The 72,089-nt window shown below is 33.1% G+C and overlaps 4 protein-coding genes and 1 long non-coding RNA gene across 6 annotated transcripts; 2 read left to right on the forward strand and 3 right to left on the reverse strand.

The window, feature by feature from the left end:
- Positions 1–6,509: 6,509 nt before the first annotated feature.
- LOC131647053 (uncharacterized) lies at positions 6,510–8,527 on the reverse strand. The gene is made up of 3 exons (XR_009297717.1): positions 8,058–8,527; positions 7,676–7,952; positions 6,510–7,228 (listed from the first exon to the last, which is right to left on the reverse strand). It is a non-coding gene; the product is annotated as an uncharacterized LOC131647053 (long non-coding RNA).
- Positions 8,528–21,014: 12,487 nt separating this feature from the next.
- Positions 21,015–22,652, forward strand: LOC131652463 (actin-depolymerizing factor 7-like). 2 transcript variants are annotated; one of them, XM_058922318.1, is made up of 3 exons: positions 21,015–21,171; positions 21,956–22,215; positions 22,308–22,652. In XM_058922318.1, the coding sequence occupies exons 1-3, from the start codon at positions 21,169–21,171 to the stop codon at positions 22,456–22,458; spliced, it is 414 nt and encodes a 137-aa protein (XP_058778301.1). In that variant the 5' UTR covers positions 21,015–21,168; the 3' UTR covers positions 22,459–22,652. The 2 variants fall into 2 exon arrangements, with proteins under 2 accessions (XP_058778301.1, XP_058778300.1); XM_058922317.1 differs by lacking the exon at positions 21,015–21,171 and having other exon boundaries at positions 21,947–22,215.
- Positions 22,653–22,725: 73 nt separating this feature from the next.
- Positions 22,726–26,620, reverse strand: LOC131652462 (probable LRR receptor-like serine/threonine-protein kinase At1g63430). Its single transcript, XM_058922316.1, has 12 exons — positions 26,267–26,620; positions 25,937–26,075; positions 25,712–25,783; positions 25,486–25,629; positions 25,259–25,408; positions 24,883–24,999; positions 24,475–24,794; positions 24,191–24,396; positions 23,948–24,083; positions 23,709–23,866; positions 23,298–23,513; positions 22,726–23,190 (listed from the first exon to the last, which is right to left on the reverse strand). Exons 1-12 carry the CDS (start codon positions 26,349–26,351, stop codon positions 22,942–22,944), a joined length of 1,992 nt encoding a protein of 663 aa, XP_058778299.1. The 5' UTR covers positions 26,352–26,620; the 3' UTR covers positions 22,726–22,941.
- A 17,312-nt stretch (positions 26,621–43,932) lies between these two features.
- Positions 43,933–49,544, reverse strand: LOC131652464 (uncharacterized). Its single transcript, XM_058922319.1, has 5 exons — positions 49,345–49,544; positions 48,676–49,253; positions 45,182–45,374; positions 44,813–45,088; positions 43,933–44,736 (listed from the first exon to the last, which is right to left on the reverse strand). The coding sequence occupies exons 1-5, from the start codon at positions 49,459–49,461 to the stop codon at positions 44,386–44,388; spliced, it is 1,515 nt and encodes a 504-aa protein (XP_058778302.1). The 5' UTR covers positions 49,462–49,544; the 3' UTR covers positions 43,933–44,385.
- An 8,565-nt stretch (positions 49,545–58,109) lies between these two features.
- On the forward strand, positions 58,110–59,456 carry LOC131647054 (vestitone reductase-like). The gene is made up of 3 exons (XM_058916971.1): positions 58,110–58,260; positions 58,346–59,069; positions 59,170–59,456. The coding sequence occupies exons 1-3, from the start codon at positions 58,140–58,142 to the stop codon at positions 59,309–59,311; spliced, it is 987 nt and encodes a 328-aa protein (XP_058772954.1). The 5' UTR covers positions 58,110–58,139; the 3' UTR covers positions 59,312–59,456.
- The last annotated feature ends 12,633 nt before the right edge of the window (positions 59,457–72,089 follow it).

Here is a 72,089-nt window from a genome sequence, read left to right on the forward strand (position 1 = left end):
CATTTAAATTAAAAATAAAGATTTGAATTTGAATTTAAAACATAAAAGTAATAACCTATAATTTTAAACGTTTTAGTAAAAAGTTACTGGAAAAATTATATATTTTTAAGATAACTTCCTATCAAAAAAATTATTAATTGAATATTATATTATATAATGTTGAATATTATTTTATGTTAAGATAATTAAGACTAACATTCTTTTAAAAAATATAGTTTATATGAATAGTGAGACTTATAATAGTCTTTAATAATATATTTTAAAATGATATCTAGATAGATGCACCAGTTTAAAAGAAAATTAATAGACTGGCATTATTATTTGAAAAAGATTGTTTATTGTTTATTGTTGAAAATTATTATATTTAATAAAAAATCAAATAAATATAAAATCTAGGGCTTGAAATCTAATTATTATTTTTTATATATTTAGTAAAGTTAAAATGGTGTGTGAATCTAGCTTCTAAAATATTGGATTAAAATTTAAAATTACATTATATTTATCATGATGAATTGAACAAAGGTATATAGAACAAAAAAATTATATTTTTGTTAATCGGAACATTATCTCCAGATTTATTTTTATTTTTGGGTCAATGTCTCATTATTATTGTTTATATTGGGCCGTGTTAGACGTCATGGGTTATGTTCAATGATTGATTTACAAAGTTGACTTTTAGGCTTCAGCAAAGCCCATACGTTTGTCTGTTAAGGCCCACAGTCAGAACTATATTATTTAGGTCCTAATCATCTTAGCTGAGCCTAATCAATGACCTAGAAGACTAAAACAATAAGAACAAGCCAAAATCCTTAACTAAGTGTTTCACTTGGACACTTGATTTCATATATGAGAACCTGACTCTATTATTCGACCATATACATCTATCTTCAATCAATCTTTTTTCTTAAGAGATCAATCAATCTTTAAAATAAGTAATATATAGTTTGATTTACGACATTAGTTTTTCATCGTGCTTAACATAACATATACTACAAGAGCTAGTTCACGATGCAATTTGGGTAGTTTTAACGCAAAAAGTCATCTGAATTGAAAAAATATGATTTTGTTGATTTTTAAAAATAAATTCGAACCAAATAAATCAAATAAATGCGGTTTGAGTTGATTCAATTTAAAAAAAAAAAAAACATAGAGTCATACATACATATATAGATGACAACATAACTTTGTATTTAGTCATTTATAAGTTATCAAATAACAATAAAATTTATGATATTTAGAAGACAATTTTCTGTTAAATATACAAAAATTAGATTAGAAAAAAGTTGAATAAAAAATAATATAGTAGCATAAAACAATATCAAAAACATTATAATGAAATAGATAAATAATGGCAATGAAGATTAGAGAAGATGAAAAATAAAGAGCAAAAGAGATGAGAGATCAAAGAAAAAGATGTGCATTAAAAATGTAATTGGAAAAGAAAACAGTAGAATAAAAATAAGAAGATGAAAAAGAAAGAACATAAGAGATGAGAGACTAGAGAAGAAAAGGCGAGATGTACATGGAAAAAAAGATTAGAAGAAGACGTGATACTATTAGAAGAGATTTGAGAAGACATGAACTGAAACCTTAAGTACAAGAAAGAGAAAATCATTCGTAATAGTAAGGCTAAGGCATAATAGGTTTGAGTTTTGTTAATTTGTAATTTCTTGTGTCGAAGCTGTTACTCGAACACAAGGTGTGTCGAAGTGTGTAACAGTTTGTTACACATAAGTTTGTTTTTAAATCTAGATAGATTTGATTTAGATTTAAAATAGATTAGATTTGATTTAGCTCCAAAATAAGTATTTTGGGCTTTTATAGTTTTGGGCTTTGGCTTAGGGAGAAAGCTAACCTAAATCTATAAATAGGGAGTAACCCTCATTAGTTTGTAATCAAGTCATTATCTTGTATTCACAGAAGTTGCAGTTGCAAGTGAATAACAGAATTTCCACAGTTTGTGGGCAGAGAGAAACTCTGCAGAAAATACTTTCTCCTTCTCTTTTAATATTTCCGCAAACCCTAATCCTATTTTTCTTCATTGTCATCTTTAACGATAAGGAATTACTCAACGGTTTGAGAGTCTAATTCCAACATCTGGTATCAGAGCTCCGGTTAATCGATTCAAGGCAAGAAGAATGGCGATGGCAATGAATCATCCGAATGAGCATTTTCCAGCAACACTACCAATTTTGAAAGGAGATAACTATGAGAATTGGTGCAAGCAGATGAAGATTGTATTCTGTTGTCAAGATCTTTGGGATCTTGTAAAAGAAGGGATAAAACCGCTTGCAGAAGGTGCGAAGGAGGAAGAAAAGGCTGCTTATAAAGAATTGAAGAAGAAAGATTATAAAGCTCTCTTTATAATCCATCAATGTCTGAGTCCAGATAATTTTGAAAAGGTTGGTGATATAGAATCTTCAAAAGAAGCTTGGGAGATTCTTGAAAAGTCTTTTGGAGGTGCAGAAAAGGTGAAAGAGGTGAGGTTACAAACTCACAAGAGAACGTATGAACTGCTTCAGATGGAAGATAGTGAAAGCATAACTGATTTCTTCACTAGAGTTACGAAACTAGTGAATCAAATCAAGATATGTGGAGAAGTGTTAACAACAAAAGCTGTTGTTTCGAAGATATTGAGGTCTTTGGCTCCTAAGTTCGATCACATCGTGGTAGCCATAGAAGAGTCGAAGGACTTGTCGAAGTTGACAAAAGAAGAGCTTCAAGGGACGCTTGAATCTCATGAACAAAGAATGGCTGAAAGAGCTGCAGGCAAGTCGAAGAACGATGTGGCTCTGCAGGCTCAGTCAGCAAACGAAAAGAAAGGCAAAGGAAGCTGGACTGGAAATAAAGGTAGAGGTGGCTACAACAATTCGACCGGTCGAAATCAGCAAGAAGGAAATTGGTCGAATTAGAGAAAACCCTCATATCAAGGCAACCAAAGAGGTGGTGCTGCAGGTAGAGGAAGAGGTGGTGGTCGAAAGCCTGACAAGAGTCACATTCAATGTTTCAACTGTCAGAAGTATGGTCACTATTCGACAGCTTGTCCAGAAAAGAATAAAAGTCAAGAAAGTGATGCAAAGCTTGCAAAACAAGAAGAAGAAGAGATGTTGCTGATGGTCACAACAAAAGATGAAGATAAATTCAAGGACCAGTGGTACTTGGATTCAGGATGCTCATCACATATGTCTGGAAGAAAAGATTGGTTTGTCAACATAAAACCCTCAATGAAGAACATGGTGAAATTTGCAAATGACAATACTTTAGCAGCTGAAGGTATTGGTGATGTAATGATTACGAGGAAAGATGGAAAGAGGTCAGTAATTTCCAATGTGTTGTACATACCAGGCATGAAGAGCAACTTACTCAGCATTGGGCAGTTGGTCGAAAAAAATTACAAAGTTTCGATCGAAGACAAGATGATGAGATTTGTCGATGCAAGTGGGAGGTTAATCTTAAAGGCTCCTATGTCACAGAATAGAACCTTCAAGATCGAACTCAATGTGATGGAGCAAGAGTGCCTTGCAACTGTAGCTAGCAGAGATGAATGGATATGGCACTATCGACTAGGCCATCTCAACTTCAATGACATCAGAGACTTGAAAAGAAAGAATATGGTTTCAGGACTGCCAGAAATCGACATTCCAAACGAGGTATGTGAGGAATGTGTGCAGGCGAAGCAGCACAAGAATAGCTTCAGCAAGGATGCAGGAAGCAAGTCGAAGGCAATCCTTGATGTCATATACTCTGATGTATGTGGACCAATCTAGGTGGATTTGAATGGAGGTAACAAATACTTTGTTACATTCATAGATGATTTCAGTCGAAAACTATGGACTTACCTGATCAATAAGAAAAGTGAAGTGATCAAGGTATTTGTCAAGTTCAAATCTATGGTCGAAAGACAAAGTAGTCGAAAGCTCAAGGTTTTGAGAACTGATGGCGGTGGAGAATATGTGTCAAAAGACTTCGACATGTTATGTGAGAAAGAAGGGATTGTGCATGAGGTGGTGCCACCCTACACTCCACAGCAAAATGGAACTGCAGAAAGGAAGAATAGAACCATAATGAATATGGTGAGAAGTATGTTGAAAGGAAAGCATTTACCTAAGGAATTTTGGGGAGAAGCAGTGTCGACTGCAACATACATTCTAAACAGATGTCCGACGAAGAAGCTAGAAGGAATTACTCCAGAAGAATGTTGGTCTGGTGTGAAGCCTAGCTTGAGTCATCTGAAGGTATTTGGATCTATAGCACATAGACATGTGCCAGATCAGTTAAGAAGAAAACTTGATGACAAGTCGAGTCAAATGATTCTTATAGGATATCATTCGACTGGAGGATACAAGTTGTTCGACCCAGTGAACAAGCAAGTAGTGATCAGCAGAGACGTGATCATAGATGAGCTTAAAGAATGGGATTGGACTGAAAATGTCAAGAAGGATTCAGTGAGAATTCTTTATGACGAACTAGCTACTGAAGTCGAAAGAGAAGAAGTTCGACAAGAAGAAGTCAGAGGTGATGCAGGCCCAGGCAGACCTCAGAGAACAAGACACATGCCTGCAAGGTTGCAAGAATGTGTGATTACATCAGATGATGTAGTCAATGATGAAGGTGAGCTGGTACATTATGCTTTCTATGCAGATGTCGAACCTGTTAATGCAACTGAGGCATTGAAGGATTCGAAGTGGGTGAAAGCTATGAATGAAGAATTGAAGTCCATCGAAGACAACAATACTTGGTCACTTGTCGAATTGCCTCATGGCAAGAAAGCAATTGATGTGAAGTGGGTATACAAGGTGAAGTGTAATCCCAAAGGTGAAGTGACTCGACACAAGGCAAGGCTTGTGGCGAAAGGATTTCTTCAGAAGGAAGGAATTGACTTCGATGAGGTCTTTGCACCTGTTGCCAGGATCGAAACGATCAGGTTGGTTGTTGGTCTGGCAAACATGAACAATTGGCACATGTGTCAGATGGACGTTAAATGTGCATTCCTGAATGGACCCTTGGACGAAGAAGTCTATGTTACACAACCAGTTGGGTTTGTGAAACACGACGAAGAGAGAAAAGTGTACAGACTGCATAAAGCCCTGTATGGACTGAAGCAAGCTCCAAGAGCTTGGAATAAGAAGATCGACAGTTTCCTAAGGGAGAAATCCTTTGTGAAGTGCACAACTGAACATGGGGTATATGTAAGAAGAAGCAAGAGTGAATTGCTTATACTATGTCTCTATGTCGATGACTTGTTAATAACAGGTAACTGCAAGAAAGAGATCGAAGGCTTCAAAGGTGATCTTAGCAAGGAATTTGAAATGTCAGATTTGGGCGAAATTTCATACTTCCTTGGTATCGAATTCTACAAAGATAGTAGAGGCTTGATGATGCATCAAAGAAGATATGCAAGTGAAATTCTCAAGAGATTTGAGATGGAAGAATGCAATTCGACTTCGACACCTGCTGAAACAAGATTGCAACTGTCGAAGAACCCAGATGAAGAGGATGTCGACCCAACCCAATACAGAAGACTTATTGGGTCATTGAGATACCTTTGTCACACAAGGCCTGACTTAGCATACAGTGTAGGTATGATAAGTAGATTCATGCAGAAGCCAAAGGTATCACACCTAGCAGCGGCGAAGAGGATACTGAGGTATCTGAAAGGAACTCTCGACTATGGCATTCTATTTCCTGCAGCTGATGAGGGAAAAGAATGCAAATTAGTGGGTTACACCGACTCGAGTTGGTGTAGTGATGCTGAGGATCGAAAATCCACAGCTGGTTATGTGTTTATGCTAGGTGGTGCACCAGTGACTTGGAGTTCGAGAAAGGAACTAGTAGTGGCACTATCATCATGCGAAGCAGAGTACGTAGCTGCTTCTCTTTGTGCATGTCAAGCAACGTGGATGGTGAACTTGGTCGAAGAAATAACAGGTAAAGATCATGGAGCAATTACCATGAAGATCGACAGCATGTCAGCTATCAATCTGGCGAAGAACCCGATAGCACATGGTCGAAGCAAGCACATTGAAATGAGGTTCCACTATCTTCGAGAGCAGGTAGCTAAAGGGAAGATGAATTTGGAACACTGCAGAACTGAGAATCAGATTGCAGATATCATGACAAAGGGAGTGCTGGTTGAAATATTCAGAAGACTAAGAGCTATGATGAATGTAGATAGCTTAGACACAATGAATTAGGTGGTGTGTTAATTTGTAATTCCTTGTGTCGAAGCTGTTACTCGAACACAAGGTGTGTCGAAGTGTGTAACAGTTTGTTACACATAAGTTTGTTTTTAAATCTAGATAGATTTGATTTAGATTTAAAATAGATTAGATTTGATTTAGCTCCAAAATAGGTATTTTGGACTTTTATAGTTTTGGGCTTTGGCTTAGGGAGAAAACTAACCTAAATCTATAAATAGGGAGTAACCCTCATTAGTTTGTAATCAAGTCATTATCTTGTATTCACAGAAGTTGCAGTTACAAGTGAATAACAGAATTTCCACAGTTTGTGGGTGTTGCACCCCAAAATTTGCCCATATAATTTTATTTTATTTCTAACTGGCTATTGCTTTAAAATCATTTGCATATTAGGCCATCAATAAAAAAAAATCATACATTCATCAATAATTTAAAAATGAGATTAAGGATATTGGATGTAAAGGATTTTATTTAGAGACTAAGGGTTTAAGCTCACAAAAGAGTAAATTGATTGGTTGGATTTCTTCGCATACAAGAGATCGTGGTTTAGGCATTATTCAAGGTTATCATTATTCAAGGATTCAAAGTATGTTTTTATTCAAAGATGTCAAGTAGTTCTTATATCTCTAGCCCGTATGGTGGTTATCTCAAGTTCAAGGGTGAAGCTTAAAGCCCATTTATCCAAGATTTATTCATGTTACAAGAAGGGAAACCAAAGAGAAAATAATTACACAAAAAGCCCAAGTTCATTTCAAAGAGTCCAATATCCATTACAAAGAATCAAACTACAAAAAAGGATCTCATAAAAACACCCCCAATCCTACTCTATTGTTTCTACAATTTCGAAGAGAAAAAAGAAATGATACATCACATTCATTACTATTATGCCAAACCATGCTTTGCCAACAAAAATGTTTCAATGCCTCCAATACATCAATACCAAGAGCCATTCCATGGTCTTCTAAACTTTAAAGCTCCATGAGTTATATTTGAACCTCGTCACGCAACGTGCAGCCCGCCAAATCCAGAACCTACAAAAACATAAAAGCTCCAGTCATAATTCTATCTACAGCCACACATACACCAAATACCCTTCATAAACTTAACCATCTCAGAATCATTACACAAACATACATTAGTTTGATACAAAAAAGAAAACAGTCTCGACACTTACATAATTCAAACCAACATTCCTATAATCACATACAGCAGCCCCAGCATTACATTATTCTAGACAGCCCCAGCATTACATTATTCTAAACAGCCCCAATCCAATACTTGCAGCCATCCATAACCACAAAACAGAATCAGTTACTAACTGTCAGAATAACCAATTTCTAACAACCTAGTATATTCATAACTTCCCTAACCAATTTTTGTGACTAACCTGCAACAGAAAACTAGTTCCCTAACTAACTTCAAAAGTCAGTTACATATCCCTAACCAAAACTTAACTGAAATCAGGGAAAAAGACTAACCTTTCATTAGTATAAAATCTCAGAACTCCATCACTCTTGGCTCCTTCGACCATTCCTCGATCATCTTGACCTCTCCATGCCATTTCAGTTCATACTTCAACTCTCTGCAACATCACCAATCTTCACTCTCAGTTCTTCACTCTCATCACCAATCTTCATTCTCATCACCTATATAGCAGATTCACCTTCATCATTCTTCTCCCTTGATTCTACTAGATTCCCTCTTCATCTTCAATCAACCTTCAGAACAACAATCATCATCAAGCTCACAGCATATCTGAATTCTCGTCAACAAAGCAATAACAACAATAAAGCACAGAATTTCAGAAAGAAAGAGAAGAAGTGTCGAATACAGAAATTGACAGAAAGATCCAAGACTCACCTGAAGAATTTCATTGCTCCTCTACATTCATTTCGCATATCTCGTCAATCTCGGAAGATTATCGCCTCGGCCCCGGATTTCTTCGACTATCAGCCTTGTGCACCGCTCCAGGGTTCTCCTTTTAGTCTGAGTATGAGAGATTGGGTGGAGATACGAGGCATTAGATGAAGATTTGTAGGGAGGAGGTTGATGAGGCTTGGTTCATGACGGTGGCCACTCGGAGAAGTTGAATTCTCCGGCGCCGCGATGAGGTAGAAGGTCATGAATCATAGGAGAGGACTGAGAGGGAAATTGGAACACAAACTCGGAAGAAGGAGACGAGGGCATGTTGTTTGCGGTGGCCGGAGGATTCGGTTTTGGCCGGAGAAGAGAGAGTCTCCGCCACCGCCGCTTCTTTCGTTTTTGAGTGAAGAGGGAGTCTGAGAATTGGGAACGACGCACCTCAATAACCCTAAATTCCCTTCTCTCAATTTTTTCTTTCTTTTTATTATTATTTTTTTAATTATTATCATCTGAATAATAATAGAAGCATGGATCTCTTGCAAAAAAAATCTGTAAACAAAAAATGGGCCCTGCGCCCACTGCTCTTCACAATCTATGTTTCATTTTGCACCCCGTGGTTCTATCATTTTGTTATTTAGATTAATTAGTTTCTTACCATTTCCTTGAGTAATTAATTTGCTAATTTTTCTTAATAATTCTTAGACTTTGACATAGAGAATGATCACAAAATATTAGTTTAGGCTAATTATTTTATTTCTCTTTTGCTTGGTTTTGAATTCTTTTTCATATAAAAATCATAAAAATAAATAGTATCCTTTAATTCAGTTTTGCACTATATTTTGAATCATTTGTTTTCATGTTTGGTGCTATATTTTCAAGTCATGCTTGTACTAATTTTGTACCATTGTTTACTTGTGATTTTTACTTGTAATTTCACTTGTATGTTCCCATAGATTTAGGACCTATAATCCATAACTTTTAGGTTAGTATTCCCTTTGAAAACCTATAATTTTAGGTAGATTTTAATTAGACAATTTAGGACTTAGAATCATCTTTTAGATTAAGTTCTTTTCCTTTTTCTTTTCAACTTTAAAACATTAATAAAGGACGACGCGAATCATGCTAATACCTTTTTTTAGTGTGAAAGAAATGATTGGGGCGTAGGCCCCGATGGATGTTCTTTCCCACTTAGCGGAAGAGAAATGATTGAGGCGTAGGCCTCGGTGTATTTCTTAACCATTATTTAGAGAAACGATTGTGGCGTAGGCCTCGATGTGCATTCTCTAAATATTCAAAAATTGTATTTCATTTAGAGAAACGATTGTGGCGTAGGCCTCGATGTGCATTCTCTAAATATTCAAAAACTGTATTTCATTTAGAGAAACGATTGTGGCGTAGGCCTCGATGTGCATTCTCTAGATATTCAAAAAAACTCCTTTTTTTATGGCATGATTCAAGTCACAAATTAATCTCCCTTAAAAGACACCCAACCAAAAACATTTCAAAATATCTAATAAAGGCCCAGACCTAAACAAAGTAAGGAAATGATGCGAAGCCTTGTAGTGGGTTTTCGTCCATCATGGAATTACACCTAAAAGACACAAACCAATTTTCTCTCTTCTCTCTCTTGCCTCCGAGGCATTCTTTCTCTTGCCTTCAGGGCATTCTTTCTCCTAATCGGACACGTTATTTCCGCTCCATTCCCAGCTTAAGACTCCAGAGGTCGAGCAGCGGAGTGTGAATGTAACTGTTCAACTAAAAAAACACAAAAACAAACAAAAACTAAAGAGCTGAACTACGGCGCTCTGATTCCTGAAAAGGATACGTAGGCATTGGGTCGCGGGGCCTAAGCGAGCACAATTATTTATAAACCTTATTTTCCCCGTGTTTCTTTTCTTTCATTTGCATGCATTCCCTTAGTAATTAAGCTTTATATTTATACACCCTTAGAATAGAACAAACATAAGTGGATCCTGTGGAGTACCACAGACGTGAGGGGTGCTAGTACCTTCCCCTTGCGTAACCGACTCCCGTACCTTGATTCTCTGGTCGCAAGACCCTGTTCCTTCACCTTAGGTTTCCTGATATTCCTTTCCCTCTTTGGGATAAATATATTGGTGGCGACTCTGTTCATTTTCGCGAGCGTGCGACAGTGGGCAGAGAGAAACTCTGCAGAAAATACTTTCTCCTTCTCTTTTAATATTTCCGCAAACCCTAATCCTATTTTTCTTCATTGTCATCTTTAACGATAAGGAATTACTCAGAGGTTTGAGAGTCTAATTCCAACAAGTTTGAGTTTAATGTGGGTTAAGTGAAGTTTGGGTTGTAATATAATGTGGTTTGATTCGGTTTGTAAAAATGTCATATGAGAATGACATTTTTATATAAGCACATGAGAATGAATCTTAACCATTAGATTTTAAAATAAAGGGTGGAGATTATATGTCAATCTTTTTTTCTCTCCCCTCCATAATTAAAATAAATGATGGAGGAGAGAAAAAAAATTGACATATAATAATGGTTAAGATTCATTCTGATCTTCTTATATAAAAATGTCATTCTCATATGATACGTCATATATATATATATATATATATATATATATATATATATATATATATATATATATATATATATATATATATATATATATATATATATATATATATATATATATATATGGCATATCATATGAGAATGCCTACTTTTTTTCAATCGAATTTAAATGGAATAATTTGTATAATGTAGGGACAATACCCTTAGTATTGAATTTGAAATCTTTTCGTTAACAAAAAGACACTCTCAAGTCAATTTAGGGTTTTAAGCTTTTTTGTAAAGTTTCTTAAAGAAGAAGAAACTTGAAATTTGGAGAGTAATTTTTGCAAGGCTTTGGCTCTATTTTGTGTGTGTTTGTTGATCTCATTTATAAATAAAATGATGTTGATTTATAGACTCTAAAATTAGGATAAATGATCGTTTAGGAATAATGAAAAAATGCAACAACAAAAAAGTATGAGTAAATCTGGATGAATTTAAATGCATTTGAATTTAGCATGAAAGTATCTCAATTCTAATTTCAAATTTAGCATGAAAGCATGAAAGTGTTAGAAATATCAGAAAGATCGAATGGATCCAGGCTGAATCGCGAACGGAATCACTTTCCTTAAAAGTATTTCAAGCACACTCTCGATTGTCTTAGAGTTGGAACGGCCTGAATACCCAGGATAATTCAGCCTTACTCGAGTCTGCACAAGACCAGTGATGAAACTCGAATGCAAGGAAGCTGTCTAGAAAATATATTAGAGGATAATAATTTTGTGTGTTGATTCCGAAATAAGAAGCATGTATTTATAGGCCATGCAAGTGTTTGTTTCATAAGTTGCAACTCTTCATGAAACAACACCATTTAAATGTAAATTTGCAATGGTTTATAAAATACAATGCACCACTTCATGAAGTGTTATGTATTTCGAATTCAAATTCAAAATTCAAACTTTAGGCAATAATCAAAATCTGGAGCAATAATAAAAACAAATTCGCAATATTCCGGCCGAAGGCCGGGCCGCCCGCCAGAGGCGGCCGGAGCGCCACCAGCGCCGCCTCATTAACTCCGCGAATAGCTCGATCGCTCCGATGCCACGTGCCTAAGTGCTCAAGTGTCGTCTACAAGCCGCCACTAGCGCCTCTACGCCCACGCCCTCAGACCCGGTCCCGGAGCCGGTGGCGACACCGGTGAGGGTGTTTTTGGTAGAGACAAGTGGCATAAGGCTTGGGACCACCACATATGTCTATGTGGCACTTATCCTCTTTGGCTCCTTTGGAAAGTACATTGATCCAAGGACTTTATAAATGCTTTTAAAGTTTAGTCCACTTTCTATGTGGGACTATTTATGAAGCATTTATTGCCAATTAACTCTATTCCACATTTGTCATTTTGGAACACAACTATATGAAATTAAACTCATAATTTCCAACAATCCCCCACTTGTTCTAATAATGACAAAGTTAATAATTCTAGAAATTAGATATAAAGAGTGTTAATACAGTTAGATATCTTTCGATTTAAAACTTAACCTTAGTGAGGACAACACAAAGTTTAATCAGAATATTAGGTAGCAAAGCTTTTAAACCATGAATCCATATGATTAGACCGGTGTTGCCTTACACACACTCTTTAAAGGTTCTTCCTCAGCATAACTCGCTTAACACTTATTTATGGCCATGTGCTATCCTATTTCATGAATTTTTCATGAGAGAAACTCCAACTCTCACTTTGAGACGACACCATCTCAAAATTCACATAGGTGAAGTTCATATTGTGTCCTTTTCCACAAGACACGTACCCTTGGTATTGAACTTCATTAAGAGTTTTTAGAGTAAAACTAAACCCTCGTTTTAAGGTCAACATTATCACGAAATGTTCGACAATTATCCAAATCAACGACTTGTTGTTACCCATTGAAAATCTTGAAGTCAATGTTCTGTTAACGTAAGATTGGGTTGCCTCTGCTGTCGGAACTTTTACTCAAGGAGTTTCAACCCCATGCCTCTCGAGGTTGTTCTTACTAAGTCTCTAGCCAGTGGCTTAGTAAACGGATCAGCCAAATTATAGCTTGTTCGTATATACGTGAGTGAAATGATTCCATCCTTAATCAATTTTCTCACAAACGAATGTCTAAGTCCTATATGCCTAGACTTTCCATTATACACTTTGCTGAATGCTCTTGCTAGAGTGGCCTGGCTATCGCAGTGTATCATAACCTTTGAAACATTATCCTTAGCCAGTGGAACTTCCAAAAGGAGATCCCTCAACCATTCTGCTTCTTGACTGTAGCAACCTGCCCTAAAAATTAAGCTTTTAGAGTCGCCACCTATTCTGAAGGGCGAATAGGAAACCCTACGCAGTATAGAGATCAGGGTAAGATACTATATTCAGGTCGAGGGAAGGTGTTAGGCACCCTCAACCCTTTCCTATTGGCTTTGAATCTAAGGGTCAAGTTTTATGGCTAAAAGTTAAGGTTTTATAACTAAAGAATTGAATAAGGGGAAAATTGAGATTTTAGGGAAGGGGACTCGCCTCGTTGCCAAGTGCCTACGTATCTCCTTATGGAGAATCAGGGTCAACGTAGTTCGGGGAAGGTTGTACGCCTTAGAATTGATTATAGAGATTGTGTGAAGTTGTTTTGAAATTGTTTTGAGGCTCTTCGAATTGCCTATCGCAGTTTGAATTTGATTTAAAAGGGCATTTTGAGTTGCCCAGGATAAAAATCCTGTAGTATCGTGGTTTAGTGTATTTTAGATGTTTCGGGCGTACAACCCTGATTTGGCACAATTAACCGCAATGATCAATAGGTTTGATCACCATAGTTAAAAGATTGGGGTTTTGCACCATTACCAATTCAAATCGATTGATTCGATTATCACTAATAATGAATTAACGTATTTTATTATTTTATGAATTTGTATTTTTATACTGTTACCTCTCATAACCGATTAATACGATTACAAATAATAACAAATTGATAAGGTATGCTAATCATCATAACCAATAAGATGATTAAAACCATTTAGCAAAATAATGTTTATTTTAATTTATAGGATTTGATTAATTAAATTAATCGATTATTAACCATCGCGACCAATAAATTTAGTCGAAACGAATAATAAATTGAATCCTAATATTTTGATACTTTGGGCAAATGGGATGGAGCAAACCCTAATATCTTAATGTATTTATAAGGGTTTTTTATTATAATTAAAATTAATTAAATCAACTAAGTCGAATAATCAACATAATCGGGGATAATCCTAAATAATTATAAACCCTAATCCTAAGTTAATTATATTAATCCTAATTAGAATAAATTAATTACACTAGACAGAAAAAAATTAATACATATTTAATCTAAATAGATACAAAAATATATACATAAAACCTGGCTGTGATTGCATGGGGCATGTCCTTGGAGGGTTTATGATGGACTTGCAATTCTAGGCGTTGGATCTGAGCAGCTTGCAATCCAACGGCTGTTGAGGGGAGTGCATCGTGATAAGGCGCGAGTGAGAAGCATGGGATCCGGAAGCATTGCCATTCAAATGGATTAATAAAAATAAGAGCGACCCTAGGGATCGAACCTGCATCCCCCTTGTCGCCAGACCCTTCCTTTAACCAAATGCGCTGGAAACGTTTGCTGATATGGAAGCCAACTCCCATTATAATATTTATAACTCAAATGGATGAATTTAAAAAAACCTGCGCGCTACTATTCACTACCCTCTCCGTTTCAGCTATCGTTTACGAAGCTGCCATGGCCATCACCTGCGAATTTCAAAACCCAACCAATACGACAATAAAATCAAATTTAAAGGCGTGGTTCAACTGCAAATCATCCCCGAATTCAATAGAACTGTTAATTTTGGCTAATTTCTTCTGAACCTCAGCGCCCCCAATTCAAAGCTTGTATAACCTAGCAATGGTGATTCTTAATAACAGCGGTTAAACAACGATTGAATTGCCCAGAACATTTCCATTCATCATTGTGAACACAGACATATAACCAAAATCAATTTATAGTGCACGAATTGTCGCAATCGAAACTGAATGAAATTTAAGCAAACCGTGACGTTTTAGGCATTGATTCCAGTCGTGGTGAGCTTCGATTTTGATTGGGGAACGACCACCAAACCTCCAGGAACACGCTTGAATATTCAGATGCCTTTGAATCTCCTCCAAATCCTCAAAACCGAATTTCCTATTCCCCTTGAATTTTTGAGTTTTATATCACGGTTCTTGGGCTGCAAACTTTGTCCAAAATCCCCCTGTATTTCTGAGTTAATATAAGATGTTAATCATAAAAAAACAAAATATGGTTAGAATAAGAGGTTATGTTCATGGGAAAATTCACGTGAAACAAACTTGGTGAATCGATGTTAAATTTTTTCTCTTGCTCTCAATGAGTCAATTTCCATACAAATTATGTACGGCAGTTGATCTGAAACTTTTGTCTGTGCGTGTTCTTAGGATCAGAAAGAATGCCTCCCCTCCGTTTCCAAAACTTTTTTTTTCATTTATATCAGTCAATTTAGGTTTTTTCTCCTACACCTAATGGGCCTATCATTTGATTTATTATTTTAACCCAAACAAATTACTAATCCATTGATTAATTGTATATTATAATTATAATAACAATAATAGTTGAAAATAATTATAATAATCTTAATAATAATATTATTACAACTACTACTAAATAATAATAGTTAGTTATAATAACAAAATGATTAAGCCAATTATTAATAAATAATAAAACATGTGAATAATTTGTGAGAATGGACTGAAAAAACCTCAAATTTGGGCCGAACTACCTTCTAGCCTTAACCACATTTTAACTCAGGATATCTTTATAAGAGGGCAGGTTTGACAATAGGAATGTCAAACCCCATGGCTCTTAATTTTGACCCTTGATGACTTAACAGACGTAGATTTGATCGGGCAAATTTCGGGGTATGACATTGACCAGCAGAAGCGAGAGCCACAAACTCTGATTCCATGGTCGAAAGAGTAATGCATGTTTGTTTCTCGCTCCTCCAAGAAATTGCTCCTCCAGCTAGTGTAAATATCCAACCAGTTGTAGATTTATGATCTCCAACATTTGATATCCAACTCGCATCGGTATATCCTTCTAATATGGCAGGAAACCTACCATAATTAGGGGTGGAAATAGGCTAGGCTAGGCTAGGCTTTAGAAGGCCTGAGCCTGGCCTACGATAAACTTAAAAGGCCTAAGCCTGGCCTACGGCCTATCATAGGCTCAATTTTTTGGCCTGGCCTGGCCTTTTTAAAAGCCTGGCCTGGCCTGAAAGCCTATTTAAAAAGCCTGTATCTCATTAAAGTTTTCAATTAATCTATATAACTTAAGAAATCTTGTAGGTCATATATAAGTAAACCTATTTAACATTTGTTATATATATATATATATATATATATATATATATATATATATATATATATATATATATATATAAAAGAACCATTTTATTTAACATATTTCTAATATATATAAAAATATAGGCCGGCCTATAAGGCTTCATAGGCTTTTTTAATAGCCTAAGCCTGGCCTATTTAATAAAATAGGCTTTTAAAAAAGCCTAAGCCTGGTCTCTTTATTAAATAGACCTAGCCTGGCCTAGGCCTATGTAGGCTAGGCCGTAGGCCCCTGTAGGCCGGCCTGGCCTATTCCCACCCCTAACCATAATGAAGGCCAAGATCTTTGGTTTTCAGAAAATAGCCAAAAATCCTCGTGATTGCCTTCCAATGTTCATTACTCGGGTTGCTAGTAAATCTACTCATTTTACTGACTGCAAATGATATGTTAGGTCTGTTACATTGCATTAAGTACATAAGACATCCGATTGCACTTGCATATTCTAGTTGAGCCACTGCTCTTCCATCATTCTTTTCAAGTTTGACTACATGATCAAATGGAGTAGTCACTTCCTTGAATTTCAGGTGTTCAAACTTATCAACCATTTTCTCAATATAATGTGTTTGATTAAGTTCATAACCCCCACTATTTCGCTTGACTTTTATTCCTAAAATTGTGTCAACAAGTCCAAGATCTTTCATCTTGAAAGTGGAAGTTAGAAATTTCTTTGTTTCTAAAATTCCATTCATTTTGTTGCTAATTATTAGCATGTCATCAACATAGAGACACAAGAATATTATAGTGCTGTTATGCACTTTTGTATATAAGCACTTGTCACAAGAATTAGGAATAAATCCATTTGACAATATTGTAGAATCAAATTTTTGATGTCATTGTTTTGGTGCTTGTTTTAAGCCATATAAATATTTGACAAGTTTGCACACTTTTAGTTTATTTCCAGGAAGCACGTAGCCTTCTGGTTGTTCCATATAGATTTCCTCATCAAGATCTCCGTTTAGGATCGCTGTTTTAACATCCATTTTATGAACTATAAGATCATTTAAAGAGGCTAAAGCAAACAACAACCGAATTGTGGTTGTCCTTGCTACTGGTGCATAAGTGTCAAAATAAACTATACCTTCCTTTTGTCTGAATCCCTTTGCCACTAATCTTGCTTTATAAGTGTTTAAGGTACCATCACTATGATATTTCCTTTTAAACACCCACTTGCATCTAATGGGCCTTGATCCCTCTGGTAAGTCAACAAGTTCCCAAGTGTGGTTGGACATAATTGAATCCATTTCATCTTTGATAGCGTCCTTCCAAAAAGAGGAGTCCCTGGAAGTTATTGCTTCCTTATAAGTTTTAGGATCATCCCCTACTTGAAGAATGATCGGAATACTTTGAACGAATTTCGTACTATTTCCTTCGACCAGATAAAACAAAATGGATTGAGAATCAATTTCGTCTGGTCCTAGATTCTTTTTTTTCCGAACTCTTTTTCTCATCCTAGGTTCGGATTGTGATTCAATGATTCGAGAAGTGCCTTCAGGTTGTATTTCTACAATCCGAGAAGAATCTTCTTCACAAGATTCTTTATTTGTGGCCGACTCTGATTCTTTATCCTTAGTGATAAGATTTTCAAAGAATTCTACATCCCGGGATTCAACAATGACATTAGACTCTAAATTTAAGAGTCTATATGCTTTACTATTTTGTGCATATCCAACAAAAGCACATCTTATCCCTCGAGGACCCAACTTGGTTCTCTTAGGATCCATATTTTTGTAGTAAGCCACACACCCCCACACTTTGAAATAACCGATATTTGGTGCCATGCTTTTCCATACCTCATATGGAGAAATACCAGTTTTCTTTAAAGGAATTCTATTAATTATGTGACAAGCGGATAGTAAAGCTTCGCCCCACAAATTGAAAGGTAATTCTGAGTGCATTAACATGGCATTCATCATCTCTTGATATGTTCAATTCTTTCTTTCGGCTATGCCATTTTGTTGCGGTGTTCTAGGCGCCAAAAATTCATGTATTATGCCATGTTCTTCACAAAATGCATCAAATTCAGTATAAAAGTATTCACCGCCCCTGTCACTCCTAAGGACTTTTATATTTTTACTTAATTGATTTTCTACTTCTGCTTTATAAATCTTAAAGGCATTAAAAGCTTCATCTTTATGCTTTAAGAGGTATACATATGTGTATCTAGAAGCATCATCAATGAATGTGATGAAATATCTATTTCCCCCACAGGTCAACATGCCATCAAATTTGCACAAATTTGAATGTATAAGATCAAGTAGATTTGTCTTTCTTTCAACACTTTTGAAAGGTTTTTTAATCATCTTTGATTTAACGCATAATTTACATTTGTTGAAATCATTAATGTTACATGATATCATTCCTGATTTAATTAGTCTCTTCATTGAACTAATACTAGTATGTGCTAATCTATTATGCCATAAAGACACGGAATCAAGCATGTAAGCAGAATTAGAAATTTCATTAATCATATTGTCAGTAATACATAGTTTGATCATTCCCTCAGTGGAATAACAAATACACCATTACGGGTCAATATAAGTTTGCCCGATTCATAAACAGATTTAATATCAGGTTTTCCCAATAAATCCCCACTAACAAGATTCCTATTCATGTCGGGGACATAAAGCACATTGACAAGAGTAATTTTCTTTCCGGAAGTAAAGTTGAGTTCGACCGATCCAGTTCCAACGACTTTAGATCGTACTTCATTTCCCATTTGTACTTCTTGTCCATCATTTGTCTCAGAATAGGTTTTGAATGCAGCCCTGTCATAGGAGGCATGCACTGTAGCACATGTATCATACCACCAACCTTGTACCTTGCCCTTGATTGCCATAATTTCGCTCACAGTAGCAATTATGTTATCATTTACATGAACAACATTGATCTCATTTTTTGATTTGTTGTGCTTGCAATCTCGAGCATAGTGTCCAGGTTTTCCATAAACAAAGCATCCGTTCTTTGGACCCTTTTGACCCCCAGGATTCTTGAACTTGTTGTGTTCCTTTTTTGGTCCTAGATGACGTTTGTTGCCATCATGCTTCTTTCTTTCCTTGTTGGTCACAACATTGGCTTTGGAAAGACCCGCAGATTCTGATTTTACCCTTGCCTTCGATTCCTCCTCGATTTGAAGATGTTTCTGTATTTTCTCCAAGGAAAAGTCCTCAGAACTGTGCAACAATTTCTTTCTATAGCCTTTCCACGAAAGTGGCAACTTTGCAATGATTGCACCAACTTGAAAAGTCTCAGGGATGTCTATTTTCAACGCTTTGATTTTGTTCACCAGGACTTGCAATTGGTGCACTTGGGGAAGAATGGGTTTGGCGTCTATAAATTTAAAATCAAAGTATTTAGAAATTAAAAACTTTTTTCGTACCTTCTTCTTCGGCCTTGAACTTAAACTCGAGGGCTTTCCATATCTCAACTGCGGAGGGATTATCCATATAGAGGTCGTAGAGACGATCAAATAATGTATTTAGGATATGTCCACGACACAACAATTCATCCTTCTTACGTTTCTTGCGTTCCTTCTTGACTTCGTCAGAATCATCATCTGTTGGTTCTGGAATTGACGTTAAGTCAGGATCTAAGACATAGTGAACCTTCAGGGCAGTTAGAAGGAATGTCATCTTGCCTTGCCATCTGGTGTAGTTAGTTCCATCAAAACGATCCAATTTGACAAGATCCTTGTTCATAACTTTGACGCTTGAAATTGCAGCGTCGGAAGCCATTGAAGAACAAATACTTTTAAGATTGTTAGAAATATCGAAAAGATCGAATGGATCCAGGCTGAATCGTGAACGGAATCACTTTCCTTAAAAGTATTTCAAGCACACTCTCGATTGTCTTAGAGTTGGAACGACCTGAATACCCAGGATAATTCAGCCTGTTTGGAAAATATATTAGAGGATAATAGTTTTGTGTGTTGATTCTGAAATAAGAAGCATGTATTTATAGGCCATGCAAGTGTTTGTTTCATAAGTTGCAACTCTTCATGAAACAACACCATTTAAATGTAAATTTGCAATGGTTTATAAAATACAATGCACCACTTCATGAAGTGTTATGTATTTCGAATTCAAATTCAAAATTCAAACTTTAGGCAATAGCCCAATCGCCGCCGGCGCCGCCTCATTAACGCCGCGAATAGCCCGATCGCTCCGATGCGACGTGCCGTCTACAAGCCGCCACTAGCGCCTCTATGCCCACGCCCTCGGACCCGGTCCCGGAGCCGGTGGCGACACCGGCGAGGGTGTTTTTGGTAGAGACAAGTGGCATAAGGCTTGGAACCACCACATATGTCTATGTGGCACTTATCCTCTTTGACTCCTTTGGAAAGTACATTGATCCAAGGACTTTATAAATGCTTTTAAAATTTACTCCACTTTCTATGTGGGACTATTTATAAAGCATTTATTGTCAATTAACTCTATTCCACATTTGTCATTTTGGAACACAATTATATGAAATTAAACTCATAATTTCCAACAGAAAGTATGTGTAATTAAATGAAGTGTGACTGAGAAATATGATGAGGCAAAACAAATGTGATCATTTTTTGTCTTTCATGCTCAAAATCTTGATCTTTTATTGACTTTTTGAAATGAATGGTGTATAATTAAATAAAAAATGGAATGAATCAAAATGAATGATGAAATGAGAATTTGGCTTGGATTTTTATTCCCATTGAATTTATTTTTGGTTTTTTATGCATAAGATGCAAAAATAAAAAAGATGCAAACTAACTTGAATATTTTAGTCATATTTGATAAACTATATATATGACTATAGTATATATAATATAACTCCTCCTTACATCATATTTGATGCCTCTTTTCATAGACAACTCATTTTTCTCTCTCTTTCTAAATAGGAATAGTGACATGATAATTAAGGGTTATGCTAATTTGGAACATGTCAATCTTAACAAACTCACCCGTTAGTTTCTGACCGAGTCTCCTTAAAGTTTCACCTCTCGTGGCTCCAAAAAACAAGGATCTTTATTTGTTATTTCTCTCCATCATTTTCATTGCATCTGTTAGCTCCCATTTTTCCATTCTCTATTACTCTCCTCCCCTTTCTTTCATTCACATTTCGTAGGGAGCTTCTTCCTCATTGCTGGCAAAATGGTACTTTTTCTAATCCCATTCTTTTTCTTTTCACATTAATTACAAGTTATTACTTATTGTGAATTCTATTCATGACAATGTTATTCTTACGTACCCTATTGAACAATCTAACTTTGCATGCTATTATTATTATCATCACCAATTCTTAATATATATATATACAACTTTGGATAATCACATTTCATGAATTAGGTACATAATAAAGATGAAACTTGAGATTTTTATCAAATTAGGAGCTGATATAAGCTTTGAAAACCAACAAGTAACAACCATGACAATACATGTCTCCCCTATAATGAATTTATGATTACCAAAACATCATCCCATTTGATTTTTTCATCTCTCTAATTGTGAATTTATTTATATAGCTTTGGGGCCATACGCATCTACTATGATTTATTTTTAGCTAATCATATTATTGGTACGATGTATCCATTTTTATCTTATAACATCGACATTTTTTAACAAAGACATGTCTGATGTTCGACATATGTCAGTATCCGACATCAATACATATTTTACATTTAATTTATTCATTATTTTAAATTGGTGTTGATATGTCAGTGACGATTTCATGTATGGTGTCCATGTTTCATTTGAATTGGGCCCTTCTACTTAACCAACATTTTTTCACGTGCTCTTCTGTGATTTGGATAAAGTCTTCTGTTATATGTATGCTTTTGAATCTGCCACTACATCTATGAATATTCTTTCTAAAGGCTGGGAATGTGAGTTAGTTATTATGAAAAGGAGGTTCATGACATGAGGAAAAACTATGGTGCAGGCAAACGCAGCGTCCGGAATGGCAGTGCACGATGATTGCAAACTGAAGTTCCAAGAGCTTAAAGCGAAGAGGAGTTACCGATTCATTGTGTTCAAAATTGAGCAACAACAAGTCGTGATAGACAAAATAGGGGAACCGACGGAAACCTATGACGATTTTCAGGCCAGTTTGCCAGCTGATGAGTGTCGTTATGCCGTCTATGATTTTGATTTCACAACTGCAGAGAATTGCCAGAAAAGCAAGATCTACTTCATAGCATGGTATTACTATGCTAAAATAGTGTTTTCTCATTCATCAGAATTCGAATTTTGGTCCTTTAACACATATGAACAAGCTGTTTAATGATATGCAGGTCACCAGAAATTTCAAGGGTGAGGATGAAGATGGTGTATGCAAGTTCCAAGGATAGATTCAAGAGAGAGTTGGATGGCATTCAAGTTGAACTGCAAGCAACTGATCCAAGTGAGATGAGCTTGGACATTGTGAAAGGGCGAGCCCTCTGAGTGCTCCCTTTTCAACTTAATCTCACCTCTCTCCTTCACTGTTTGTTTCAAGGTTTAGGGGGCCATCCTGTTATTGTTTTTTTAGCTTGGATTCAACAAACAACTAATCCAAAAATCTCATGTATTATTACTATAATGCATAATTATTCCTTAAACTCTGCCAAGTTGCTAATGAAACCACTTGGATTTTTTTTCTTTTTTTTAGTTTCATTTGGAAGAGGACTTCATGTCTCTTCTTTAAAAGTATATATATCATACTGCTCAATCTAGTGCATAAAAGGAAAAAACTTCTTCTATTTAACAATTTCTGCAAGTTCTACAAAATAGGCTACTGCTATACAATGAGACCTTGCTGTACTTAAGCCTAACACATACTCTTTTTGAGCAATCATTTACAATAGAAATAAAATTGAAGAGGAAAATTATTACTTGTGTGTATCTATGCTTTAACTGTTAGTGTTGAGTGCGGCTATATTATTGTTATTATGATAAAAGTGCAAGTTCAGCCCAAGCCAAAGATGATGACGACTTGAGATCTATGTTAACTGATGTGTCGATTCTGCTCTCCAGCATGCTATATAATTCTCGCATAGATGGACGGGCAGCTGTATTAGGATTGATACATAGAGTTATCACCTCGCATATCACTTTGAGGTCATCGTGTCTAAAATTTTTCAATTCTGGATTCACCAATTGTGACATTACTTCGGGCTTTTCAAGATAGTCTTTCGCCTGCAGCACATGTATAAATTTAACAAATATGGTGACATAATAAAAAGTATTAAAACCATTAAAATATAGTTTTAATTTTAAAATATAACCTTGAGGAAGTTTCTTACCCAATCCACCAAGTAACCTTTCTCCTTACAGTGTGGAAGCCGGCCACTGATTATCTCTAGTAGAAGTACTCCAAAAGCGTGTACATTTCCTTTGGTATCAAGATGGCGTGCCTCAAGAGAGTTTGGAAGAACACAAACAGCACCTTGGCTGCTAATAGTACCGGAATTCTTTTCTGATCTTTCAAGAATTGTCTTCCAACTTTCAAAATCAACCAACTGCAATTTAGGTTCATGAGAATGAGAATCTTAAGCAAACTTTTCAGTTTCCAACAGAACAATCGCATGGTATATATTATAAACGTAGGTGTTTGTTTCTATATTTCCGCTCACTCTTGACTGACATAAGAAATCAAGCAAAAAATCGCACTTGCCGAGTTTTATGATTTGAAGTGAACTAACTAGCAGGCGTACCTTTGGGGAAAATTCTTCTGTAAGGTATACAGCACTAGAATTCAGCTCTGAGATAGTAAACGGAGGTTCAACTTCTGTGTGCAAATACTTGAGCCCACGTGCAATGCCTATGACAATTTTCATACGCCGTGTCCAGGAGAACTGGCACCCTTCTTCATCTACACGGTCAAAATTGCATGTTGAAGGAATTGAAAGGTTTGATTAAACATATACACATACACACTAAGAAAGTTGCTTACAACAATGTAAATGCTCGTGAAGTGTCCCATTTGAAGCATAATCAAAAACCAACATCCTTGAAAATGGATTGCTCTCTCTACAATATCCCAGTAGTTTTCCAGTATTCTCATGGTCTAACTTTGCCAATTCCGCCACCTGAATGGCAATGATAACAACATAAATAAATATATAGTAAAAGAATACGACAGCTATTTTTTCTGCAAATTCTTAAGTGCTGTAAGCATTGAAATATTCCCATTTACCTCTCTCTGGAAGTAGAGTTCCAGATACCCTGTCCAACTCTCCTCCTTGATGCAGAGGGAAATTACAGCAATCTCAGGTCCACCTTTCATGGTTCCCTTGTAGACCACACTGTCTGGTGAGGACCCAATTATGTTACTGAAGTCTTCACACGCCTCTTCAAGCTCTTGTCTGCTATACCTTCTCACGTCCTTTAACATATCCGGGTCTGCAATCCAATTATTAAGTTCAATACAGATCTCGAACTGTTCACATAAATAGAGAGTAGAAAACAAAGAAACTGAACCTATATATACTGCATTGTGATCTTTCAGGCTGCCTGATTTTTTCCAAGGAATAATGATAGAAGATTTGTTGTTGCATCTTTGAACAGTAGCGAGAGCCGCAACCAGAAAGAGAGAACCGACCATAGTTCCTGCTACTATTTCTAAAGCCAAAAGCCAAGTAGGTTCCGAAGCTCCGTGATGCTTGCGTGCATGATCAGCTATTGGGTGGTATTGGTTGCCCGCTACTGGCTGACTCTTGGCAGGTGAAGCACCACCACATTGTGTGGAAGGCCGCTGCTTTGGATCATTGCTCTGGAGGCAGTTCCCTTGAAAGCTTATCCTATATTGACAAAGTATGTAAATATGTTTTCTAAGTAAGGTTGAGGAGAAAAATGCTAACATCTCATCATGGGAATCAGAAATAGCACCTTGGAAGATACTCCAGGCATTTTGGTATGCTACCGACTAAAAAGTTATACGAAAAGTCTGCTAATTTTAACTGAGGTGAACGGCACAAGCCAGTTGCATTATCTTTTGAAACATACCTGTAGAAATTATAAAAACTATGAGAGATAGATTAACAGAATCCAAACTTTGATTGGTGTAATAACTTGACATTGTATACTCAATACTGAACTTGACTATATGATTTTTAGACACATCAGTTTTAAGACACCTTAATCAAATCCTATTGTACATTGAAAAGCTACAAAATACACCGAAAACATGACATTCAAGGAAACAGTAACAAACTTCCTCTAAATTATCACTATAACATAATTCAATTACAAAATATACACTCACATTCCGTGCATAGTTGAAGCAAAACTATAAGTTCCACTAGCAGGAATAGGTCCTTGAAGCCTGTTCCTATCAAGCCAAAGTTCTTGAAGGTATCTCAAATTTCCAAGCTCAGGAGGTAATCTACCAGTCAACCCGTTGGACTGTAGGTTTCTATAAGAATACATAAATTGAGTAAGTAGGAAAGTAAATAATTTCCAATAAGAACTAGCATATTGAATTTCTTTTACATGTTCACAAGTAGAGTTAAATTTCCAATCTCTGTAGGAATTGGTCCAGACAAGTGATTCATTCCCAAATCCAACACCTGGAGAGATTTCAACATGCACAATTCTTTCGGTATAGTTCCAATCAGACTGTTCCCGTGCAAAACTCTACAAACACAAGAGCCACAAATCAATCTCAACCATAATATCTCCGAATTAACAAACATAGTAAACACAAAAATGAACATACAGTTCTTGCAAATAGGTAATTTGCCCCAACTCCCTCGCAAGAAAACCCTTCAACGATGAACCCGATATATTTCTGCAAAAAAAAAAAAAACAAATTGTAGTATCAGAACTACACTAGTTTTAAAATACATATCATCAATTTTTCTACCAGACATTTCATCAAACAGTATAACAGCATTACACTTAACACAAAAAAAGCACCATAAAGAAGAATCAATTATCTTACAACTTGGTGACATGATCTCCAGAAACAGTGCAAGTGACACCAAACCAGTTACAAAGATCTGACTCTAGCATATTCCAGTTTGATAAAGCTAGATTTGGGTCTTCATAGATAGCTTCTTTAAAGCTTGTAAGTGCCCAAACTAACAACAACAACAACAACAACAACAAAATCCATTAAATGCTTCAATTTTAATCAATGAATACCATAACTTAATTTGGTAGAAACACAAAAAGAATTACAAAATTAAAAATGTCCATAAATAGCAAAAATCAAATTATAATACACCAATGAAGAAATAAAGTGAATTATTGAGATCTGAATAAGAAATACCTTCATTATCAGGTAGAGTTTCAGAATTCACAAGAGAGAGAGTTGAAATCAAAGAGAGAAACAAAAATGAAATGAAAAAATTCATCTTTTTGAATTCCCAGTGATGATTTCACTTCAATTCTAGTTCTATGTAACTAACTAACTAAAGAAAAATCCAAAATTGAAACAACAGTTTCCAAGAAATTCATAAAAGGTAGAATTAATTCAAATCAAAGATTCTAAAATTTTCATAGAAAGTGAGAAAGAAGAGTTAAAATGCAAGATTTGGAAGTGGAAAGAACCAAACAAGTTGTGAAGAAAAAAAGACAAATTTTTGGAATTTTGAAAACTTGGATTCAAAGAGAGTTCAGTTTTGCCAACAAATAAATGTCAAGAATTGATTTTGATTAAGCCATTAGCACATAGATTATATTGTAAATATTTTTATTAAAAAAAAAGCTTTTTATTTAAATTTTAATTGAAAAAGAGCTTTTTTTTTTTTCTTTCTTATAGTTATTTCTTAATTTTATAGGTATTATTAAATTAATTAGAGGGATTAGAGAATGAATTTGGTGAAACAGGAATAGACACCCAACGTTTTTTTTTACAGAAAAATGAGTCAACAAATAATCTATGGTTCAAGCTCCAATGGATTACTATAATTAATACATAGTACAAAATTGTGTGAGCAAGTTTTAATTACTTCCTTAGTTTCATGCTAGTAATATTTATTGTATTTAATAATTTCAGATATTTTTTAGTTGTATAATTTAGTTATATAATTTAATTTAGTTGTATAATTTAGTTATATAATTTAATTTAATTTGAATACATTGCAAAGTATTTTTACACTGAACGCGCATAACAATTAATTCATAATTTAACATATATTTTAAAAAATGAAATAAATATAATAAAATAATTAGAATTTTAATTCAATTATTTATGTTTAGTATTTATTTATGTTTAGTATTTATATATTTTTTTGAATTTAATTGAAATACACTAACGGTGTAAAAATATTTAATTTAGAAGGCTTTTTAAGCTATCCATATTTATTTCATATCCAAAAATAATATTTTAATATTTTATATATTTTTCTATTTTATTTTTTGTTCTAGATTAAAAGTTCATTGGCGTTTTTTTTTATATTTTATTTATGTTTTAGATTAAACTCCATTATGATTTTTTTTTATGTATTTAAAGATATTTGGCGTGATCATCAAAATTATCTTTTATTATAATAAAATTTAACATTTTCTTCTTTATGGTGAATTCCAGTTTTATTTGACAAGTTTATCGTTTGCAAACTTGTATTTTGTTCTAGGTTAAGCGTTTGCTAATCTCTAGGTTTTTCAACTACGCCAATTGGCATCAAAGTAGGTTTTTCCCCGTTCTTTTCTTAGCTTGACAAACAAGGCGGTTCAATCGGTGACCAGAGCATATCTTGAGAGAATTACTCCGGCTTTTACCGCGACTATAATTGTTTTGACTGAACAAATGACGAATTTAACAAATCAGGTGAACAACGCCAATAACAACGAAAAATTAGCAAAGAGACAAGAGAGAATAAATGATTAGGGCTCCACAAGGTGGAAACAACCATGTTGAAGATTTGAGTTATGAAGAAAAAGAACTCTACGAGGAAGAGGTTGATCGTGGAAATTGACTGAACTACCATGACTATCGAGTGAAGGTTGATATTCCATTGTTCTATGGAATGGTGGGAGTAGGGGAGTTTCAGAATTGGCGGGTCGACATCGATAGGTTATTCGACATTATGGGCGTCCTTGGGAACAAGCAAGTTAAGATTGTGACAATCAAGCGGAAGAGTGGTGCTATTGTTTGGAGACAAAATTCTCTTGAAATTTCTCTCCCTCTAGTTATTCGCCCCAGAATAACTTTGAATCAGTAGGCGACAAGGAAAAGAGTGCAGCAATCAGTGATTCCAACCTTGAGAATAATGGGACTAGCAGCTCTAGAGGTGTCCAACAGGATAAAGCACCAATCTAGAGGAAGAATAACCCATATGCTAAACCCATTGAAGACATGAGTTATCGTTGTAACGAAAGAGGTCAGAGATCAAATGTTTGTTCAACAAGGAGAGTGTTATTGTTGTGGAAGAAATGGAAGAGGAAGAGGAAAAAGTAGGACATGTAGTTGAGAACGATGAATATGCAGGAGTTGAGTTTGCAGAGAAAGAATATGATGAGAGGGTAAATTTTGTGTTGCATAAAATTTGACTAGCAATTAAAGATGAAAGGCAACGTAAAAATATGTTTAAAACACATTGTTTTATCAAGAACAAGGTGTGTAATCTGATTGTGGATAATGGAATCATGGAGAATTTAGTGTCACGGAAATTGGTAGATTATTTGAAGTTTTCCATAAAACCCCATGAGAAGCAATACACCCTCTGATAGATATACAATGGGCTCTCAAGTTCCTATCTCCATTGAAAAGAAATACATAGAGGAGGTTGTGATGTTCTTGATAAAGATGTTGTCATATTTTACTTGGTAGGCCTTGGCAGTTTGATAATGATATCACTTATCGAGGACGAGATAATGTGATGATGTTTACATGGAGCACACATAAAATTGCTATGGTTCCTGTTTTGCACTTTAATAAGAATCCAGAAGAAAAGAAGTCTAGTTTCTTGGTGATGACACTGAGTGAAAAGGAGCTTGATGAGGCTTCTAAAGAAACTGATTTTTATCAAGTGGTGAGTAAAGGGTCGATGAGTGATGTAAAATAGGAAACAACAATTTCATAAGAAGTGCTTGGGATCCTAGAGGGTTTTAAGGAATTGAACGCATATGAGCTATTAAACGATTTGCCTCCTATGTGAGATAAATGCTAGAAAGTTAAAGCTTTCAATATGGGAGACATATGATGGTGTTTCTGAGTAAGGAAAGGTTTCCAGTTGGTACTTATAACAAGCTGCAGCCACGTAAGTATGACCCATTTAATGTGACATGGAAGATAAATAATGATGCTTATGTGGTAAATTTTCTGAATTTCATGAATATATCTAATACTTTCAATGTTGCTGACATTCATGAATATCAAGCAGATGAGGCTCTAATCAATAAGAGAACTCGGGACCGAGTTCTTCAGAGGTGGAGGAGACTGGTGTATATAAAGGTTTTTTAAGCCATCCGAATTCATTTCAGACCCAAAAACAATATTTTCCGTAATTTTCTATTTTATTTTTTGTTTTGGATTAAGAGTCCATCTTTTTTTTTTCTATTTTATTTATGTGTTGGATTAAAACTCATTAGAATTTTTTGTTTTATGTATTTAAATACCTTTAGCGTGACCATCAGAATTATCTTTCATTATAATAAAATTCAAAATTTTCTCCTTTATGAGGAATTCTAGTTTTACGTGACAAATTTGTTGTTTGCAAACATGTGTTTGTTTTAGATTTAACGCTTGTTAATCTCTAGAATTTTTGACTGTGTTAATTTTTATACTATCAGTTAATCACAATTGTTGATTAGTTTGAAATGTTTGACTTTTATTTTAACTTCTTTTAAAATAATACAATTGAATAGTTATGATCAATGTAAATATTTTTACACTGACTCGTAATTAAACAATATTGTAAATATAATAAATATTAATAATTTGAAAAGATATTTATAATATTAAATAAATAGTTAAATCTATATAAAAAATTAAAAGCGGTAGTTATTTTAATTTTTTAAGTAACTATATAAAAAATATTGTAAAATAGAGGGAATAGTTTTTTCTATATAGGAAAGACCACGCTTAAATATGTTTTTGATTCCTATAAAATACCAAAATTTGTTTTTGGCCCCTATAAAAATAAATGATATGTTTTAGTCCTTATAAAATTATTATGCACGTAGTTTTAGTCTTTACTATTAAATCAATGTGTATTTTTGAATAATTATTTTGCAGTCATGTTAATAAGGTTTTAAAAAGTTTCTTGAAAAAAAGAACTCAAAAAATTTGATTTATAAGTCGAAAGTTTCATTACTTTTATTATTATTATCTTTTGAAATTTAAAAAATTTATATTTAATTCTTGTCATTTTAGAAAATTTTAAAGTTTTGTAAATAAATATTTTACAATATTCTAAATATCTATGAAAAAATTAGTCAAAAATTTAAAAATTAAAGGATAATTAAAAAAAATTAAATTTAAAAATAAAATTTGAGATATTTATAAGGATAAAAAACATATTTAACCCTTTCAAATATTAGTGTATTCATAAATAGTAAGAAGAAAATATTGATATAGAAAAACATTCTAAACATAAATTTGTTAAAATATATGTTGTTTTTATAAATTTATCTCTATAATTATTAATATCATAAAAACATATTTTTTTAAGTATTAATTTTTAAAATAAATCTCCATAAAATAAATTTTTAAATTATATCATTTTCTTAATGGTCTGTTTTCTTTTGTTGGTGGCTTTGGGTTGAGATTAGTCTCTTTTTTTTTTTCTTTTTTTCATATTACTCTTTTATGGCTTTTGTTTGTCTTCCTTTTATTCTTAATTTTTGTTGTTTAGTAGTAGTATTTTGGGAGTGCTACTTCTTCTACCTGGATTTAATCTTTAATCCGTATACTATTTTAAGGTTTTTAGCTGTCTATATTACATATTAGTAAAGCAAAGCATATTTGTGGTTTAAAAAAACTGTGTTAAAATTGAAATAATATTTATAAAAAAAATAAAAATATAAATGAAAATTGATTAAATGACATAACTACTAAGTTACACTAAAATTACTATTTATATTTTCATTATAATTGTTAAAGTTTTTTTTACAGCTTCATTTATATTGGATTAAAATCCCCCTTATCCAATTTGATTATTAGAGATTTTATCTTCAGATTATGATATTTCAAAATTGACAATTTAACAAACTTTTCCATAGAAGAATTTACGCCTTTTCATTATTAACTGAAATATCATTGTCAAGATATAACAAAAAAATAAATTCCATATTCATGTTGTTTTTTAATGCTTTGCTTTCTTTTGTTTGTCTCGTCTTTTTCCTTCTCTGCTTTTCATGTCACTGGGTTGTTAATATCATCATTTCAAAATAGAATATAGTGCCATTTGGTTAAGCTTTTGGGCGTGGCTAAATTAATTAATATAAATAAATAAATATTTTTAATTTATGACTTTTAATGTATTCGAGTATTTTATTTCATTTCTTTTTGTTCCGTGATTACTGGTTGATTTGATGTTTATTTTTAATTATTATTATTATTATAAACAAAATAAATAAAATGAAAACTCTTTTGAAAAGAAGAAAAGGCTATTGCACATTTTACAGTTGTTTTCCATCAACACCAAAAACAAACCCTACTTCACCTTTTTTGTTTTCTAAAGATTGTTGCTTTTTGAATATCAAGAGGTCACTAATACCTAATCATGCATCTATGAGATTAAGTTAAATTTGTTTATTTCATTACTTTCTGTCTTCATGTTTATGTCTGTTGGTGTGAGTGTTTTTCAAAAAATAATTTAAGCATTTAAATAATTAATATATTTTCTTATTTTTCTTGCTCTGATTTTTTTTTAAATGGTGTGGGGACATAGTTGGAAGGGTAGGAACCAGCAAGAGACAAACATGGATATAGTATATGATTGCATATTATTTATTAAGCTATGAAAGGCCTCTCTAACTATGCTTCCAAGCAAGACATTCCAAATTTTGGAGTATGTTTAAAGGAAGTAGAAACTATAATGATTTTGACTCAACATTGCACGGAAACATCCATCTTTATGGAAGTGTAAAAATAAAACATTGGCGATTACAAATGAGTTTAAAGGTAGTGTACTTGTAAATTTTTTTACACAATCAGTATATCACAACCCTTAAAAATAAATATTTTATATTTGATTTAAGGAAAAAGTCAAACATTTATAAAAATTAACGGTTTAGATTTCACTGACAGTATAAAACTGCTTTACACTGTCGGTGTATTTCTATTAAATTCATCACAAATTACTAAAAGAAAAAAAAAAAGAAATGGTTTACCTATTCCAAGGTACTATAACATATATAACTTTTTATATAATATGTGTCATCTCTTTACATATTTTGAATTTTTATATTCAATTATTAATAATTTCTTTTTAATTAAATATTAATCTAAAATTATATATGTTTTATGCCCGGACCATGATTATGCTCACGGTATAAAAACACATGAAATTTAAGGCTGTGTTTGCGAGTTTGAAGGGAAAGGGAAGACTTTCGAAAATGAAATTAAAAAAAAATATCGAAAAATATTTGACATTTTTAAAAAAAATGATTTTGTTTAGAATGATAAAAGAATCATTATCATTACTAAATTGTTAATTTTCAAAATAGTATAATAACTTAAATGATATTTAGAAAATTTATGTAAGTCCTCCAAAACCCTCATTTAATACAATTTTTGAGTTCCCCTAATTTATGGGGTTCTTGGTGTTACTGATCTAATCCCGCTTTAACCTGGCCTATCGTTAGGGGTGGCAAAATGGGCCGCCCGCCCCGCCCGCCGCCCGCCCCGCCTTATGCCCGCCAAAAAACAAGCGGGGCGGGCATGCCCGCCAAGTAAAATGGGCATCAAAATCATGCCCGCCCCGCCAAGATGGCGGGTTGGCGGGCGGCGGGTTTACCCGCCTATTTTTATTTATATTTTTTTAATAGATTAATATGCTTTTTTTACCTTTTAATTAAACTTTTCACTGATTTTTTAAAACAATTTTTTATAAAAGTAATTTTTTAACAAATTTACTCTAATAAATAGTACATATATTTATAAATAAATGTATAAAATAAATCATCAAGAACTGCAATTACTAGAATTAACTAAAAAAATAGTAAGTTTTGGAGGAGGAGCGGGTTTTGGCGGGGCGGGTATGGCGGGCGGCGGGTTTTGGCGGGGCGGGCTTTAGCGAGCGGCGAGCCTAGAATCCCAACCCAACCCGCCAATTTTTGGCGGGTGCGCGGGTGGCCCGGCGGACCCCGACCCGTTTTGCCACCCCTACCTATCGTGGTCACCTCAAAATGGGCCCCAGCCCCTATGCCAAAGCAGTTGAGTGCTAGGAGGTCGGAGCAGAGGAGCTTCCCGGGTAGCAAGCTAGTTAGGAGAGAAGTCACCTTTGGCTTCTGCCAATGCTGTTAGAGGGTGTCTTTGTTTATGTCACTTCCATCTAATACCGAAGTACTGATACAAGCTCAGTCCCAAAAACCTTCTTTGGCCTTTTTTTTTAGTCCTTCTCGTGAACCTACATGACTTGGAGCTTAATCTCGATCTCAATCTAGACATTAAGTGCATACCCAAAATCTTTTTATTCCTTTCATCTAATTCTTCCTATTTTTCAAAGTCCTCCCCTCCAAACTCTCAAGCCTAAGAGTTTAAAAATATAGAACCACTAAAAACTAGTTATGTTGGCACATCTTAGTAAAGTCAAATCGGCGACTTCGGGAAAAAAATACCACACCCACCACAGTTGTAGATTAAAGGAAAACGGGAAAAAATACCCAGGAAAATTTTAGAACCCCAGAAACAAAGTGAATATGTCCTAAAATAACACTTAATCTATACAAATTATTGAAGTGAAAGTTTCAAATTAAATCATTCATGTCTAATTTTAATAAATAGTGTCTATTTTTACATGTTGGCATCTGACGTGACATTTGTTTATCTGCAAGGTCATCAAAATTTTTGAAAAAATTCCATTCAACCAAGATTCAAACCGAGGCTCCTTTGATTACTAGACCAAGTACTTACCACCGGGCCACTTCGTCATTAATTATTAAGATCTTTGGAATTAACTTACATCTAATAAAACTTAGAATGGAAATTGAAACCACCTTTTGAAGACAGAGATAGTATTACAGGTTGTATGATTAAGGTAGATAAATAGGAATTTTTAGTTTCAATTCTTAAAGAACACTTCCATAAGCACTTTAAATCATCCACCAGTATAAAATATATTTTTATCAAATTTAATTTATAATTAATTTTCCATAAACACTTAAAACTAATTATAAATTTAATTTATTGGTTTCAATTCAACTGATTTCTTGGGCGAGGGACATATCCATGAGCAGTGTGGATAACATTTCAAGAATAACTTTCGCTATGACTTTATGTTCTTAAATCACTTTTACCATTTATATTAGTATTGTTTGCATTGAGTAGATTCGTTTGGAAAATAAAGTTCTGGCTCATAGTGGTATAGCTTGCTTAAATCCAAAAGCATTGACTGTATTAGGGGGCGTTGTTCAATCATTATATGAAGAATGGCAGATGAACCAAAAATATTCAGGCTTCTTTCGGTCATCTTTAAGACAGCTAGAGGATCGTGATACATGTGGTCCTCCTCCATTAGTGAAGCTGCAGGTTGGATCTATCTCAGGTCAAAAATAAAAAGAATCTTGCCTCTATTTTTTTTAGTGCACGCACTTCTTCTTGTATATAGTGATTGTTTTCCACAATCAAGCATTGTTTATTAATATAAGTGTATAGTTGAATTTGTAAATTTTCGTCGTTTAATTTGATTTCTATGCTCTAGGGTTTTTAAACAAAATTTAAAATTAAATAAGGTTGATTCGAGTTTGGTTTGGAGATTCGAGTTGAGGGCGAAAAATCGAGTTAAATCATATCTTCATTTTTTATTTTCGGTTGAATTTTGAGGTTGAGAAAAGTTTGGCCACGGCAGTTTTTAGAAGGGACGAGCGAAGAAGATGATAAGAAGAGAGAGGAAAGGTTAAAGGAGTTACATCATATAAACAATAATTTTATATTCAAAGATTCTAGGCTTCTAGAAACCCTATAAAGCTCATATATAAGGGATCAGAAACGTTAAATCAAGATAGACACAAATTTTAAACCTAAATACCTCTCACATTTGATAGTCATTGACTTGGCGTCTAAGTGTTTCCAGGTACCACCCTCTCCTATTTAGATCGATGGACTATGCACAATATCTTTTTACGGAGCTTCCAACATCTAACAAATTCACTATTACGAAAAACACATATGATGACGGTTGCGAAACACGTATAATGACAGTTGCACGCCTGTTGTTAGGTAGCGTACGATTGTATGTATGTTGGTTACCACACCAGGCGTGTGGCCGTGGTTATAAGTTGGATAGTGCGCTACTTATAACTACGGATGAAGGAAATAACCATTGTGAGATAATTCATAGGTCTTGAGTTCGAATTCTAGCAACGCCATTCTTGAGTTTTATTATTCTAGATAACGCTCTACTTATAACAACTGTTGAATTAAAAACTATTGTTATATTATTTGTTTTTTTAATATATATTTTTCTGGTATACAAAATTCCTATATCGAACCAGAAATAGCAATACACTCATTTGTAAATTGAATTAGACCAAAAATTGTATTACATCAATGACACAATTCCATTAGGAATCAAAAATTGGATATTACATCAAAACCAAAATGGCAGAAAATAACCTACAATGTACGCATCATTACATCAAATAATAATATCTTGTTATCTTGGTGTCTTGACTTTAAACACCTATAAATTCAAATAATAATAGTTGTTAGAAAATAACATCATTAGAAATTATAGCATACAAATTATTAATGAAGAATATAAAATACTTACTTGTTAATTCTCTCATATGCCTTCTTGATGATTGTTCAAAATAGCATGGACATCATCTCTATCAACTTCTTCATAAGAAGTAGGCACTTGTGTTGTGTAAGAAGGAATGAAAGGAATATCAAAGTTTTCATCGTCACTATGAGGAATGTGTTTTCCTTTGAGAATAATTGACCATCTCCTCGATAAGTCTACATGGTCTGTCACATAAAAACTTGTTTTCTTTTAGTAGCCATGGTGAATGGTTCGGTCTTATAAGTTGTCTTGTCAAGGTCAACCCGTGTGAATCCTAACTCATCAGTTTATACACCATTGTTATTGGGAACCCACTTACATTTAAATAAAGGGACTTTGAAAATAACATAATCAATCTCAAAAATATCCTAAATGACACTATAGAATGCGATGGTTGCCAAAATAGCATTCTTATCGTTCGAACTAGAGAAATACATGGATTCGACCTCATCTTCTAATTCATCTAATTTTTGACACAATATTACTGCAGCCTCATCTTCCAATTCATATAATTTTTTGAAATCAAGAACTTTATTACATATAACATTGAAGAATAAACATAATCTGTTTATAATTACTCTTACATTTTTTGAAAGGATGTTACGAATAGCCACTAGTAGAAATTGTTGCATCAAGACATGACAATCATGAGATTTTAAGCCAATTAACTTGAGATCTTTCATTGATACAAGTTTCTTGATGTTTAAAGAGTAACCTTGGGGAACTTTGATACCATGTAAACACTTGCAAAAACTTTTCTTTTCCTTTTTAGATAGAGTGTAACATGTCGGGAGAAAATAAGATCATTTTCCTCTATCTTCTTGAGCTAATTGTTGTTGTATACCCATCTCAACCATATCGAAATGGGAATTCTTATTATCTTTAGTCTTGTCTAGAATGTTTAGAAGTGTTCCTATCAAACTATCACACACATTTTTCTCCACATGCATCACATCAAGACAATGACTTACATCAAGGCTAGACCAATGTGGAAGATCAAAGAACACAAATCTCTTTTTCTAAATATTTCTCTCAACGGGACCGTCTTTTTTTCCAAAGACAACAATAAGGTGTTCTTGTCATTATTAAACGTCATCGCCAATTAAAGGTTTAGGAGCGATTTCAAACTCCTACTCCTTGTTAAAAGCCTTATGTAATCTATGATAAGGATGATTGGATTTTAGAAATTTCTGATGCCAAAAGTAAACAGTCTTTTATCCTAACTCAAGTTGGTGAAAACATGTATTAGATTCACATATAGGACACACTTTATATCCTTTGACATTTTATCATCCAAATTACCATATGCAGGAAAGTCGTTGATTGTGCAAAATAACATTGCATGCATCTTAAACTTTTCACCATAACATGCATCATTAACGTCAACACCTTTATCCCGTAAATGTTTTAAACACAAAATTAATGAACTTAGATAAACATGTATGTCGTTTCCATGTTGTCTTGGTCCACAAATCATCATATACTTGCGCTTTATGCTTAACCAAGGAGATAGGTTGTAAATCGTGAGAAGAACAAGTCACGAAGAATGGTTAGTACTCAGATTACGAAAGGGGTTCATTCCATCTGTGGTAAGCTCAAGCCTAAGGTTTATTGGCTCAAGGCCAAAATCTGGAAACAATGAATAAATTTTCTTCCATTGCAAAGAATCAACAACATGGTGAATGTTTCCATCAGAATTTCTTTCATCTGCATGTCATCTAATATTCTTTGTGTCATTTGCATTAGCAAAAAGTCTATTAAACTTTGAAATTATTGGCAAGTACCATAATAATTTAGCAGGAGGACGCTTCTTACTAACATTGTCATTGTTATCACCATTATTATTCTTCAACTTGTAGTGCGACTCACCATATTCTAGATATTGATCCAAATTTTCATACTCTTTCTTGTATAATATGCAATCAATAGGGCATGCATGTATTTTGACATACTCCAAATCCATTTGACAAAAATCTGACAAATTATTATTATTTGGTAGCATTTGTTTCAACAAACACATAAAAACTACAAAAGGGATCACCTATTATGCTCCAAGCAAATTACTACAAAAATAGATAAAATGCAATAAAATAACTACAAAATAACAAATAAGCTATCTAAGAACAAAAATTAGGTTATATAATAACTCACAAAATATGGGTTATCAGAGGTCACCAAGATGATGTCAAGGTTTAAAACATTAATTTGAGCTACAACACTATTGAAATCGCGTCACACTAACAACTACTACCACAAATTTAGAACAAACCTTACCAAGTTGATGGAATTTAGAGCTCATGACAAAGTTCTCCTCTATAACCAAATACAAGCCTCCCGGTAGGTCTTTCTTAGTTATATGTTGTCAAAAGCTAATGAAGTAACTCTCTCTTTTGGCCTTTCAAACTTGTCTTGGCCAAAATGCCTTCTTAGAAGTTCCTTTTCGTGTTGGGGTGAAGAAGCCCTACATTCCAAGGCCAAAAGTTATGCCTCCATGATTTTTTTCTTTAAAAATGATGGGCACCAAAAACTTAGACTGATTTATTTCCTCGTCCAAGAATTGGATCTTATCTTGAAGATACTTCTCAATCAACCAGTGATTCTCTACAATATTTTTTAAACCTTCACGAGAACGACAAAGCTCCTCATCACGCTTTTATTGGCTTCATAAAGTGTAAATTGGAATTGAAGAAGGGTCTCAATATCATTCCGAGCTTGATATCTCACTCATTCTAATTCACTATTAAGTTGTGACTCCCTTAGAATTTGAGTGCCATTATTTGCAAGAAAATGGCAGGTCAAGGCCCTAATTTGGCCACATTAGGAATACACTCAACAAGCCCATATTGACAGCCTATAGTCCCTAAATTAGCGATCCATTTTGAGATTACGTAAGGAACGAGAGCCCAAATATCGTACATATCCGAAAAGAGAGGTGTTGCAAACGAAGAAAGAAACTTCTAGGTAGTCTTATTATCAGCATATGAAAGTAAGTCAACCTTGGTTTTCTTGGGAGGAGGAGAATTTACATTCTCCCTCTTTCAAGAATTATGAGGTAACTTAGATTGTGTTATGTAAGGACCGCAACCCAAAGATGTAGCCTCATGTGCCATCTGACCGCAAAGAATGGTCCCACCCGATGACTCTGCTACCAAAAGAAAAGAAATAAAAACTAAGTAGCAAAAAAGATAAAACATTACTATTTAAAACCCAAAAATGCATAGGGGTCAACCAAGCCTACGTCCCTCACGAAGGAAAGTAATTATATAATGTTATCCAAGTGACTTAAAACTTTATAGAGGTGATTTATGATAAAAACGATTTTTAAACAGAAAAGAAAAATGTTGATTTTATTTGATTGTTTTTCAGAAAAGAGATTTATAAGAGATTAAGCGTGAAAAAGTAAATAATAGAAACTTCAAAAGATAAGGAAAAGGAAAGAACACGCCATAGATTATACTAGTTCAACCTTAAACCATGCAGCATACTCTAGTCCCCAAGTACCTCCCCTTGAGAGTTTCACTAATAATCAGATATTTTATCACATGATCAACCCACATACTTCTTACAACAAGCTTTTATCCCAGGTCTATAACCTAGACCGACTTTATTATAGGTACCTCTTTGATTATCTAGAATAAGATCCCAGTTATCTCTTTCTTTGGTTAACTTATCAAGTGTGTTATGAAGACTGTCAATTTTTTTTTTTAAAGATTGCATTGTTCACTCTTGATAGGTTCAACAAGATTCTCATAAGAAAGAAAAGAAGGGGAAGCAACTGTTTGAATTAATAACTTTATTTTTTTTTAAGATTATCTATTTCTTCCAACAAATTTTTGTTTTTCTTTTTCAAAGGAATATGGAGTAGTTATACTGGTAAATTTGCATTGGGTCCTATATGAAGATAAGTTTATAAAGTCTAGAAGAAAATGGTCCATAGTAAGCAATACAAAGCTCACTAAGGGTAGGCGAATATCACATGTTGCCCAAAGTGGAGTTTCTAGTCGCCCATTGAGTGCAACATGCACCTATTAGTTGTAATACTCACTCCCTATTGGGCTTGAGTTAAACCATCCATCACCCACTTACAAAACATGGTAATTGACGTGTCATTCGTCACTAACGGTGCTCAATTAAAGAAGGGAAACCATGTTCTCCTGAAGAATAGGGAAATAATAGTTTCTGATGCATCCGCAAGCGCACAGATGTATCAAAGTAATATAAAAGATTGTCGAACTCACAGAGACCAACAATCAACCCACCACTATCTATCATCGCTTTGTAAAGCTAAGGCTAATCAATAATTGATTAAGGGGAAATTAAGACTAGAAATGAGACTAAAATAGGATTAAGGAAATATATAAGAAAAGAGAGGTCGGAATGTGTATTATGTGTGCCTCAGGGACTCTGTAACTCGTTGGCTTAAACTGAAGTTAAAAGGGTGTTTAGTAGAAAATATCAATTTAAAGACTAAACCTCACACTCTCGTGGTATTGAATAAAGTCACGCTCCCTAACCATGAGATTTTGCTCTCGCTCGCATATTCTAATTAAGAAACGTATTTTGAAAACTAATTAAGTCTTAATCGATACCTAAAACTCTCTCGCTCTCTTTAGGATCAATGCCCCGTTCTTACTATCTGGTTTAATCCCCCTACTCTCGTAGTGCCGGTTCAAACCTTAGTTAATTTCTCACTCTCGTGGTGAAGTTATTTAAATTAAGCTTAAGAACAAAGACCAAAACAAAATATTTCAAATAAAGACCAAGCCAGCATTATTACCGAGTCCCATCGGAAACGACGTTCCTCACAAACAGGGCTCTAAACTATTTAGCTGGACATAGTTTTAATTGAAAACAAATTAAACATACATATTACGATAAGAAACAACATGGTGATCAAAATAAACAAACAATTAATAATAATAGTAATGCAAGTAAAAAAGAACCTGAGAACAAGAATAAACAAAACAGAAAGCTTTATATTAATGAAGACGATATTTGATCCAATCAATTACAGAGATTACTGGCCTAAATAACAATGGTGGAGTAGTTCCTCGATGTAAGAAACTACTCCTTTTACATTTGTAATTTCTGCCTAAAAACTACGGACAGCTCTTCCGCGCGATAACTTGGATGCCTTGAAAGTGTGATTCCAAGGTCTATATTTAGAAGGAATTTCGTTTTCTAACTTCCATAGATCATGTGTAAGTAGTGGAGAAAACGGGAGAAACCTCCAAAGTAATGTTGTTAGTGGGCGATTACTTTTCTAGACTGCACTCAAAATGGTGACCGCCACCCAGCCATGGCGAACGCCATGGACCAAAGACTTGATTTTCTGCTCTTTTTCTTCCCTTTTTGCTCCTTTTCCGATTTTCTTGCATGAACGCTCTATAATCGACACGTATCGAGAACACGAACATAATACGACATAACACCATAGAAAGCATAATAAAAAGACACTAAATAGCATGTGAATCGGGTCAGAATATACGATACATTTTCGTGTTATCAGTTTCCACGATCCTGAGAGGGGAAAAATAACCACTCACTGGTCCAAGAATCCAAATTTAATATAACTTTTTAAATGCCTTAATCATGGGGTTCAGGAGGGACATTCAATTCACCTAAGATTCAGAGATACAAAGCTCCTCACCACTTTGTGTGAGCTTGTTCTAATATCATCAACAACCTTAAAACACCGCGCATAGCCCTCCGAATACAGGGTTATCCCTATTGTAAATTTTTATCAAGTACAATTGTCTTAAAGGCATAAATAATATTTTTTTAATTACTTGACTCATAATCTAACTTTTTACAAATACGAAATAATTCATTATAAGTAAAGTAGGAAGTTTGGCTATTTACCTCATTGTCTTCATGTTTTTCCATAAGGAGGATGTTTGCTTCTCCCTCCTTTTCTCATTCATTAGAATAATTAATGTCGTTGTCCTCCCAAACTTTGTATGCCTTCTTTGTTTATTTGAGGCTTTCTAGATTTTTCAGCTCTTTTCTGATTATGAGGGTCGTTCGACTTTATATGACTTTTTCTTCCATATTGGTACCATATTGGGATGAACCGAGATCTTCCTTCATTTTTATGTTAAAAATCATGTTGCTTCTCATGGTTTATGAACTTCTTAAATTTTTTGACCATCAAGGTCATGTTTTCACCACTATATGAATATTTTTCTTTCTTCGACCTTAAGAGCAAATTTTCTTTTTTTTTTTGTTGCCTTCTTCATCCTCAACTAGCTTTTTTAGTTTTATTTCATGTTCTTGCAATTTTCCAAATAAGGTAGTCAAATCCATAAAAGACAAGTCCTTAGATTTAGATATTAGTAACTTTAGATTTCCAACTGCAGTTTAAACATCTAAAAACTTTGTTAATCAAATCCTCATTTAGAAATGTTTTACCCAGAGTTATCATATGATTCACAATATGATTAAAATGTTTTTCCATATCCTAAATGTTTTCCTCGGGTTTGATTTTAAAAAGCACACACTCAAGGGTCAATGTGTTCAATCTTGCCCCCTTTTATACATTTCATGGATAACTTGAAGGGTGTGCCACATTTCTTTAGCAAATTCCTAATGAGAAACACGTACAAAAATCATCAATACTAGGAGCGATAATGATAATAGTTTTTCCTTCAAAGTGTGTTGTGCTTTTTCTTTATCTTCTTTGATCCAAATTTCTCTAGTTTTCCACAAGACTATCAACTATATGTATATGTATGAGAACAAATGGGCCATTTTTACAATAGTTCAAATATCATAACTCAATCACTTTATGAATATTCTCATCTTCTCTTTCCGATAAGCATACTCCTCTATATTAAAGGATGAAGGCATGTTTAGTGAATCATTTGAAGTCATACATACCTCTTGAGAGGATTAATCTTATGGCATGAGTTAGGCTATGATGTCACTTGTTGAACCAGAGACTCTAAACATGAGAGGGGACGGGTGAATTGTGATATTTGATTTTCAAAAACTTTTGAAAAAAAGGTTAATTTTAAATTTATTGATTTTAAAAAGAAGATATAAATAGAGATTTAGCAAAGGAAAAATAAAAGATAGAAAATAAATAGATAAAGTTTAGAGAGATCATACAAGAAGTTTTTCTGGTTCGACCTTAAACTGGATGGCCTACTCTAGTCTCCAAGAATTTTCTCTTGACATTTCAACTATCAACAACTTGAAATTTTACAGAGGTTCAGTCCAACAATCTTCTTTACACCAAATTTTTTAGAGGTATAGTTATTAATGCATGATAGAAAAATAAGAGAATCCAAATCCCTTGAGAATTATTTGTTTTTACATTTCAAGTTCTGAATAAACTTTCCTAATAATTGTTGTGTTTGTTTTGTATTTTACAAAAGACCACAATAGGCATGCTCATACCGATGTTTAAGACCTAAATAAGCTCTTAAAAAATCACTTAATTAGAGAGTTATTTTTTCTGAAGCATTTATCTGGAAAGAGGCACTCTTTGAGTTGACTATAGAAAAAAAAAAAAGAAGGTAGGTTCTAAGATCATCATTCTATTTTCACTGTATATCATAATAAAAATAAACTAATAATTAATAAGAATAATAAAATAAATTTCCTTTTTTCATTTATTTAAAAAAAATTATGTAAAATAAATAAAAGCGAGAGTTATTATGAGATACAAATACTAATAATATTAGGATTTAATGGAAATACACTGACAGTGTAAAGCAGTTTTACACTGTCAGTGAATCGTAGCCATTAAATATTTAGTGAATTTTAGTTTGTATTTTAATTATTTATAAAATAATATATGTGAATGGTTGAGATGGACTGACCGCGCATATCCATTAAATCCATAATATTATTATAAAATTTACTTTTTTATTTTTATTAAAGAAAAAAGATCTATGTATAAAGTAAATGACTCTTAAGGACAATATTCCAACTAGATAGACACATCAAGTACAAAAATGATAAATTCATCACTAATTTGTTAAGATGAATTTAATTTCAAGTGATATGTTGCCGAAGTGAAAAGATTTGTGAACCACTCCATCCTTCTTATAAAAATGTTTCATTTCAATTGCTCATATCCTTTTCTTCTCATTTTCATAACAACAATGAATCAAATGATTAGTCATTTTCTTTACTTTTATGAACCAACACTGTTTTTGCATGGACAAAAAAGTTACTCGATCAGATAAGATCCTATTAATGTGAGAGCATAGTTGGGCCAACCTCACCTCATCACAATAGTTTGTCTAGCATACTCTTGAAAGTGTTTTCCACAAAAAAAACTTATTGCTTACTCTTTGCATTGCTAATTATTAAGATTTTATGGGTGTGTGTGCTTTAGCGGTGAAATGTTTGGATCATGAGAGTGTGTTCCTCTCAAGGTCTATGGTTTGAAACCCGCTAGATACAAATTGCTTATTAAAAAAAAAAATTATTAAGATTGCATACAAACTAATCAATTCAAATGTGTATAGTGTGTATTTGCTCATTGCTAGTTTTTCCAATACTCATTTTCCCATCTCTCAACTCTGTTGATTAAATTTTGTTTCGTTGCGTAGAAAATCCTGAGCGACATGGGATCGAATGGAGGCGGCAACGAGCACGGATCTTTCTTAGACGGCTCGTTAACCATGGATTCACTCATAAATTCCTTCTCCACCGAATATGATCGTGTACAAGCCATGGTCTCCGGACACAATTCCACAGCTCCTTCGGGCACTCTAGGCTCAAACTTGAGAAGTTTCGCGTATTCATTTAGTAAATGGAACATGTAGTCATAAATGTAATCCATGTTGAGGTCTTCATGAACAAACTTGCTCCCAGATTTACCAATTTCTTGTACCTGTCAAGTTGTAACACATTATTATTATATCTGCATTTCAAACAAAGGAGTGAGAATAAATCAGTGAAATACTCACTTTTTGGTTGTTGTTATTGCCCCAATCAACTGCATGTTTAATGGATTTGCATTTGTCATTTTCCTTTATAGGCCAATAATGTTGCAATGGTTGTAAACTTCTTGTGAAGAAATCAAGGTAACGAGGCTTCACAAACAGTGTAGGAGAATCACATGCTAGAATGTATTTCTCACTCACAGACCATGCATATCCTTCGATATAAACTTTGTATCTGTATGTACATTGGTCTGCCAGGTTTGAGTGATTGAATCCTTGTTTCGACTCTTTAATCCAATCCTACATGTTGAAGGAAAATATTATATCATCGTTCTGTTGAATGTAATAAGTGAATCTATAGATATACATATGTATGTATGTATGTATATATACCTGTGTGAATATACGAAGATTCCAATCATGATCAGTTGAAACATTACAATTGAGGAAATCTAGTCGTGTTGCTGCTGTATAAGGATTTCCTTTCCAATAAGCATAAGGTTCTCTGTCTTTCCATTCCACCTTTTCATTTCCCTTTTTTATCTCCTTCAGGACATGTTCCCAAGGTCTTATATTAATCTCTGGCCTGAATATAATTATATGCAAGATTAATCAGTTTAAATGGACACAACTAATATGACAATAGAGGGGAGGAAATGTTGATGAAAATATGAGATCAAAGATGAGAGAGACGAATAGTAAACTCTATTCAATGGGATTGAGTTATCATACAAAGGTACTTGCATTATTTATAGACTATCTCTCAAAGTTAACTGACTAACTAACTTCCATGGATAGTAATCATTATTCACAGAGTAAGTTATAATACCTTACAACCAACTTAACTAACTCTTAATTGACATAACATAGGATTGAATTAAATAAGAATATGCTCCCTGAGCTCAATGTGTTTGCTCCTCCCATGCAAAACTGGGTTTTTGGCTAGATTGATGGCTGACTAATTATTCATTTGTAGCTTAATTGGCTTCTTAAACTTAATCTTCAGCTCCTTCAAAAATGATTCTATTCGTAGGGTCTGATATACAACATAGGATCCACCTATGTATTATGCTTCTCATGATGAAAGTTCTACAATGTGTTCTTTCCTTAAACACCAAGAAATTGATGGATCGATGAACTTAAAGTAGTAGCCAATGGTGTTTCTCCAATAAACTTTGTCATCACACCAGTCAGCACTAGCATATGATCTTTGTATCAAAGTTCTCCGGTCTACTTTGTCATCACACCAGTCAGCAATAGCATATGGTATTTTATTGTAATGAAAATATTATCAGACAACCAATGTTGTACAGGACATGCAATGTTGTACAGGACATGAAATTTGGTGGTTAAGAATTAACACGATAATAAAATAAGTCTTGTAGAGCTAAGAATGTTGTGTTGGATATGTGGTAAGATTAGACGAAATAAGATTAAAAATAGCAATATTAGAGAGACTGTTGGGGTAGAAATAATAATAGAAAAGATGGTGAAAATTAGTCTTTGGTGGTTTGAATAGATCGGATAGAAAAGAGTCAAACAATTAAACGTAGAAAAGACCTAAAAAAATTATAAGAAAAACTATCAAGAAAGATCTTAAAATTAACGAATTAGATAGAAATATAATACAGTATTAGATAAAATATTACGATAAAATTTAATCTATTTAGTCGAGCTCATAGTAGGATAAGATTTTGTTGGTGATTTTAGTATCATCAATGTATTTTGGTAGTAATGTGATTTACTGTAGGCCGATGCAATTATGCGTTAAGCTTGAAACGAGTTAGGGTAGTGCGAAGTGCACGCTTGTAGAGCCAAACGTGCAATTGAATACGAATAATAGAAACGGGGTTCCAAGGGGGCGGAGCCCCTGACGGGGTGCGGGGCAGCGCCCCGTCGGGGTCCAAGGGGCGGAGCCCCTGGCGTGGTGCGGGGCAGCGCCCCGTTCGAAAAATTCGTTTGAATAGTTGCCCCCTTTCCCAACCGACATAACCGTTTTACCGAACAGGTGTGTCGTTTCGGTTTCTATTGTTGATCTCCTATATAAGGAGTCATTTGGCCTCGGTTTCGGATACGGAAAACATATTTTCTCTACATTCCTGATCTGTTCTCTATTGTCAGAAACAGATTGCTCTTCGAGAATTATTCCCGCAAAGATTTCGTGAACCCAGACAAGAATAGGGTCGAAATACTTTGTTCGGAAAGTGAACGACCACGATTCTTCGAAGATATCCAGGATTATCATACCAGATTTCTAACCGACTTGATAGTTGTTATTAAAATACACGTTATTTCAATTTTATAAAAACAACAAATTGACACTGTAATTAAAATAATGTGTTTATTAGGCATGGCAACAGGGCGGGTCGGAGACGGTTTTTACCTCCCCAAACCCAAACCCGAATCCCCAATCAATCCCTGTTACCCGCCCCAAACCCAAACGGGGATGGGAAATTAAAACCCAAACCCGTCCTTAATGGGTTCGGGTTGGGTTCGGGTATCCCCGCCCCGCCACCATGTATTTCGTAAAATCAATTTTTTTAATAAAAATATTTACTTTTTCAAAAATCAAATTACATTATAAATAACAAAATAAAACAATCTCAAAAAATTTCATACATATATTTCAAATATTTAAAATAATAAATACAAATCAAATTATTAAAACATTAGCCACATATTTAATAATATAAATTATGAAATATAAATAATAATGTACATATTAAAATAAACGGCGCGAGTTCGGGGACGGGTTCGGGGTGGGTACTAGTGTCCCCATTATCCGACCCATCCCCATGTTTTCTAATCGGGGAAAACCCAAATCCGAACCCAAACTCAGTCAAAGTGGGTTTTCCCCGTCAACTTCGGGGCGGGTTCGGGTGGGTACCCGTGGGTCTGGGTTTTATTGCCATGTCTAGTGTTTATGTATACTTAACATACCAGTTATGTAAGTTATTTTTGTATGCATTCTAGTTAATTTTGACTTTTTATAAATGCACTTTATGAGATATTAATTAAACGTTTATTTAGAAGGAAAAGGTCAATAAATATATCTTTTTAATTTGAAAAGGAGTTTATATTCAAAGTACAACTTTTTTTTTTGTCAAATAAGGAGTACTCATATTCTTATATCCAGTAACACATACTAGTAAATTAGTAAAATCACCTCTATTTTTTATAATTTATGATATGAGACAAAAAGAAGTATATATTATATCCCATAAATGGTAAAGTTGACATACTCCCATAAGAACAAAAAGTGTACCTAAGGAAATTGACGAACCAATCCATTTAGAGGTTTAAAGCAAATTTTAAAATAAAACTTTTAAAATATATTTTAAAATATTAATTTTGTAGTTGCTAAGAGTTGAACTCAAGACCAAAAGAAAAAAAGGCCTATATTTTATCAACTTAACTACAATAATATATGTAACTTAAGTGTCATTATATATTTTTATAGCTAAATGAAAAAAATTTGAGACTCTTTTTAAGCTCAAACTTTTGAGGCCTAAAGCCCTAGCTTGGATAGCTTGGCCCTTGGGCTGGCCCGCTAAAGAAGACTCCAACATTGACAGACATGCCATCACCAGCCCAAACACCAATAATTAACCCAAAAACAATGCACACTTCATGACAAGTGGTTGTACACTTGCTAGAATATATTAAATTTTATTCTATTTATAAAAGAAAATATACTTTTTAAATTTATTAAATAATCAATATATTTAAATTGTATTATAGACTAGATATATGGATGATTCAATAAAACTAAATAAGACGATGAATGGCAAAATTGACAATTCCAACTAAATAATACAAGCGACAACAACTAATCATTCCAGAAAAAACAAAGCATGCAAAATGAATAGAAGGATTAAGAAACATACCAACCCCAGAAAGACCAATCAGGAAAAACAATGTCCCGCGTCCACCGATCAATACAGTAACCAAAAACCGGTGGCGGGCCTGTAACATTGGGCCCATGACCATCATACAAGCCCACGGGCACCACAGGCTTATCATTACAATCAAACATCATTTCCATGTCGGCAACTTTCCCAGGATACCTCCTCAGCAACTGCAAAATCCCCCAAATCGTGAAGACACTTCGCGTCTGTATCGATTCTCTGTAATTCTCCACATAGCCTCTTCCGTTTTTCACCACCAACCTAAAATGCGCCGTTTTCTTTGCATTCTCTAATGTTTCTCTGCTTATTCCTTTCTCCTTCCATGGCTTTAAATCCTCGTGAATCCACCGGAAATACTCCGGACATGTTGCGTCGTTCTTCTCTGTTTCCGATGTTGTTGTCGGATAATTTCTCGAACATGTTGTTTGGTTTCCTTTGCTACAATTCAGTAACGTTGAAGTCTGTTTCGTTGTTTCTCTGCTTGGAACATTTGCTACTAACGTTTGGTTTGCGACGGTTTTTGTTGTCGGTTTGATGTTAGTCGTAGAAAGTGTAGACTGCATGCATGAAATCAAATAAATTAATCAATAGTCAAACGGAATTATAGAAAATAAGCGATTGTGTAATAAGCTGAAATAACTAACTAACCCAGAGGGAAGAGATGAAAGCAGCGGTGAAGAGGATGAGGAAGAAGAGAAGAGAGGTGTAAAGAGTAACAGGAACATGTCTGAGAACAAGAGGATGTTTCTTCTTGAACTTCTGCATTAATAAAATTATCTTAGTATTATGCTCTGTTCTATTGATGTTTTTGTTGGGGGTGTGAAAGAGTTAGCTACATGTTTCACTAAAATAACAATAATGTTTTAAATTCAATTTGGTCCTCACAATTTTTTGTGTGGTCCAATTCGGTGACAAATGATCCAAATTTGGAAATAATTTAGTCATTTTATAATAATGAATCAAATTAATTGATAAACTGATTTATCTTTTGTATATAAAAGTTAGAATTAGATGTTATTTTTTGTCATTTAGTTAATTAGGTCGCTATCAAATTGCATCTTTTACTCTAATTAATAATAGTGTGTAATTCTCATGAGTCCTTTTCATGATTGACAGCTATTATGATACTTGCCATTTGGCAACTAGATTAGTTTTCGGTGTCAAATATATAAAAAGTGTATAAATACAAATGTTTAAAATATTGAATTGAGTAAAAAATAATATTTTTCTATTTATAAAAAAGTTTATATTTTAATACATTGAATAACTAATACTAGTATATCTGAATAATATATAAATTAAATATATTATTTATTTAATAAATTTAAAAGATATTTTTTATAAATAAAATCAGAAAGAATAATAATATCTTAAAGAGAATAAAATACTATAGAATATTTTATTTTCTCTTTATTTGATAAAAGTGTTTCTCTTTCTTAAATTAAAACTAGTAACAAACCCGTGCGTACGTACGGTTTCGGTTCGGTTATGCGTATTTGGACAGATCATTTATTTTAAATAAAATGATAAAAAAGAAAAAAATATTTAGATAAATAATTGATTATTTCATATATAAAAATATTTTGATCAATAATAAATTTTTTCCCGTATACCATTTTTAGATAAAAAATATTTGATCATAAATACCATTTCTCATATATAAAAATATTTAAATCAATAATAGATTTTTTTTCGTATACATACTTCATTTTTGTTAGGTATCAGTTACAAAAATATTTGGATCAATAGGAAATTTCGTATATTTAAAAATATTTAGATCAATAGTAGATTTTTTCCCGTATACCATTTTTGAATAAAAATATTTGGATCATAAATACCATTTTTTCTAAATAATAGATTTTTTTCCGTATATAAATATTATTTTTGTTTTTGTATCATTTACAAAAATATTTAGATCAGTATTAAATTTTTGTATATAAAAATATTTAGATCAATAATAGATTTTTTGGCCTACGCCATTTTTTAATAAAAAATATTTGGATCCTAAATAAAAATTTTCGTATATAAAAATATTTAAATCAATAACAGATTTTTTTTCCGTATACAGACTTCATTTTTATTTAGGTATCATTTACAAAAATATTTGAATCACTAGTAAATTTCGTATATAAAAATATTTAGATCAAAAGTAGATATTTTCCCGTATACCATTTTTGAATAAAAAATATTTGGATCATAAATGCCATTTTTTGTAAATAATAGATTTTTTCCGTATATAAATATTATTTTTGTTTTGGTATCATTTACAAAAATATTTAGATCGGTATTAAATTTTTGTATATAAAAATATTTAGATGAATAATATATTTTTCGGCCTATGCCATTTTTGAATAAAAAAAATATTTGGATCATAAATAACATTTTTTTGTATATAAAAATATTTAGATCAATAATAGATTTTTTCCCGTATACAGACTTATTTTTGTTTATGTATCATTTACAAAAATATTTGGATCAATAGTAAATTTCGAATATAAAAATATTTAGATCAATAGTAGATTTTTTCCCGTATACCATTTTTGAATAAAAAATATTTGGATCATAAGTACCATTTTCGTAAATCATAGCTTTTTTTCCTTATACAAATATTATTTGTATTTAGGTATCATTTACAAAAATATTTGGATCAATATTAAATTTTCGTATACAAAAATATTTAAATCAATAATAGATTTTTTTCCGTATATCATTTTTGGATCAAAAATATTTGATCATAAATACCATTTCTTGTATATAAAAATATTTAGATCAATAATAGATTTTTTTCCGTATACCGACTTCATTTTTGTTTAGGTATCATTTACAAAAATATTTAGATCAATATTAAATTTTCGCATATAAAAATATTTATATCAATAATAGATTTTTTGAATAAAATTTTCCCGTATACCATTTTTTACCAAAAAATATTACGATCATAAATAACATTTTTCGTATATAAAAAAATATATATCAATAATAGATTTTTTTTTAAAGAAAGAAGTGAGAAAGTGATGAAAGAGAAAAAAAATAGAGAATGGAGAAAGACTTGATAAGTTTGATAAAATATGATGGCTGTGTTATTTTAATAATAAAATTAAAAAACTTATTGTGCAAAGACCAAATAACCACAATTTTAATGTGGTGGCAAAAACTCAAATAAGGGTATTTTGACTTTCCCACAACCATTAATTTTCTTATATTATAGATTTAAGTTTATCCGTTTTTGGAAAACACTTTTATATTTATATTAATAAATAAACTCTTATTTCACTATTTCAAACATTTGTATTTAATATATATATATATATATATATATATATATATATATATATATATATATATATATATATATATATATATAAACAAATGTTTGAAATACTGAATTGAGAGTTGAGACTTTTCATGTCTTTTACTTTGCAGGAGAGAACTTCGATATAGAGATTGAATGAACACTTGAATGATTGTGATTGTGTATTTTTGAAGGATTTGGATTCTCACAGGAGTAAGGTAACTAAAGTCATGTCCTATGCTTTTAGGAAACCTGAGGGTCCTTGTATACAAGCTCAAGAGGAAGCTTAAGGGAATGCTGATAAGAAGCATGTGGGTCCTTGCATTGTAAGCTCAGGAGGAGGCTAATCGAGGGTCATCGAGGGTCCTTGTTATAGCACAAGAGAAAGCTATGTTGGCTTGACTAGTGTGGCTCTAAGTAAAGGGTTAAGAGGTTTCACCGGAAATAATTCCTCTTGGGTAGATGCACCCTATTGTTGATCTAAGGCTTTTTTCAAGATGTTTCACCGGGAATAATTCATCTTGAGGCAAGAATCTATGTTATTCTATTCAGGAGAGAGGCTACACCAAGAATAATTCATCTTGAGGCAAGAGTCTATGTTATTCTATTCAGGAGAGAGGCTTCACCGGGAAGTAATCCTCACTCTCAGGTCATAGTCCTATAATATATACATGTTTATTTGTGTTAAGGTTTTTCTCTGACGAAGATCTAAACAGTATATATTTACAGTTTATATTTGAACAAAAGTATTTAAAGCAGTAAACTGAAAGCTATAAACACTTACCAGGGTGAAGAGGAGGCTCAGGATGTATATACAAAGCCTTATTGAACAGTTAAATATTTTATTGAAAACAGTTGAATGTTTTATTGAAATGAAAATAAAAGGTGTTGGGTCTTATAACTCAGGGAGAAAGCCCATTGAAATATTTACTGTAAGAACAAAGGGTGTTGGGTCTTATACTGTAATAGAGGCCCAAAAAGGTTTGCATTGAAAACAGATGAGAAGGTGATTTAAAAACAGTTAAAAATTGAATTGAAAATATATTGAAAGATTGAACTAGAAGTAGATGAGAGGTTTGATTGAAAAGACTGTTTGAAGTTTGATTGAAAACAGTTTAAGAGTTTGAAAACAAAAGAATTGAAGTTTGGGAGTTTATACCTCAGAAGAGGGGCCCAAAGGTCTAAGAGTAGTTTTACCGAGAATATTGCCCCTCTTAGTACCATAGTTTTGTTTTAAAAAACAGATGAAAATAGCAGAAGAAAAGGCTTAGGTATTATACCTCAAAAGAGGGGCCTAAATGGTCTAGGAGCAGTTTCACCGGGAATAATGCCCCTCCTAGTACCAGAGATTTAAAACAGATGAGAGAGTTTTGTACAGAAAACAAAGTTTTGAAAACAGACAAAGTATGTACAAAAACAAAAAAAGGGTTGGGTCTTACACTCTTTAAAAATCAAGAGGCCCAAACGAAATGATTACTGTTGATGAGAATAGTTGAAAGATATGTTTGAAATTTGTTTTGAATGAAATTGATTTGAACTGAAATTAATTTGAATTGAAATTAAACTGAACTGAAATTGAACTGAAATTTATTTGAACTAAAAGAATAATGAAGAAAAGGGGGTTGGAACTTACACTCTATTAGAGGCCCAAATGAATTTTGATGAAAAAGATTAATCTTTGATTGAAGGATGTAGGGTTTTGTTGTTTGAGAACCCTAATTGTCTGTTTAATCGGGAATTGAAAGAGACAATTTTTTGAATGATAAAACAAACAAAATTAAGGTGAGACACAATGTCTACACTTAATTAGGACCTAGAGAATTAGGGTTTGTTCAAAAAAATATTCACAAAAGATTAGGTTTTTGAAAATCAAAAGAAAGACATATTTTAAAGTATTAAAAATACTAAAAAAATACACTATTTTAAACATAATAAAAATATATCAAATAATTAATATTTTTGTGATTTTTTTGAATATTTATGAAATATGTATGATAAATGAGGAGTGTGTGAAAAATCAAGTGAAAGTGATTTAATTTGATAGGTGAATTAATTGAGAGAAGTTGTGAAGAAAAATAGAAGAAATTAGTGGCAAAAAATAAGGTTTGGTCTCACAAGGGCTTAAACCCACGCCTTTGGGGTTCATAACCCAAAATCTGACCAACTGAGCTACGCGCTCAGTTTGTATAACATACGCATTCAAATCATTATATTTTAAATTTCCCCAAGAATTCAAATTTGCGCGCCACCATCTTCAACCTCGAGCTTCAAGGATTTTGAATTTTAAATCTCACTCGTTTCTCAACCAAATGGGATGATCCAAACATGGTTTTCACTCAGTTTTCAACAAGGAACATGATGGTGCCCTCAGAATTCATTTATTCTAAGTATAATTTAAGAATTAACTGAATGAACACTAAGAACCCTAATTCTTAAAAACAAAATCAAATGATGATGTTGATGAATAAATGAATGATGATTGAGGGCTTTTAATCCTCTAATGATGCAGAACAAACTGGTATTGAGCTTTCATGAAATATGTACAAGAATAAGAGAGTTAGAGTTTGAAAATCTACCTCTGAAACTGAAGGTCGACGGCTATGGTGGAGGACTCCCAACAATTATTTGATGATTGCAAAAGCTTCCTTGTGCCTCAGTGATGCTAAAGGGACCTTTATTTCACCTTGGATCATCCTGAATTGCTCTGCTCGACTCCACTTGTTCAAGCTCCAAATGAAAATGGAAGATGATGATTCTGATGTTACATATGTGTTGTAGGCATCTGGATAGCTTCCTTACACCCTAAGGAAGATGTTGATGCACTTCAATTGAATTGACACCCTCTGAATTCTTCAACTCGACTCCATTTGCTTAAGCTCCAAGTTGAAAGTGACCATGGTGCTCCAGCTGCTAAAATTCTCCAAAGAGGACTTGGATCACCTCCACTGAACCTCTTTGAGATGTTAGAACACTCACTTTCAATGATTAAGCTCTAGTTTAAAGAATTGCCTTCTTCACTCCATGAACTTTTGAAAAGTGAGTAAAAGAGAGAGATTTTGAAGAAAGCAAGTATTAAAGTTGCTTTGGTGTGTTTTGAACTGAAAACGAGCTCTCTATATATAGGAAAATGATCTGAGTTCATAGAAGAGTGAGGTGTGCTTGATGAGGTCACTTGAAGAATAACTTAGTAGTGAAGAAATGTGAAATATCCAAAAATGCAATGATGGCATTTTAATTCCAATTGATCCCAAGCCCTAGCCATTGATTCCATCTTATCTTATGGCTCAATTATGATATGTAGGAGCATCCTAATTGGTTTGGAGAAGATTCCTTGATGATTCACCAATTTGCCATAAATTCCATTTTGTAATGATTACTTAATCACATGGCCTTGAATTTTTGAATCTCTTGAAATTTGGATGTTGTGACTCAAATGATTCTACACAACCTTTTCTGATATAATTGGAGTTATGGTGCACCATAATGATGGTCTCCCAGTCACCGCTATGCAGAAACCATAATGATGTGATTTCCACTGTTGAAGCTCTTTCAAAGCTCTGATTTCAACCTCCATTGCACCTAATTCACACAGAAATCATCATATATGTTTCATACAATGATTATTACATCAATTATCCACTATTTTATCACAAATCAAAGATTATGTTCATCATACCGAAACCTATAAACATGAACAACAACATTCAAGTTTCATATACAATTCCTACACAAAATTTAGTGTTAAATCAGCACATGAATTATTACTCATGACATCAATTGAGATGGTCTTTCATAAACCTTCTCCAAATCCACACAAAATCAACAATAGGGAAAAACATAGAGAAAATAAAGAAGAGATCTATATACCCTTCATGCAATTGACAGCCATAAATGAGTAATCCCCCCTTACCTCAATTTTAGCAAAAATCCAAGCTTGACTATGGTGCTCTTTTCCACTTTTTCAAATTTTCAAAATCTATTTTTTGTCTCCTCTTCCCTCACTATTCTATATTTATTTAACATAATTTTATATTGATTAAGTTAATTCTACTAATACCTTCCTAATTCTCTTTTATTCCTCCTTACCACAGAATACTCTTCATAATTCAAGTTTTCACCCCCAACACTCATAATTCCCCATTTTTCTATTATTTTAATTAAATAAAAATTCTAATAATTATTCTCACACTCAATAATTCGCAACCAATACCAAATAAATCACACAAACCTTTTAACACGAAAATAACATAATATAAAGCATTTAAAGTTCAATTACAAAAAACTAATTGAAATTTAGGTTGTTACACTGGCCGCCACCTCACTACCACAACTGCCGATCGCCCTCTGGTTGTCGTCTGCCGCCACGATCCGGCTACCCGCCTCCAATCACGCCTTCGGCCTCCAGAGTACTGTTCATACATCATCGTCAATTTTCGGCCTGATTCCATACAGTACCCGATTTTTGACTTTTCAACTTTTTCCGACTTTTCAATCTTTTGCCTTTTTGGGATTTTTCTAACTTTTCTAAGTTTTACAATTTTATGATTTTTTCCTTTATTAAGCACATCCAACACTCGCCTATTCGAGTCCGAACCACACCCAAAAAGACACATAAAGTTAATCATGAATAATAGAAATCAAATATCATAGATTCATATCCTCGTCTTATCATAAGGTGAGTCAACATATTTTATCAATTCAACTCTCGCCTTATCAATTATCAATCATATAAATCATTCACAATAATAATCAATCACATAAGTCATTCACAGTTCTAATCAATTACAACTGCAGTAATGTATGCAATGTATTCATCCCCTCTACTCCAATGCATGTGGTACCAAATTTTTGGATATCAGAGTTATGTTACTGATTAATCCACTCACTATTGGTTCCTCTCTAAACCTAAACTCATCTCTCGTCCCCCCTTTTATATTAGAAACTTAATTTCCAACTTATTGATATATATATGTGTGATTTTGTTTTTCAAAATAATCATCTTTCCTAACTATATACAAAACTACTTATGTTTATAAAAAATTCACAACAAAGAATGTGCCCGATCAACTAACGCCTATGTATGGGCGTTATATTCATGCGCCAGTTTCATTGACGCCTATGTGCATTTGTTATATGCATGCGCCAATTGATCTGACGCTAATGTATATTCATTTTTATTTTATTTGCTATATACATGCATAAATTGTTCTGACACATAAGTATAATTTTGAGAGCATGCGTCAATTGACTTGACACATACTACTTGTTACGAAATTTTTTATTTTAAACACAGGTAGTTTGATATATACGGAGTAGTTGAAAAATATGATTGTTTTAGAATTTAAATTAAAAACTATAGTTAATTAAAAATAATTATATGAATTTTTTGCCATGTCCAAGTTGTGGTGGTCAATACTTAATATCTATAATTTTTTAATGAAGGTTTTTTTTTTTTTTTTTGAATTTAAAACTTTGAATAATTTCTAGAAATACAATAAAATAATAAAATATTAAATAAATTAAAGTATAAGCCGATTGTCCTCACTTCTGGTCTAAAAAGTTTTTTAATTACTTAATCATATATATGCAATTTTCAAATGAAAGCTTTTTTTATTGAATTCGAGAAAGTCTGATTATTTTGAATTCAAAACTGTAAGTTAAGCCTATTATCTGACTTCTGGTCGAAAAAGTCTATGCTATGGGACTTATTAAACTCTTTTTAATTGTTTGTATAATTTATCCACTTTCTTTGGAATGGGCTCTCAATATATATTTCATTTTTATTAGGGTGCTTCAACATATTCTTACACACAGTGGCGGCTTCAACTTTGGTTGCCCATTTTTATAATTTATTCATTTTATTTCATTTATGAGTGTGGAGTGGAGCATCCAATCATGTAGACCTGCTTCTTCTTTTGTTGACAAAAATAATGAAAGAACATTAAAAAACCATCCAACTTGTCTGCAAGAGTTAATATAATAATAAACTATATGATGAAAATTCAACTTCTAGAACGTATTGATTATAATATTCGGAGGAAAAGTGATGGGCAACAATATTGGATGTGTATATATATACATTTGTAAGTGACCATCAACATTCATCCAAAGGTAACAAAAACATTCATACAGAACTAACAAAATTGTGATAATGTCAGAAGGAAAAGGAAGAGTTTGTGTAACAGGAGGTACAGGTTTTATTGGTTCATGGATCATCAAGAGTCTCCTTGAAAATGGTTACAGTGTTAATACCACTGTTAGAGCTGATCCAGGTAAAATATTACTTTGTACTATATTTCTAATACTAATTTCTGTTTTCAAAAAATAGATATGTAACTAAAATTATATAAATTGCAGAGAAAAAGAGAGATCTTAGCTTTCTCACAGATCTTCCAGGAGCATCTGAAAAACTAAAATTTTTCAATGCCGATCTTGACGATCCAGAAAGTTTCAATGAAGCAATTGAAGGGTGCGTTGGAATATTCCACACCGCTGCTTCGGTTGATTTTGAAGAGAAGGAACCAGAAGAAATAGTGACAAAAAGAAGCATTGATGGAGCTTTAGGAATTCTAAAAGCATGTAAAAACTCTAAGACAGTGAAGAGAGTTGTTTACACTTCAAGTGCTTCTGCTGTTTATTGTCAAGACAAAGAAAAAGAAAAAGATGTAATGGATGAGAGTTATTGGAGTGATATAGACATTCTTAGAAGTTATAAACCATTCGGTTGGGCTTATTCAGTTTCTAAGACATTAGCAGAGAAAGCTGTTCTTGAATATGGACAACAAAATGGATTGGATATTGTGACTATTATACCAACTATTGTTGTTGGACCATTCATTTGCCCTAAGCTTCCTACCTCTGTTTATGGTGTACTACCTTACTTATTTGGTAATACTGACAACAGTCCAATATCTCGTTTTCATATGGTGCATGTTGATGATGTTGCACGAGCACATATATTCTTACTTGAACATGCTAATCCAAAAGGAAGATACAATTGTTCACCATTCCTTGCAACCGTTGAGGAAGTAGTTGACATTGTTTCTTCAAAGCATCCCGAATTTCAAATTCCAAAGTCCAAGTGAGTTCTTTTAAACACTAAAAATCAAAACGAATTCTATATTCAAAATTAATGTGAACTTTCTTTAATTGTTACTAATATTATTTTTTTTTTTCTATAGATTGCTTGAGGGACCTAAAGGTCTTGAGCTTCCACATTTAACATCAAAAAAACTCACAGATGCTGGATTTGAGTTTAAACATACTATTGAGGAAATGTTTGAGGATGCAATTCAATCTTGCAAAGAAAAGGGTTTCTTTTAACCATCAAATTAACAAGATGGTTAACCATAATTAATAAATAAGATGTCATTAGACACGGCTTAATATTTATTTGGTATTTGAACACATACGTTTCTCTTGTATTTCGTCCTGTTGCAATTGCTTTTGGTACATGTTGTGCTATTTTTTTTACTTGTATACTATTTGTATTGTTTATCCTTTTATTAATAATGTTATTTATTATTATTATTATTATTATTATTATTATTATTATTATTATTATTTGTTATAAAACTAACTAAAACTATATAGAGATCTAAGAGAGATAGAGAAGAAAGAGAGCAATATTATCTTATCTTATTCCAAGTGTGCTTTACATTGTAATATGAGTCTCTATTTATAGGACTCAAGGGAGATAGAAAATCATACATATTAAACACATATTAAGTATGGAATAGGAAGATGAAGAACTAGGAGATGGATGGACATCCACTAACATAAATATTCATAACACTCCCCCTTGGATGTCCATTGAGGATATGCCTCGTTAAAACCTTACTAGAAAAAACCTAGTGGGAAAAATTCTAGTGAAGGAAAAAGAGTACAATATCCTTTGAATGTGAATTGTCTCGTTAAAAACCATAACAGGAAAACCCAATGGGACAAAACCATGGTGAAGGAAAAAAGAGTGCAAAACATATGTATTTCTCCCCCTCATGCAGACATTTACATGTGAGACGATATTCTTTGTAGTTGTTGCTTAAAATGTCTTCTTCGAAGTGACTTCATGTAGTGGTAATAGTTATGCAGGATTTTATGAAGTTGTTGCCATGATTTGTTTCATAGATCTCCATGAAATGATTGTACCATCACATGTAAATAAATAGCCTTTTTCTGATCTACCATTGTGAGAATCTGACAAGTAACCTGCATCTCTAAGATAACGAAGTATATGTTAGACCGCTTTCCAATTTCTTCGTGTAGGTGAATAATTCTATCTTACTTATAGATTGACCGCAAATGATATATCATGATGTGTATATTTAGCAACGTGCATTAGTACTCCAATTGCACTAAGATATGGTACTTCAGGACCAAGCAATTTTCATCCTTTTCTCGAGGCCTAAAAAGATCTTTCTCAACATCTAATGATCTAACATTTTCATCTTTTGTCCATATAGAATCATTTTAACACTTTTCTATATAGCATTCTTGATGTACAAATATTCTTTTGTCCACATGCTCAATTTGCAAACCTAGACATATTTTGTCTTTTCTAGGTCCTTCATCTCAAACTCTTTATTTAAGCAATTTATAGCTTTTGGAAGCTCCTCAGGAGTTCCAATAATACTTATGTCATCCACATAGACAAATATTATTGCAAATACTTTTCCATATCATTTTATGAAAATACAAGGACAAATTGAGTTATTTGTATATCCATCCTTTAGTAAATATTCACTGTGGTGATTATACCACATGCATCCAGGTTGTTTCAACCCATAGAGAAACTTGTTCAATTTGATGGAATAGTTTTCTAGAGATCCAAAATTACATGCCTCTGGTATATTGAACCCTCCAGGGAGTTTCATGTAAATGTCACTATTAAGTGAACCATATAAATAAGATGTCATTACATCCATCATGTTCAAATTAAGCCCTTCATGTATTACAAGGCTAATTAATTATAAAAACTCGATTGAATCCACTATAGGTGAATATGTTTTATCAAAATCAATCTTAGGTCTTTGTGAAAATCATTGAGCAATAAATCAAACTTTATATCAGTCTTATTTTTCTTTTTCGTAAAAACTCATTTATATCCAATTAGTTTCACACCTTGAGGTATTCGGACTACAGGTCCAAAAGTGAGTAACTTGTACAGTGAGTTTAATCTTCTTCAATTGAATATATTTATTTTGGTCAATTCTCACTTAGTCTCTAATCTTTAATAGACTTTGACTCACGATCCTCGTTATCATTGATCACTTTTAGCGCTATGTTGTATACAAAGACATTGTCAATATTGACTTTATTTGGTTATCTCAATTTCGTTTCCATTCCATTTCATCCATGACATAATTTATCGAGATCTCTTTATTTCATATTTCAAGTACTTGATTTGTTCTTCTGGAACTAAAAATTAAATTAGATCACAGTGCTCTTACCATTTTCATATCCTCACTTGGGTCATCTTTAGTTTCTTTTCTTAGTAGAGGACTTTTAAAATTGGAATCGACTTTCATACCACGCTTCAGGCGCAACTACAACTCATTTGCAATATTATATTATCCAATAGGAGAATCCACTTTGAGTGGAGTATTACCATCTGATAATTTATTTCATAAACTTTGCAAATGAATAATATTTTGAAATTTTGGTTCATATTGATTTGTACGAGGATCAAGACAACAATTTATTTTAAATTGTTCATTTGAACTTCTTGTTCATGATTTCAGCTATTTATTCCCTCCCTCTAATATTGAGAAAATTAATTTATCAAGTGATAATCAGCCTACTAGGCTGCAATCAAGTATTTGGTTATTTTCTCAAATTATTTGCTCAAAATTGAGATTCATATTAATTATATTTTTCCAATATTCTTTCATGACTCATCTTAATGTATTATATTGGAGCAATTGGAATATACACAACACATCCAAATGTTCACTTAGATGAGAAATATTAGAATAAATTAGGGAGGACTAAGATATAGTATCTTGTTGGCTTAATGCGAATAAATATCTTAATATCATACTTTGGGTGTTTCAAATATATAATTTAGAATTGATGATCTCATAAGTATCAACCATATAATTAACTTTAGACGTCTAAAGAATGGATCTTCGGGTCCATTTTCTTTTTATGAACATGTGTTACATGATATTCAATATCAATTTTAATAATATATGTGATACTTATACAGGAATTTCTAAAAAATCCAGAAAACAAGTTCTAAGTCTAATTAGTTGAGAAAATAATTTCACAAACTTCTGGTTGTGAGTAGAGACATATGCATGATATTTTAGTCGATGCAACAATTAATGTCATACAAACGCAATTTCTCAAATTTTTATTTTCCTTTAGAAACACACAAAAATTTACTGGATTGAAGAAACTTATGGTTCTTCAATACCAATTATTCGCATCATATTATATCCGAGATGACCCAACCGGTTTTACCAACGACACATCTAAGTCTAATCTGTAAACTATTGGTTTACAATGACATGTGCTTCAATTGTACTAATATTAGTGTAGTACAAGCCCGAGGGAAAAGCCGATAGCTTTTCTATTATACATTTTATGTCCAAGTTCATTTGTGTAATACAAAGATATTCAATACATCCAATATAATTCATGTGAATTATCTATGACGAAAATATTTAGCAAGACATAAAGAGAACACACAACAAGAAAATATAAAGTATTAAAGTTCATTCGAATCTCGACTCTATCAAAATATGAGCTTACTTTCGTGTGCCTTTAAGATGGACTGACAAATGTCATCCATACACTATACTTGTAAAAAGAAAAGAATAGTATAATTAAGATTTATATGAGAAATCTAAGCACTATTATAACAACTTTAAAATATGTAGCAACTTTAGACTATTGATATATTCTTTAATAGATTACAATGGTTTAATTCTCTTGTTAAAATATCAATATTTAGAAATAACGTGAATAAAGAAATTGTATCCGCAAACATTGATCATCCTAATAATATCTCATGATTTAACACTTTAATCATACACATGCACAGGGACGGATCTATGTTGTATGAAATGGGGGCTGCTGACCCCACTACTTTAATTCTTTATTAACTAATTATAAAATATTTATAGGACATTTGATATTTTGACCCCACTCAAATTAGTGCTTTGTCCCCCACACAATTCTATTAATTGTAACTTATATGTCTTAATTATAACCCACGCAATTCTATTAATTGTAACTTATATGTCTTAATTATAAAAGATAACGTGTATATAATGAAAATTTTTAGGGGATCAAATAAAATAAGAAAATTAATTTCATCATATCCACTTTACAATAGAAAAAAATTAACTATTATTTTATTCTTTTATTGTCTTTAGATTTTAAATTGAAGGCAATTTTTTATTTTATTTCAAAATTATTTTAAAAATTATTATTTTAAAGTGTGCAATATTATAGACTAATCTACTTATCCAAATGAATATTTACTTTTGAAATTAGCATAGTTTTGTTTGTTTTGAAATAAGCCAATATCTTTGTAGGAAATTTGACAAATAATCCACAATTGTATAAGAATATTTGAAGGGTTTGTTCATGTTCATATATTTTTTTTTTAATAAGTAATTTGTAGCTAGTGGGTTTCGAACCTAATACTATCATTTTATTCTTATGTTTTTTATATATATATTTATATAATTATTTTTTAAAATTATTGTGCCCCCACTTGTCAAAATTTCTAGATCCGTCCCTGCACATGCATATGAACATATTATCATATAATTATCAAAATCATACAAAATCATATCACTAAAATTATATCATCATATATATAGATGAAATATATAGATTTATAATTCTAATTATGAAATAATTTATACTCTAACAAATTTAGTAAGTTTTTAACATAAGCAAATGCTAGAAAATTACAATAATCCAAAAATATAGTCATCCTTCTGGGATGTGTTAGAGTCACTCATGTCATTCTTCTGGAATGACAAACATTTTATGAGTATATTACAACTTTTTTACATCGAAACACACAAATTTCTTTGTGAAATCCTTCTAAAATACTCCAATATTATTGATCCAATCCATCTAGAATTCGATAATATAGGTGATGCATTCATTTTTCAAATTTTTAACATAACAGATGCAATCCTTTTAGGATATGTTATTAGTATAGATGCAATCCTTCTGGGATTCATTAATATCATGATGAAATTCTTCTAATATTCTAGATACAACATTTTAAGGTGTGAGAAATCCTTATTTTAAAACTTTAACTCTTCGAGAATTATATATCAAAAATGATCCTCGTAGTGATAAAAAGAAACAATTGCTTGCATAATTCTTCTAGGAAGCTCAAAAAAAAAATCCCTTCAAAGTCATGTCACAAATATTCACATCGATTAAGAAAAATAATTCTTTAAGCAATCCTCCTGAGATATCTTAACATTAGTTTAAGGGAGTTTTTTTTTGTGCGTAGTTCTTTAGGAACTCAATCACAATCACAATTTTTTTTATAGTTCTTCCGGAACTCAATCATATTTTGTAGTTCTTCAGGAACTCAATCACAAATCTTTTAGTGATAAAAATAATAATATTTATAATCCTTTAGGGATGCTTGATAAGTTCTCCAGGAACTATATAACAAACTTAATACTATCTTTAATGGATATTTGTTAAGTTCTTCAGGAACTATATAACAAACACGTTGTTTTGTAATCCTTCAGAGATTATTGTTAATTTAATAAGATATAATATCAAAATTCAACACGGATAATGAGAAAGAAAAGTAATAAAATAATTAACTAATATTACCTCTAACAGTTAGGGCTTCAATTTTTTTCAAGTTTGGTAGAGCTTCGTGCTGATAACGTGTTATAAAACTAACTAAAACTATATAGAGATCTAAGAGAGATAGAGAAGAAAGAGAGCAATATTATCTTATCTTATTCCAAGTGTGTTTTACATTGTAATATGGGTCTCTATTTATAGAACTCAAGGGAGATAGAAAATCATACATATTAAACACATATTAATTATGGAATAAGAAGATGAAGAACTAGAAGATGGATGGACATCCACTAACATAAATATTCATAACATTATTATTATTATTATTATTTTCCTTTTAAAAAATGTTATAATACCATGGTGCCGTTAGATGAAAAGTCAAAAGAATAGTTCAATCAACGGGCAATGATTTGTTTTAAAATATATCTGATCGTCCATTAATATAGAACAACTCATTTTTAATTATAAGCCTAAGAAGTCAAAATATTACATAATGTGAAAAAATTCTACCTCAGATGTTATTAAGTAAAAAGAGGATTTTTTTTAGTTGAGACTTTTTCATTTTTTTTTTTTGCAAAAGAAATAAATATATGTAATTTAGAAGGGACTACTAAAGGCCTATTATGATACAAGGAGTCATACAAAATTGACAAAATATGTATTAATTCAATGTCACGTAAAACAACAACGGAACAATAAGTGGCACTAATAAGAGGTACACGACATGAAGAGAAAGAAAAAATATCAAAATAATACACACGACACCAAAGTAGAGGTCCAAAGGCTAAATCTCAACTATAAAAACCATCATCAATAAAAAAAGACCTCCATAAAAGCACCAATAACACTCCACTACAAAATCGAGGCAATAGACTCTCAAACCTCTAATAACTCAAGCACATATTAGGGCTCTCAAGTCAACCAAAAAGAGCACATGAGTTGGCCTCAAATTTACTAAGATATCATTTTCATGTTAAGAATTTTTTTTCCACATCCTTTACACTAGTAGAAAAACCTATAAACACAACGTCATGTTCGGGAGACCAGGGTCAGGAAAAACAATGAGACCAATGCTCTAGGACTAGAAGAGAGGGAGACGACACATCCCACCCAAAACCTTAAGGCATTAGGTGAATGATTATCATTTATAAATTCAACATTCTACCTATTCATATCCGATGTGGGATTTAACCACTCACATCTGCACCCAACAATCTCCCCATAAATGTGAATCGTCTCGTCCACATCATATAACAGGATCTAACCTAGGATCTAGCTCTTGCTTCCCTACTAAGCCGAATTATTGCTCTAATACCACTAATTGGGGAGTCTAGGGAGCGGCGAAAGTGTCAATATGATCCATGATTGATTTTTTGTGCCTGATGTATCTACTAATGAATATATAAGTCATTGATTATTGATAGTCGACAACTTTACACAAAGATATAAATAACCAGCTTTGTTTATTTTCTTAATATCTCTCAGACGAAGACCTCTTTTAGATAAAGGTGAATAAATAACCTTCCAAGAAGTAGTAATCAATATTCTATTATTTAGACTACATGTCCATACAAAACTTCTAATGCAAGAATCTTGTTTCTAAAGAATATTTATTTTCCATTCATAAATACTAAGACTAAACAGAAGCATTTCCTGTATGACTCATTGGACCAATTGAACCTTACCAAGCATAGAAAGAAGTTGCCAATTCCAAGTATCTCGCTTGGATACTACTTTATTTGCTATGATTTGGAGATGAAGATTTATAGGCTTCTCTATGAATATAAAACTCTAAGATATTTAAATGGTGTCTATCCCACAACAAATCCAAGTATATTTACAATGTGGCTAAACCTAGATTCAAAAGTACCTCCACCATAAAACTTACAATTAGATCGACTGCTTTGTTGTTTAAAATTTTGATCATATTCTTGAAGGAGATGGTTAATGACATGAATATTTTTTCTTGAAGCTTTGAAAAATATAATATGGTTATCTACAAAAAAAAAGTGTGGCTAGGAACGATTGTCTTGTCAATAGATATGCATGTCAACTTACCATGATCCACCAACACAGATAACTGCCTACTAAGTGCCTCTTCAACAATATAGAAGAGCAAGGGATACAGAGGATCTCTTAGCCTCACTCCTATAGAGCTAGAAAAAAATTTAACTTTTCCATTTATCATGATTGATAGTTTGGACGAGTTTTGAATGGTATGTATCCAATCACAAGAATTTTGATCAACACCAAATTGAACAAGAACTTTAATAAGATATTTCCAATCTAAAGTATCAAATGCTTTTATGATGCCTATCTTCAAATCCATATTACCCCCAAAGGATATTTTTTCCAACATATTAATGGCTTATGAAGTAATCCCAATGCACTCTTAAATATGTTTTCCCTTAATGAAACATCTTTAGTATTTTGGAACAATTATAGGAGCTAGGATAGCCAGCCTATATGCAATGATCTCAATGATGATTTTGAATTGAAAATTTATAATTGCAAGAGGTCTATACACCTCTATAAATTTGATCTATGTTGTTTATGTATCAAATCACATTGATTTAATTGAGATTATGAAGGATCTAACCTTGTTCAAACAATTTATTCACATAATTGTTAGTTCCATGGTTTTATGATTGAATAAATTTTGGTAAAACATGGCTCTGTACTAATTTTGTTCAAGATCATAACATCATGGTTGTTGTTATAACAATTTTTCTATCATAAATTTTTGTCCTAATGTCAAGCCAGATGTCTTTGTAACACCCTTCTAAACCCCCACAGCAATTATAATAAAAATCAGAGTAAGCATAAAACAAGGGTGCCACAATTAAGAAAATAATGAAAACCATAAGTCGTTCGTCATGCTTTATTAGGAACGATCCACAAGATGTTAAAACATATGATCAACACAGCGGAATATCATTTAACGGTATCGTAAGACATCAGCAAAACATAAACTAAACGATACATAATCCAAAACAGCAAAATAGAGTATCATAAGTAACTCTTAAGTCTATCGTTCCCCAGTGTTACAAATCAGAGCATGACTCGACACGGACTACGGACTAGTCTATGAGCTATCCTCACCAATTCAAGATGCCTCTACTCCTTAATCTGAAAATGTCAATATGTAAGGGTGAGTCTCATTCGAAATTAATAAGTATTATACAATCATAAGTAATAAAACATCATAGCATTATCATTCACCCAATCACAACATGTATTCAGATTTATAACAACTGATCAAGCACCAAAATCAAACACATCACCAATTATAATACACCATCATTTGATCATACTATATTAGCATGCACATGAATTAAGATACAGTCCAACCGACATAAATTCTGCACAATGGGAACTATGCCTACCATTTGATCCACAACATCACCGGGATCCATCACCAAATGCGTATGAATGAATGCACACATATGACATACTTATAACATCACCGATCCGATGCTTCGCATCGTCTCATTACAACTCACCATTTCATCACCAACAAGCATGCACATGTATTAGCAATCATTCAGTTATATCACATATAATCATGTCAAAACACCTCCCAGTCATAATGAATTCAAGGTAGTTACATGACCATAACAACACATTGTTACATTCACACACATATGTACACAGTGCTACAATCCATCAATTAAATTAAATCAAAATTTAAAATAAAATAGGGCCACTGCCCATTTCATCAATCCATCATATAAAACTTTAAATCAGCTTCACAACGCTCAAAACGGCGCTTAAAACGGATGTATGATTTGAAAGTTATGGCCTTCGGAAAATTTGTGAAAAAAATTTGTATGTTGTAGGTCGACGCACAAGATCCATAGGTCGACGCATAGAATTTTCTGCCCCCCTCGAGTTTGAACAGGCCGACCCATGAGTTGACTCATGCTGGTCTTTTCGGAACCTGTAGGTTGACGCATAGATCTCATAGGTCGACGCACGCTGCGTGATAAATGAAAAAATGTAGTTATTTTGTGTTTGTAAATAGTGGCACTTATCGATACTTTTTATTAATACCGTTTGAATAATTCCCCGTTTTTGTGTATATTTGTATCGTTTGTGATTTGTTACGTTTTCGTGTAAATATATACCATTTGATAGTTTTGTTGTCTTTTTATAGGTAATTATGCGTGTTCGAAGCTTTGAGGAATAAAGTGTAGAAGACACGGCGGCGAGCACGCGATTTTACCAATTCATCGACGGACAAGGCTCAAAATAAGGATGATAAAAATCATCAATTTGTTTGTTAATTGTTTGGGCAGGTCAATTTCTTAAGGTTGCATTTGAGGCGAAAGCATTGGCTTACCGCGAGGAAGTTACTTACCATTCGTGAAACAATGAATAACAATGAATAAATTGGCTTAACTCTGATTTACGCCCGGTTCGAAGCGTTAGAAAGCTTACTTCATGCTCTATCTAACAATGAATAAATTGCAACCAAATTGATGATTTTTATCATCCTTATTTTGAGCCTTGTTCGTCGATGAATTGGTAAAATCACGTGCTCGCCGCCGTGTCTTCGACACTTTATTCCTCAAAGCTTCGAACACGCATAATTACCTATAAAAAGACAACAAAACTATCAAACGGTATATATTTACATGAAAATATAACAAAACACAAACGATACAAATATACACAAAAACGGGGAATTATTCAAACGGTATTAACAAAAAGTATCGATAAGTGCCACTATTTACAAACACAAAATAACTACATTTTTGCACTTATCACTGCGCTGATGCAGAATTTTTTTCTGCGATTTTGACATCTTTCCTCTCCCAATCTCAATCAAATCGCACCATAACAGTTCCCACACCAAAACATCATCAAATAGAACAACATACTATAATTATAACATATTTAGAGGTCATCTAACACTAAAATCATTCATCAATTCATCAATCACATCAATTCAACAAAACAACCTAAATCTCCCAAAACCCCAAAACCTAAACATGCAATCGAATCAAATAACAATCATAATCAGTTCTACTACCTTTGAATGCATAATAATCACGTTCTAACTCCTTTTTTCTTATTTCCCTTTATTTTATGAAAACATAAAATAAATTAGTAATGGGCTCACTCACTTAGCACCCCCACATTACTAACATCACCACTTGGCCCAACAACTAACATTTTGTAATTTTTCCAATAATTCCAATAAAATGCTAACTCCAAATAATTAATTTAAAACTTAATTAAATTAATAAATAAGAATTTACGGGGTGTTACAACTCTCCCCCACTAAAAGAGTTTTCGTCCTCGAAAACATACCTCAAACGAAGAGTTCGAGATAGGAGTCCTTCATATGACTCTCCAGCTCCCAAGTAACATTCCCACCTGCTGCTCCTCCCCAAGCCACTCGGACTAAAGCTATTTCCTTACCATGCAGTTGCTTTAACTTCCGATCCTCAATCCTCATAGGCAAGGCTTCAACTGTCAAATTATCTTTCACTTGCACATCATCCACTTGGATTACATGGGACGAATCCGCAATGTATTTCCTCAATTGAGACACATGGAATACGTCATGTAAGTTTGCAAGTGTCGGTGGTAAAGCAATACGATAGGCCACCTCTCCTACTCTTTCCGTAATCTGAAACGGACCAATAAAACGCGGCGTCAACTTCCTTGACTTCAGTGCTCGACCAACACCCGTCGTAGGAGTCACCCTCAGAAACACATGATCTCCCTCTTGAAATTCAAGTGTCATCTGCCTCTTATCATGATAGCTTTTCTGACGAGTCTGAGATGCTTTCATCTTTTCCTGAATCATCCTAATATTTTCTGTCTTCTCTTGAATAATCTCTGGTCCAATCAATGCACTTTCACCAGATTCATACCAACACAATGGTGTCCTACACCTCCTAACATACAAAGCTTCAAACGGAGCCATACCAATGCTCGAATGGTAACTATTGTTGTATGTGAATTCAATCAACGACAAATAAATATCCCATGCACCACCTTTTTCCAATACACAGGCACGCAACAGATCTTCCAATGATTGAATCGTCCTCTTAGTTTGACCATCAGTCTGCGGATGATAAGCAGAACTCAACCTCAACTTAGTACCCAAAGCCTGCAAACCTTCCCAGAATCTAGATGTAAACCTTGGATCTCTATGTGACACGATACTCGAAGGAATACCATGTAGACTCACTATTTTCTCAATATACAACTGAGTCAACTTCTCCATAGGATAATCCATTTTCATCGGTATGAAGTGAGCAGACTTCGTCAGTCTATCTACAATAACCCAAATGGCTTCACAGTTCTTAGCTGTTCTCAGCAAACCAGAAACAAAGTCCATCGATATACTATCCCACTCCCATTCAGGAATAAACAAAGGTTGCATAGCTCCATACGGCTTTTGATGTTCGATCTTTGACTTCTGGCAAGTCAAACAAGAATAAACAAACTTAGCTATTTCCTTCTTCATTCCAGGCCACCAGGTCTAAAGACAACTGTTATATGTGAGAATCTCAAATAAATGCTTATTCCTCCACGTGCTTGATAACCAATGAAGATGAAATAAAACTGTGGCACCAAAAGCTTAGACACCTTGATCTTAAAGGGTTAAAGAAGATCTTATCTAAAGGAGCTATTTATAACACGAATTTATATAGCATATTTGATTCGATTTACAAAAATAATGTTTGTATTTTCTTTTAATTATTTTATTTTATTTTAGTATTATGTTGGTATTTTCATTGTTTCAGATTAATTAGGTTATTCGAAGATTGATTGAGAAAAGGAAAGAAATCGAGAAGAAATCGTTCAAAAATCCAAAGAAATGAAAGGAGGTATAAATAGCAAAAGAGGGGTATTGAAGGAGTATAACAAACTACAAGATGAAGGCCCAAGAACGAAGTGGAAGCCCACTTCATAAGTGGAGGCGCCCGCCTCCAAGGCTGTGTGGGGCAAACAAGTAGAGACGACCGTCTCCACCACTTGAGACCCCCGTCTCCACTCAAGACGCCTCCAAACTCTCATCCACGTCATCTACCTAAGACGATCGTCTCCAAAAGCATGTGGGACCCGTCACTTAACCATTTTCTCCACTATTTTCATGGACAATTCCAAGTTTTCATTCCTGTATTATATTTTCGCAACTTCTCCAACCATGATCTCCACTATCTCCACTACCTCTCACATGATAACTTCCAACAATTCCCAATATATAAAGAGGAGAGTATTCATGTAAAAGGGGTTGGACAATTTTTAGTCCCAGCCATAGTTTCTCTCGTTTAGTTTTCCT

Source organism: Vicia villosa, linkage group LG2 (assembly GCF_029867415.1).
Source record: "Vicia villosa cultivar HV-30 ecotype Madison, WI linkage group LG2, Vvil1.0, whole genome shotgun sequence".
Lineage (NCBI taxonomy): Eukaryota > Viridiplantae > Streptophyta > Magnoliopsida > Fabales > Fabaceae > Vicia > Vicia villosa.

Excerpts from the sequence above, each read along its gene's own strand:
- LOC131652463 (XM_058922317.1), top strand. The coding sequence starts at position 21,947 with ATGGTGCAGGCAAACGCAGCGTCCGGAATGGCAGTGCACGATGATTGC. Across the intron at positions 22,216-22,307 it reads AAGATCTACTTCATAGCATG|GTCACCAGAAATTTCAAGGG; the intron begins GTATTACTATGC and ends AATGATATGCAG.
- LOC131652462 (XM_058922316.1), bottom strand. The coding sequence starts at position 26,351 with ATGAATTTTTTCATTTCATTTTTGTTTCTCTCTTTGATTTCAACTCTC. Across the intron at positions 25,409-25,485 it reads TTAACTCTACTTGTGAACAT|AAACCTACAGTCCAACGGGT; the intron begins GTAAAAGAAATT and ends GTATTCTTATAG. Across the intron at positions 24,795-24,882 it reads TGCCTGGAGTATCTTCCAAG|GATAAGCTTTCAAGGGAACT; the intron begins GTGCTATTTCTG and ends TTGTCAATATAG.
- LOC131652464 (XM_058922319.1), bottom strand. The coding sequence starts at position 49,461 with ATGCAGAAGTTCAAGAAGAAACATCCTCTTGTTCTCAGACATGTTCCT. Across the intron at positions 45,375-48,675 it reads GATTGGTCTTTCTGGGGTTG|GCCAGAGATTAATATAAGAC; the intron begins GTATGTTTCTTA and ends AATTATATTCAG. Across the intron at positions 45,089-45,181 it reads ATCTTCGTATATTCACACAG|GATTGGATTAAAGAGTCGAA; the intron begins GTATATATACAT and ends TTCAACATGTAG.
- LOC131647054 (XM_058916971.1), top strand. The coding sequence starts at position 58,140 with ATGTCAGAAGGAAAAGGAAGAGTTTGTGTAACAGGAGGTACAGGTTTT. Across the intron at positions 58,261-58,345 it reads CACTGTTAGAGCTGATCCAG|AGAAAAAGAGAGATCTTAGC; the intron begins GTAAAATATTAC and ends TATAAATTGCAG. Across the intron at positions 59,070-59,169 it reads TTTCAAATTCCAAAGTCCAA|ATTGCTTGAGGGACCTAAAG; the intron begins GTGAGTTCTTTT and ends TTTTTTCTATAG.